Genomic DNA, 71855 nt, shown 5'->3' with positions numbered 1-71855 from the left:
ACGACAAAGGGATTTTAAAGAAGATTGCGCCTCCATATTTGAATAATCAACAACTTTAATAACCTGTTTAAAGAAATAAAAAAAATGAAGTGGTAATTCAATAAAAACGACGGTTTAAGGAATAAAACGTCGTCTGAAAAGAATTTAAACGACGGTGAAGAAACCATCGTGGTGAATAATTTATTACGTCTTAAAAAAAATTCCGCCGTCTAAGTTGTAAACAAACGACGGTTTAAAGAAAAATATCGACGTCTGGAATTTTGAAAAACAAATAAAAAAGGCAAAGTTATGTGAACATACCTGGTCGTCATCTTCTTTCTCCTTTTCATCTTGTTTTTCTTCTTTCTTCTCTTCATCTATTACGTCGGGAATGACTAACTCCGTCGTCTAAAAACCACAAAGTTTTAAAAATAACGACGTTTAATGGCGTGTAAAATAAGTAAACTAAATACGACGTGGTATGGAAATACAAACGACGGTTTATTTTTAAAATCGTCGTGGTATGTATTTCAAACGACGGTTTTATTAATAATAACGACGTCTAATGGTTTTAAAAAAAAAACAGAGAATTCAAAGTTCAGATATGTTACCTTTTCTTCCTGATGTTTCCCATTTTTGGCAGTATCATCCTCAAAATGTAGGGATCTCACATCACCTCCAGAGCAGCTTGCTTTGTCAGACATTGGATTTTTGGGACTTTGGCTAATTCTGGGTTTAAGCATGCTTGGATCAAAATTGGGAATTAATTGGGAAAGCTGACTCAGGAAATGCTCCCTCTCAGCCTCTACCAATTGTTTCGTTCTAGCCTCCATCCTTAAAGCCTCTTCCCTTGCCTTAGCTTCCATCTTTTTAGTCTCTTCTTGAAGGAGAACTCTTAAACTGTCCTTCAAACGGTCATCAAAGCTCACTCTCTGTGGTTTGGGTAAATTGAAATATTGCCTTGGTGAGATCCCAGCACCTACTCCTCTCACTCTGCCTGGATGCTCGGGGCCCAAAGCCATGGTCAGCACATCATTGCTGCCAGATACAGTGACTTTGCCTTCCGAGACTTGTTTTTGCAATTCATCCTAAAACAAAGATATATAAAAAAGTAAGAACAAAAACACACGACGGTTATTTATATACAAACGACGTATTATATAATTTCACACGACGCAATAACATCTAAATCAACGTTATTATAATTTATCACGACGGTAGTTATACCGACGTGGTTAGTTTTTTAAAACGACGAAATGAATAAACCACCGACGTCTTATGCTTTATTTACAGATAACAGAGGGATGATTCAATATTCACACCTTTAACGACCTTGTTTAAAACATTTCGACGTAGTAATTGAATACAAACGACGCGAAAATGAACCACCGACATCTTATGCTATAATTACAGAAAACAGAGTAGTGATTCCTGATTTAGACCTTTAACGACGTTTTTTAAAAAATTTCGACGTGGTAATATCATTCACACGACGCAAAATATAACATAAGATGTAATAAGAATTATTCACAGTTTAATAAAAATTTAAAACAGAGTGAGTAGGCTTACAATTAATTTTGCTTTCTCTGCCACCTTTGGATCCAGGATGTTACCATGTTTGTCCTGTCTAGCTCTCTTCCATAAGGTAGATCGATCAATTTCTACCCCAGGCATGGTTTCCTCCAATTGATCCTCCAAACCAGCATATCCTTTTCGAGACAATCGATGATTGTACTCAAGTTTCTCCCTAATCTGTGCATGTTGAGAATGCACAGACTCAAAATCTTTGGATAACCTTGAAGCTACAAAGGCATCCCATTGTGCTTTCTCTATGAATTTATATGTTTCAGGGGGTTGGCTTAATCTCTCCCTGTCATTGGTGTATGGAAGGATATAATGCCTCGTTAGTGTAGACTTGAAATCCTTCCATTTCTTGGTAGCAGAAGCTAACACAGAGTTCTTGCCCCCTTGACCTACCACAAAAGCAATGTCAACTGCTTCCCAAATCTGCTCCTTTATATCCTTGGGGATTTGAGCCCATTTCATGTCCACAAGTGGAACTCTGGAGCGTGCCAACACACCAATGTAGGACTGCATCTCACTATGTGCTTGGCCAATTCCTTTCCCCCTTTTATTGTACTCAACAATTGGCCTCAGTTTCTGAAGTTTTCTCTTCACAACACGAGGCATTGTGCTCATACCTCGACCAGACTTTGAATCATCAGAGATTGTTGTCGTGCTGGTTGGTTCTGTCTCAGCAGATGATGAAGCAAACTTCATCTTCTTCGAAGGCTTCACTTGAGGAGGTACCATTCCAAGCTCCTTACCTCCATTTTTCTTGGAGCCAGAATCCTTACTTTGGTCTTGGTGAGAAACCATTTTTACAGACAAAACTGCACGTGAAAATATTTCAGGAAAAGATTAAGAACACAAACGACGGTTATTAATAAAATACGACGTATGATATGATTTTAAACGACGCAATGAAATAATCTCAGACGTAATAAATGTTTAAAACCAAGGTAATTAAACAACGACGAAATAATTAACTATAAACGACGTGATAATTAACTATAAACGACGAAATATTTATATAACGTCGTAGTATTGATGTTCACACGACGTCAGTAGTAATATACCGTCGTCTATATAAGGATCCGAAACCCTTCTTTCTTTCTCTGTGAATGTTTGATTGCAGATTTGATTTTTCTGAACCATGGTTTTTGTTTTCTAATTTGATAAAATACAAGGCCAAGAAAGAAAGTTTTGGAATCTTATATAGACGACGGTATTTTAATATGACGTCGTGGTATTAACATTCACACGACGTAAAACAATAAGATACTGTCGTCTATATTAGATACCAACCCTACTTTCTTTTTCTTTATATTTTATCAAATTGGAGAAAAACAAAAACCATTGTTCAGAGAAATCAAACCTGCAATTAAACAAGCAAATAAAAAAAAGACTATAATTTTAAAAACAACTTTGTCAATTTTCAGACGACGCTAGAACAACTGACGAACCGTCGTGGTCTACATATTTAACCACGTAAATAAGAAGCTACCGCCGTCTTATTTAGTTGAGGTAGTTGTCTTCAAAGTTGGAAACTTTCCCTCTTTGTCTGTATATTTTATCGAACTTGGAAAGAAGTAAAATGATTTTGGCCAGAAAAAAGGTAAAAAGATTTTTCAAACAAAAAACGTATGAGCATGCAAACAGCAACCAAAATAGTGAAAATGAAAGCTTACCTTTTGCGTGCAATGAAAGCAAGAGGAAGATTATGTTTAAGTTCAGAGACAACGAAGAAGACGAGAGGAAGACGATGAGATACTCTGACAGTGCTCTGACAAGGAAAAAAGTCTAAAAGTTTTCTCTGGGAGATTGAAATTTTTAATCGGGTTTGGAAACAGCGCATGTGTATGTCAGGTAGACGAAAAGTTGCTTACATATAAAACCATTTCAAAAAAATAATACGGCGGTTACATATAACTTCGGACGTGGTAAATAAATACGACAGTAGTGTTGTAGGTACCGTCGTAGTAAACTCAAAAATTAAAGTACATAAGTAATAACTCGCGTCATGGTAGATTATTTAACACGTCGTTTTTATTAATGTACCGACGTGGATTTCTCTAATATACGTCGGTAATACCGACGTTGATTTTACAATTTAAACGGCGGTTTGTTTGTAAGGACCGCCGTTGGTTTTAAAAATTTATTCTATAAATTTGTCGCTTTCATTCATTTTCGGTTTACATTTAGGGTTCCAAGTTCTTCCTCTCTCAGTCTCTCACGTCTCAAAGACAATAATTTGGATGTCTTTCTCAAAGATAAATTGAGCTTACTCGCATCAAATATATGTCCACAAGAAGAAGCTTGTCAACTAGCCTTCTCACTTCCTTGATCAAGCCTGATAGGACACTTAGTGCTTCTGAATACTCCTTGCTTTCCATCAAAAGAGATGCAAGTCTGGCCTCCACTCGCTGTCGAAGGAAAGTTCGCTTCTCAGGGAAATCTGCTTGATTTTCTTGGCTAAGAAGATCCGTCAGATTTGTGATAGCCTCTTCCTTTATCCGTAGAGCTTCAGAAGAAGAAGATGGGTTTCAAGAATGCGATAAAGAATAGAAATGGCTTCAGATGGCCTCTAAAGCATGAGCAATCGAATCAGTATTTGCTGGGAGATATGATGAAGACATTGTCAATGCTTTGAACTATACAAGTCCTGCAGAAAGATAAAGGACCAAACTGTTAAAGAAACTGAAACCACGGCGGTTTTCTGTTCTACCGTCGTCTTTTCTCGTCGTCTATATTAAGGTAAGATGGCGGTAGATTTATAATTACCGACGTAGATTATTTTGTTAAACGTCGTTAAGTGTACTACAACCGACGTGGATTTTATTTTTAAATTATAAATAGAGTTTTTTTTCCCGAATTCTTTCAGTTTTAGTTTTCAATTACAAAGCGTGATAAATAGATTTTTCTTTCCCGAGGAAATTTAAAATGAGGGAAATTAATGTTCTAGAATTTGTAAACTAACACGACGCAATATTACTAACCCGAGGAAATTATAAATAGATTTTGCTTTCCCGAATAAATTTTAAATTAATTCAGTTTGAAACAACGACGGTTTTTTGTTATGCCGTCGTTTTTAACTAACACGACGCAATATTTATTTTGCGACGTGGAATCTTTTCATTTAACGTCGTTAGGTTTAATATAACCGACGTGGATTTGAATTTTTAAATTATGAATAGAATTTTTTTTCCCGTGACCTTTCAATTTATTTTTCAATTACAGTGCGTTATAAATAGAGTTTTTTTTCCGGAGGAAATTTAAAATGAAGGAAATTAATGTTCTGGAATATGTAAAGTTTCTTTTTTGGATGACAGATTTAAATAAAATAAGAATATAAAAACAACGACTATTTTTGTATTACTGTCGTCATTTTTCGTCGTCTTAAGTAAGACTAAGACAACGTAATATATTTGTTGAGCGACGTTGATTTGTTTTTTAAACGTCGTTAGGTATAATATAACCGTCGTTGAAAATTGTCTCTCTGATTGCAAATTTACAACGACGTTAGGTATAATATTTGTAGATACACAAACGCACACACATCATCAACTTCCAAAAAATTGTCTCTCTGATTGCAAATCTGTGTCATCTGTTAAGATTATGATGTGGAACAGAGTTCCATCTGGTAAGATTTCGTAACCCTTAGGATCTCAGACAAATCTGATTATGTCGGCGGTATATAAACCGTCGTGGTTATTTCAATTCTTGTCATTAAGTAGATCTACCGACGTAGGATAAGAAAATCAAAGAAAAAAATTGTTAACAAAAATTCTTATTAAGACGACGGTTTAAATTAAAGGTACGACGTATAAAATGAATAAATACGACGTTAAATTTTATTGTACGATTTAAAGATAACGTCGTAGAACTATACGAGAATGACGTCGATATATTTATATTTTCCGTCGTTGTACATTAATTTAATACGGCGATATTTTGTATTTTAAAGCCGTGGATTTGTTTGTAATTATACGGCGTCTTATACGAAAACCTCGTCGTGTTATTTTATGAGTAAAAACGGCGGTTTTTATTGAAATCGTCGTCTTTACTTTCTACGTCGGTCGATTCATAACTTCTGCCGTTCTTTGTTGGCATTGATTTTACACTGCAGAAATCTGTTTCAAATAGACGTCGGTTGTTTAATTAGGTACGTTGTTGTTTTTGAACAGCCATTTGAATCTCCATTTTTTAGTTGTCTAAGGTTGTATTACACGACGGTGTTTTTAGAACCGTCGTCTTTTTAAAAACCACGACGGTTTTCACTTAGACCGTCGTTGTTTTCTGGTCGTCTTTTTCACTTTTTGTAGTAGTGAGATTGGTTTTTCCTTGACGCTTGGTTCTATGCTTGCTTGGACGTGAGGTTAAGGGAAGTAACAATTGGGTCAAACAATTTGTCAAGCGTATTATGGGGCTTTAGGTCTACGTGTGCCAGTAGGAAGTGTTTCCTAATTTCCAGTGAATTTGAATCAGTAAATTATCTTAATTAGGTGTTCTACTCTGCGTACATTCGAGGACGAACCCACACAAGGTTAAGCTAGTTGGACATGAAGTAGGGTTTCCTGATTTTCCGATGATTGGGCTATGTCAATTTTAATCTTGGTGCTTATACATAGTACTATAAATATGAGTACTATTGTTGCTTTGCTTGGTGAATATTATTTGATGTTATGTGAATATTATTATTGATTTTTCTCCTTGGATATTATTTGATGTTGGGTGAATATTATTATTCATGTGATTAAGCCTGATATATACTATTGTTATCATTTGTTTTATTATTCTACAGAGATAAATGAAGTTTGCACTGCATTACATACGCATCAAAAATACAATGGTGTTTGGGGTGTGTGTGTGTCGTTTGAGGTATATCTAAGGGGTGAGAGAAGGCCTTAGATATATCTGAGTAAAAACAAAATGTGGAATATATTCAGGTGACGGGAGCATGACTTGAATATATTGAGGTGATGGGAGCAGAGCCTCTAACGAAAAGTGAAAGTTGAGAAATGCGTAAACAAAAGAAAAATGGGTTAAGGGACGGACGGGCACTAGTTCTTATTTTAGGGTATTCGGAGCCACAGTGGTAAAACGCATGGGACATGCAGGCTTGTTTCCCTAAGATATGAATTAGTGGGATTAGAAGGGAGTGAGTTCATGGTATCACTGCATATGCAAATTTATTTATCTGGTTTGATAGCATAATTTATATATCTTGTGTTGTTTGATGCATACTTTGATTAACTATGATAGCTGACCTTGAGGGGTTTGATAGTACTCTACTGGGCATTAAAATACTCATACCTTAATACATTGTGCAGGATTCAAGATGAAGTTTAAGGAAGCGGGTTTCAACTAAGCTGCTAGGCTTTTGTTGTTTATTTGTGTAATTAATATTTGTAAGTAGTCAACCACTTGATAAAGATCTTAGTATGTATTTAACTACAAGCTACTACGACTCTGACTTTGGTGTTGTTAAGTAAATTTGTATTATTTTGTGGCTCTACTTCTCATCATATCATGGTTGGAGGATTTATTCTTATGACTATGGTATGACTCACACCCTGATTCAGGAATATTTCTTATTCTTGAATCGGGTCGTGACACCAAACAAGGCTAGATATACTTGTAAGACAATTCATTGTCTTAACCACGAATTATGGTCTTTTTATCATGTGAGGACTCGAGAGGTTTGCATGTTCAGGAAGTATACTTAGACTTATTGGATTATCTCTGTATACAAGTTATCCTAATTGAAATACATGAGATGAAAGAATTCCTAATTCTACATGGATTGAAACAACCTAATTCTAATACAACTGGAACACTCGGTTGCTCCTTGATGGGCAAAGCTTTCGAGTGAAGCATATATATAGAGGTCCCTTCTCTAGCAACAACACACACTAAAACAGTTCTCACCTCATCATAGAGAAATAGCATTGCAGTGTTGCATAGAGAAGAAGATCCTCTACATCCAATATGTCTAATCAAGGTTAGTGTTGAGTTATGAAAGTCTAGTACAGATTAATATGTGGTATTTGAGCTCTAGGCTTTTGTTTCTTAATCTAATCCATGTCTTCGATAAAATCTGCATATAAGTTTTCAGTTTTAATAAATAGTCACAATAATATGAAGTTTCAAACAGTTTGCATATCTTATCTGTTTAAGTCTGATCAAGGGCATAAAGTGTTACTGCTCGATCATACTGGAAAAGACTTTGATCAAGTTTTGGGATCTATTGTGCAAACTGAGTAAGCCATAGCTGCTCAGTTTTGTATGAGAGATTTTAAAACGACAGTTTGATCAAAAATTGTATCAATATAAGTAGCCTTCTGTATTTTTCTCCATTCACAGATGGGAATTGTATAGATTGATAACGATATTGATGGAACAATCTGGACAACAAATTGCACAAACTAGCAAGTTTCTCTACATCCATAGATGTGAGATTTCTTGTGCAGGAAGTTTTGCGCAATTTGCTGTTTGGGATTTTGGAATATGGCATTTTAAACCCACATCGTAGCTCTCCGCCATCTTTGTGACATCAGCATGAAGGCGCTCCACTTCGGCCTGTAGGTGTGCATCGGCCGAAGAGACGACGACGTATGGTGTTGGGTATCAAGGATAGCTTCACTCGGCATAGCGGAGTGGGAAGGGTAGAAGAGGCGACGTCGTCGGATGGGAGATGGAGCCAGAGGAGCTGGTAGAGAGGTGGGATCCATAAGTCAGTTCCCATTGACGGCGCCAAATTTTTTTATGCTCTTTTTCGGAGGGTCAACATAGGTGAAGGAGTGGTGGGGCTTCAGCATGGAGAGAAGGTCGTGAACCTTCGGCACAGAGGGATCTTGTAGAAGGAAATAAGGAAGGAACAATTGTCAAGATTCGGGTACCGGTGTGGTGCCTGCTAAAGACTCTCTGATGTTTAAGTCAGCGATGTGGTAATTTTGGCAGAGTAACAGTAAAGGTGAAATGTCGTTACCTTGTTTTGGGGACATGTGCCCCTTTTTATAGAGGTGGAAGTGGGAGTTTGCACAAAGTATCGATGTGGGACTTCGTGCAAGTTGCTGTGATGGTGACACGTGTCTGCGGGTTAGGTTTTGTAGTGGAGAGCTTCGGCAGGCAGTTGCCGTATCGGAGGGGCGCATTATGACGTCATCAATGTTATCTTCGGCAAGCTTTTGGGTCTGTTCGTGTTCCAGTTCCTAGTGCCGAATGTACTCAGTTTAATCGTATATACAGATTTAATATTGTTGTTTGCTGACAAATGGAACTTGATATCAATTTATCTGGTACTTATGATTTATACCATATATGAATTCAGTGGATTTATTAGAGGACCTGGGGGACAATCCAAAGCCGTTGGCATTGTCATGTCATGACAAGTTTAAACAGGGACCATTGCCTTTTGTGGTAAGTCCTACTCAAATGTTCTATTTATCTCCTCATGTACTAGGAATTTTTCTGTTAATTTTTGGATCTGTAAATGCATCCTTGCAATAACATATATGTAGTTTCTAGTGTCTATAGATTCTGTACATGATTTGTTTTTGGTTATTTTTATTTTTAATTGCAATGATCGGTACCAATCATTTCTGGAAACCAAATTATGCAATTTTGGAATTTTGGACTAACTCGTGCTTGCTTTTGCAGTGCTGGAGTAGTGGATTTTGCTGTACCTACCCTCTCATTTTTCGTTCCTGATAAGTCTATATTTTATATATATTTTATGCCTCCTTTGTTTATTTATTTATTAATTTTTTGGATTAAATTGGTTGTTTTTAATTGGTTTTGTGAGATTTGTGAAGGAATTATGAAATAGGAGAAAGTGTGCTAAAAAAGGCAAGGAGATGAAGATCATTAAAAAGAAGCCAAGTCATTCCTTTTGTTGCAAGAAATGTTGTCAAAATTCCTAGTTCAAGATGGTGCAAGTCTTATCAAGTCAAACAAGGGGAAATAAAGAAGACTTTATTTTAGAAGGAATTCTATTTTTATAACAATTGTAATTATTCCTTAGGTAGGATTTCTAGGAGTTTTATAAATAGGGAGTTTAGGTCATTGTTGAAGGGATCCATTACCCATCATCCATCCTCCTTCATCTACCCTAAAATTCCTACACATTCATACCCATAGCCGAAACACTCAAAGGAGAGAGAGAGAGTTTTAGAGAGACAAAGAAGACAACCTGGAGCTAGAGTTGCTGTCGTGCAGAGATCAAATCTTCAATTGGTTACTTCTTTCCTATGATATTATTTATCATGATTTTTATTAAAGTTGTCATGAACTAAATTCTTCTTGCTAGGGCTACGATGTAGCCTAGCCATGAATACTCAATTACTTTAGTCAATGTTAATTCTAAGTATTGTTCCATGTTGAGTATCTATTACCATGCTTAATGCTTTGAATGTTTGGCCAACATTTAATTGTTTTGATGCTAAATTGACGATAGGAATATCCAATTTGGGGTTGCTTCTTGTAATAGATGCCATGAGTTACATGATTAGACAGGGATGTTTGTCATGACTTATGTGGTTGTTTTGTAGGTTTTCCAAGGAATTTAATGGGTTCTTATTATGTTAATTCCATTACTAGGGATAGAGTGGGTTGGTAATAAGAATACTTTTGGTATAACCAGGGATGGAGTATCGAATAAAGTAGGGAAAATCAACTGTCAACATAGAGAATAATTAGGATTAACATGCTAAGGGAATTGGGTAGAATTGGCAATGGTGAAATCGGAAGCTCTAGTGCTCTCATAACTTGAATCTCACTACTTTATTTTTCTACGCTTGTTTTTATTCATTGTTTTAGTTAATTAATCAATCAAATCTCATCATCAATTGTTCAAATGAAGTCTTGGGTTAATCACAATCGGTACTTGGTAAATTAAATCACTCTTCATGGGAACGACACTTCACTCATCACTATATTACTTGTGCGAATTGTGCGCTTGCAATAAATATCACAACAAGTTTTTGGCGCCGCTGCCTGGGAGTGTTTTAAATTTTATTAATATCGATATAGATTGATTTGGATTTTAATTTGAATTTTTTTTGTTTTTTAGGTACTTCACCTAGTGCATGAGTTTTGGGAGACGTTCGCAGAGTCTTGTGCTTGTACCATTAGATCCAGAGATCAAGCGAACGCTTCACAAGCTTAACAAACTCAAAAGGGGGAAGGACGCAATATTGGAAAAGCCATCACCTATGGCTGAGGAAGCAAAACCAGTAAGGGACTATGATGTCCCATCTGTGGTGGCATCACCATCGAGCATTCGTCGTCCAACCATTGATGCCAATAATTTTGAAATCAGACCAGCCATAATTTCAATGATTCAGCAATCCTCCATCTTTTGTGGTTTACCTCAAGAAGACCCTAATAGCCATATCTCTAATTTCTTGGAGATATGTGACACATTTAAGTGCAATGGAGCTACCAATGATGCTGTTCGCTTAAGGCTTTTTCCTTTCTCATTAAAGGAAAAGGCAAAGTCATGGTTGAATTCTCAACCACCTAATTCGATTACTACATGGGACGACTTGGCCAATAAATTTTTAGCTAAATTCTTTCCTCCTGCAAAGACTGCGAAACTCAGGAATGACGTCATGTCATTTGCTCAGAATGACATGGAACCTTTTTATGAAGCATGGGACAGATACAAGGAGATGCTAAGGAAGTGGCCACATCATGCCCTACCTACTTGGATGCAAGTTCAAGCGTTCTACAATGGTTTGAACAATACAAGCAAAACAACAATTGATGCTGCAGTCGGAGGAGCTTTGATGGGAAATATAGAAACTGAAGTGTATAACTTGTTGGAAGAGATGGCGTCAAATAACTATCAATGGCCTAGTGAGAGATCAACACCAAAGAAAGCTGGAATTCATGAGATTGACGCCATATCTGCGTTAACTACGCAAATTTCTACTCTGTCTAAACAACTTGGTACTTTAAATGTTAATGCTATTCAGTCTACTAATTTTAAGTTGTGACTTTTGTGCAGGACCTCATCATGGAAATGAGTGTGGAGCTAGTCCATTCACATCACCATCTGAACAAGTGAACCAAGTCTCTGATTTTAATCGACAACGGAATAATCCTTACTCCAACACTTATAACCCAGGATGGAAGAACCATCCGAATTTTTCATGGAGTAATAACCAAAATGTACAGGGACCTCCACCTGGTTTCACACCTCAAGAAAAGAAGCATGGATTGGAGGATATAATTACTCAACTTGCTGAAAATGTCAACACTCTCTCTGTCAATACAAATCAATTTATGAGCAAAACCGAGACGACCCTTCAGAACCAAGCTGCCTCTATTCGAAACTTGGAGGTTCAGATGGGCCAGCTAGCTAATGTATTGACAGGAAGAGTAAATGGAGCTTTGCCAAGCCAAACAGAGATTAATCTGAAAAACCAAGAACATGCGAAGGCGATAACTCTTCGGAATGGGAGGCCAATAAAAACAGCAGTAGACTTGGATGAAGAAAAGAATATCCAGCAACAAACTGCAGAGACATCAGAAATTACTAACGTGCCCTCATCGTCGTCTATCACTGCTGGAACTGCTGCACAACTTGATGAAATTTCTCCAGAAATTGAACCTGCTACTGTAGAGAAATTATCTCAACCTGCTGCCCTTGCAAAGCCATATGTACCGCCAAAATGTACATGGAGTAATAACCAAAATGTACAGGTGGCGCGAATTTGAGGAGCTTGGCGTCACAACCTCCAAGCCACAACCCAGTGTCATTACTGCACCAACCCTCACATTGAAGCCCCTACCTTCCCACTTAAGATATGCATACTTGGGTAATTTTGAAACTCTTCCTGTGATTATTGCTGCAAATTTGAGTAAACTAGAAGAAGAGAAATTACTACGAGTTTTGAGGGAGCATAAAACGGCAATAGGGTGGACTATTGCAGATATTAAGGGACTTAGCCCTTCCATGTGTATGCACCGTATTCTGATGGAAGATAATTTAAACCTTCAATTGAGCATCAGCGCCGATTAAATCCGAATATGAAAGAAGTTGTGCGAGCTGAAGTATTAAAGTTATTAGATGCTGGATAATTTACCCGATTTCAGATAGTAGTTGGGTGAGTCCAGTTCAAGTCGTATCGAAAAAAGGGGGTATTACAGTGGTGAAAAATGATAAGAATGAGTTGATCCCGACAAGAACAACTACTGGATGGAGTATCTGCATAGACTACAGGAAATTGAACACTGCGACAAGGAAAGATCACTTTCCCTTGCCTTTCATTGATCAGATGTTGGAAAGACTTGCTGGGCATTCATATTATTGTTTTTTAGATGGATATTCTGGGTATAATCAGATTCCAATTGCACCTGAAGATCAGGAAAAGACGATGTTCACATGCCCATTCGGCACTTTTGCATACAGGGGCATGCCCTTCGGGTTGTGTAACGCCCCTGCCACCTTTCAACGTTGCATGATGAGCATTTTTTCGGACATGGTGGAGCGCTTCATTGAGGTTTTTATGGATGACTTTTCTATTTTTGGCTCATCATTTGATTCTTGTTTACATAATTTGACATTAGTTTTGAAAAGATGTGAAGAAACCAATTTGGTTTTGAATTGGGAGAAATGTCATTTTATGGTGCAAGAAGGGATAGTCCTGGGGCATAAAATTTCAGCTAAAGGAATAGAGGTTGATAAGGCAAAAATTGATACCGTAGAGAAATTGCCACCGCCCACTACAGTAAAGGGGATTCGAAGCTTTCTGGGTCATGCTGGATTTTATCGGCGGTTTATCAAAGATTTTTCCAAAATCACGAAGCCCTTATGCAATCTCCTTCTTAAAGATGTAGAATTTAATTTTGATTCAAGGTGTTTGGAAGCATTTAATGTCTTGAAAGAGAAGCTTACTTCTGCACCTGTCATTGTCACACCGGATTGGGACTTGCCTTTTGAGATTATGTGTGATGCTAGTGACTATGCGGTAGGGGCAGTTTTGGGTCAAAGAAGAAATAAATTACTTCATGTAATTTATTATGCCAGTCGTACTTTGAATGACGCCCAGCGGAATTATACCACCACGGAGAAAGAATTGCTAGCAGTAATCTTCTCCTTGGATAAATTTCGATCCTACTTGATTGGAGCAAAGGTGATAGTGTATACCGATCACTCAGCTTTAAAGTATTTACTTTCGAAGAAGGATGCAAAACCACGATTAATTCGCTGGGTACTACTGCTCCAAGAATTTGATCTTGAAATTCGAGACAAATAGGGGTCCGAAAACGTGGTAGCTGACCATCTTTCGCGGCTAGTCAGTGAGGTAAAGATGAGTGATGATGCTGCACCCATTATGGAGATGTTCCCTGATGAACAATTGTATGCCATTCGATCATCCGAAGCTCCCTGGTACACTGACTTTGTGAATTATTTAGCTAGTACTATCATTCCAACTGATTTATCGTTTCATCAGAAGAAGAAGTTTTTCTCCTTGGTTAAACATTATTATTGGGACGACCCATATTTGTGGAAACATTGCCCTGACCAAGTTATACGGAGATGTGTGCCTGAGGAGGAGATGGAAGACATATTGCGACATTGCCACACATTGGCGTGTGGGGGGCATTTTGGTGCCTCCAAAACAGCAGCCAAGGTATTACAATCTGGATTTTTTTGGCCAACTTTATTCAAGGATGCCTATGCATTTGTAGCTGCCTGTGATCGATGCCAACGCACTGGAAATATCTCTAGCAGAAATCAAATGCCATTGAATAATATTCTAGAGGTTGAATTGTTCGATGTCTGGGGAATAGATTTCATGGGACCTTTCCTTGAATCTTGGAAGAACAAGTACATATTGGTGGCTGTTGATTATGTGTCAAAATGGGTTGAAGCCGTCGCTCTCCCTACCAATGACTCCAAGGGTGTTGTCAAATTTGTCCGAAAAAATATTTTCACTAGATTCGGGACTCCGCGTGGAATCATCAGTGACGGAGGTACACATTTTTGCAATCGTCAATTTAATTCTCTTTTAGCTAAATATGGTATTACCCACAAGGTTACTACTCCCTATCATCCACAAACTAGTGGACAAGTTGAAGTTTCCAATAGAGAATTAAAACGAATTTTGGAAACGACGGTGAGTGCTTCAAGAAAGGATTGGTCACTGAAACTGGATGATGCCTTATGGGCCTATCGAACGGCGTTCAAAACACCAATTGGCATGTCTCCTTATCGTCTAGTTCTTGGGAAAGCTTGTTACTTCCTGGTTGAGCTCGAACATAAGGCACATTGGGCACTCTAAACACTCAATTTTGACATGATTGCAGCAGGAGAAAAACGGGCAATTCAATTGAATGATATGGATGAGTTTCGTAATGAAGCTTATGAGACTTCCAAGATATACAAGGAGCGTACAAAGAAATGGCATGATAAGCATATTCTAAGGAAGGATTTCTTCGCTGGTCAGAAAGTTCTCCTATTTAATTCCCGCCTCCGACTCTTTCCCGGGAAGCTGAAATCACGTTGGTCTGGACCATTTACAATAGTGCAAGTATTTCCTTCTGGAGTTATTGAGGTTAGGCATGACGAACAAGGTACTATTTTCAAGGTAAACGGCCAACGAGTGAAGCCATACTTGGAAGTCAATTTTGATCAACAGCGGACTTCCATTCCTCTGCATGATCCAAAGTGATGACCTTGCAAGTCGGGCTGGGGACTATAAGCGCTTGTTGGGAGGCAACCCAACTAGGTACCTTCGTTCCTTTTTATTTTATTTTGTTTTGTTTTCCCTTTATTTTCCATCCTTCTATGCCTTTACTAATTGTTACATGCATTTACTTTAAACATTGAGGACAATGCTTAGTTTAGGTTTGGGGGTGTGGAGTTTAGTTGTTTTTTGTTTGAGTTTTGAGTCATAAAGAAAAAAAAAAACAGATTTTGTGTTCCAAAGAAAGGATTTTGTGTTTCAAAGAACATTTCTCGATTTTTTCTAGCCCCGTGATGATTGCAAACATGTTCCAGATGTGTTACAGATGTTGTTTTGGCCATTAGATGACTTTAAAACCCAGAAAATAGCAAAATAGGTTATTATGTTCTTATTTTGGTCAAAATCAAAAATTTTGCCTATTTTCCTTTTTGATGTTTTTCAGGAAAATTTGAAGCCACCAACATGTTTAGAATGGTTATTATGATGATTTGAAACTGTTTTGGGGGCCTCAAGTGTTTTACATGACGTTTTAGGGAGATTTGAAGCTAAAAAAGTGGCCTAAAACCCAAAAAAGACTAGCTGCTATCTACCCAGAAATATGAAGCTTTTTCGTCACAAAAGGTTTTTAGCGACGGTGTTCATCAGATTTTTCGTTGCTAAAGGGTTTTCAGCGACGGTGTTCATCAGATTTTTCGTCGCTAAAGGTCAATTTTCCAGAATTTTCTAATTTCATTCCAAATCAATTATGATCCATTCCATTTGTGATCAGAGGTTTCTAGGAGTTATTCCAGGTGTGTCCTCTTCCTTTTGATGAAATTTCTTTATCCCTAAGCAATTATGGCACATAAATTCACTCACATTTGTTTGAAGAAATCACAAAATGCCTTTAACTTTTTTAAAAAATAAAAATAAAAAATTTGTTGAAGCTTTTACTTTCTCTTACTAATAGTGATGTATATGTGATGTTTGATCATATTTCTTTAACTAAAGTGTTGCCATGAAAGTTTATGCATCATAAGTATAGCACTTCACATGGCCATGCTTCAAGTATTTTAATAGACAAGCTAGCTATACTTGGATGATTGTGGAGAAATAGTGGAGACTACCATTGTGAGATACTTGAGCCAAATTGCCATTCATTGAGAGAGTATTTGGGATTAGTCTTATTCACTATTTTCTTTCTTTCTCTTTTAAATTGATCTCAATTAGGCTTTTGAATTGAATACTAAGAACTAATCTCTATTTTGGAATCATCTCATGCTTTTACTTTTGAGTTGGATGGACCTTGAGAGATGATGTTAGGCTATGCATGTTCTAGCCACTAAATAAAACCTCATGTCCTACCCATTGTGTGTGCCATCAACCCTTTGAAGCCAAACACTTAGCCTTTTCTTTCATCACCCATAATATTTTCTTACTCTTTTCACCCTATTTTTAGCCATACCCTATAACTTGGGATATGCCATGGCATGAAGACAAGGATGAAGGTAAATCTCTACATCAACAAAAGAGGTGGCGTGTACCAAGGAAGTATGTGCTTAAAAATAAATAAATAAATAAATAAATAAAGAGAAATCTATTAAAGAAAAAAAAATGTGAAGCATATCAAAAATCCTGGACGCCTCTGTGAAGTAAATTTGAAGAGCCGAGCCTTATAACGTGATAAATGCCTTGGTATGTTTCAAGTTCTAGTATTTCCTTCCCTTTCTTTCATAATCCATAACCTAGCCCTTCATTACAACCATAGTAAAGACCTAACGGATTTTTGGGGCTTCTTACTCGGAAGTAGAGGTATGTACTTCATCTATGATTTTTAGTATTTGATTTCCTTTCCATGAGATCTATTTTTAGAAATTGCCTTTTATTCATTTTTGGATGCATATGTGTCTTATATTTTGAATTCTTCACCTAACTTCATTCACATATGCGGGGTAAGAGTGCAACCCTAGGTTCTATGAGAAAATTGAGAGTTATCCTGTGAGGCCTAGAGTTGAGACGAATTTGTACACACGCCGAATGTGGTTATCTTTATGTTTGAATGCTTGGAGTTTTGGCTTTACACTTTACACTATGGTGCATTTTATTTGTAGTGGCATAACTTTAGTTTTTGAACTGTGATTGGCATTCATTGGTTATTATTAGTTTGTTGGAAGTATTGCTTTAACGAATTTGTTTGCAAGGAGTGTTTGTGGGTGTCGTGACTGGTAAACCCTCAGGAGACACAACTCCTCCTACTAGGGACACCTAGAGGTTTAAAGGCTTGTGGAACATGCTAAGTGCCATCGAGATTACCTGCGAAAGTGGTTTAATTTAGTTTGTTTGTTTTAATTTATTTTTGATTTTCAGTTTTGCTCGAGGACTAGCAAAAGATAGGTTTGGGGGTATTTGATAAGTCTATATTTTATATATATTTTATGCCTCCTTTGCTTATTTATTTATTAATTTCTTGGATTAAATTGGTTGTTTTTAATTATTTTTGTGAGATTTGTGAAGGAATTATGAAATAGGAGAAAGTGTGCTAAAAAAGGCAAGGAGATGAAGATCAATTAAAAAGAAGCCAAGTCATTCCTTTTGTTGCAAGGAATGTCGTCAAAATTCCTAGTTCAAGATGGTGCAAGTCTTATCAAGTCAAACAAGGGGAAATAAAGAAGACTTTATTTTAGAAGGAATCCTATTTTTATAACAATTGTAATTATTCCTTAGGTAGGATTTCTAGGAGTTTTATAAATAGGGAGTTTAGGTCATTGTTGAAGGGATCCATTACCCATCCTCCATCCTCCTTCGTCTACCCTAAAATTCCTACACATTCATACCCATAGCCGAAACACTCAAAGGAGAGAGAGAAAGTTTTAGAGAGACAAAGAAGACAACCTGGAGCTAGAGTTGCTGTCGTGCAGAGATCAAATCTTCAATTGGTTACTTCTTTCCTATGATATTATTTATCATGGTTTTTATTAAAGTTGTCATGAACTAAATTCTTCTTGCTAGGGCTACGATGTAGCCTAGCCATGAATACTCAATTACTTTAGTCAATGTTAATTCTAAGTATTGTTCCATGTTGAGTATCTATTACCATGCTTAATGCTTTGAATGTTTGGCCAACATTTAATTGTTTTGATGCTAAATTGACGATAGGAATATCCAATTTGGGGTTGCTTCTTGTAATAGATGTCATGAGTTACATGATTAGACAGGGATGTTTGTCATGACTTATGTGGTTGTTTTGTAGGTTTTCCAAGGAATTTAATGGGTTCTTATTATGTTAATTCCATTACTAGGGATAGAGTGGGTTGGTAATAAGAATACTTTTGGTATAACCAGGGATGGAGTATCGAATAAAGTAGGGAAAATCAACTGTCAACATAGAGAATAATTAGGATTAACATGCTAAGGGAGTTGGGTAGAATTGGCTATGGTGAAATCGGAAGCTCTAGTGCTCTCATAACTTCTCACTACTTTATTTTTCTACGCTTGTTTTTAATCATTGTTTTAGTTAATTAATCAATCAAATCTCATCATCAATTGTTCAAATAAAGTCTTGGGTTAATCACAATCGGTACTTGGTAAATTAAATCACTCTTCGTGGGAACGACACTTCACTCATCACTATATTACTTGTGCGAATTGTGCGCTTGCAATAAATATCACAACAGGTCCCATGTTCTTCCCTAGTTTGTTTCCGATTTCCTCTATACGGTGCCAGGACTAGATTTTCCAGACCTGACAGATTTTGTAAAGTCAATCATTGTTGAACTTGTTGTAAATTATAATGGTGGAGCCACATGTTGGAAGGCTTTGCCTACAAATAGAACACATCCCTCCTGTAATACACACACACATACAGAACAGAAACATAATAGAGAGAAAACATTCTCTTCTATTCATTCTCTTCATCTCAATTCCCTCTCTACAATTTCCTCTTAGTTTATAACACGTTATCAGCACGAATCGCTTTCAAACAATACCAGCTGAATTTTATGATGAAACCCAGCTCTCTCTCTGTTTCTACATGCTTTACCAAACCAGATACCGGAATTACATGCTTAAGCTTCGGTTTTGATTCACACCCAATCAATCAGGACAGTTGTCGTTACTGGAGGCTCCTTAGTCATCACCTACCTCCGTTAGCTTTCCCTCTCTCCTCAAAAACCCAAAGCCTCCACCACAATAGAACTAATCTCACCTTTCATGAGCTTTGGAAAGCTCTGAATCAAACACTTCTCAGCAAAGTCGTTTTCGTTCCAACAAAATGTTTGTAGATTGGGAGCCAAAATCTTAACACTACTTCCCTTGCCACATCCGTTGAAACAGAGTTTGACTGTCAACTTCTCAGTCTTGAGATCTGGAGTCTCTTTGGTTTGGCGGCCATGTCGAAACGAGGTCGTGGAGGGTCTGCCGGAAACAAGTTCCGGATGTCGCTGGGTCTGCCGGTGGCTGCCACAGTGAACTGCGCAGACAACACCGGTGCTAAGAACCTTTACATAATTTCTGTAAAGGGAATCAAGGGTCGCCTTAACCGCCTCCCTTCTGCTTGTGTTGGTGACATGGTGATGGCAACTGTCAAGAACTCGGGCCCGCCCAAACCCAGAACCTTAATCACCAACCTGTTCCCAAGGACTCGGGCCGTTTGCAAATCCCCTCAAGCAGACTCACTAGAGACTCGGTCTCTCGGACCAAATTGCCATTCAAAAGCGCCGAGACTCGCTCCTCTTCTTTGTCTTTCTCCACGATGCAGGAATTCGAGCCGACGAAGAAACCCAGAAGCCGAGATGTTAAGAGGAGTTTTTCGATGTACTGAGCGTACCATCGGACCCAGGAGGAGAGCTCCCAGGCGACAGGGGTAGAATCGTCTCTGAAATTGGAGAGATTGAGGTAGTTTCTGCCTCCGCCGGCGGGGTACAAGGAGAGCTGGTCCTGGAGGATGAAGGAGCCGTACCAGTTTGCTTGGTGGCCTTCCTATTAGGATCTGATGGGTCTTGTTCATAGCATAATTCCAGTTTGAGCATCATTCTCACAAGGTCACTGGCCTCTAAGTTCTCAAATACCTTTGAACCCATTCCAGGAATCGGACTCTATTGTGAGTGGTTCTGTGGTGAGGTGCTTGGCCAACTAATAAGACTGGATGCAAGAAATCAAAGCTCCACGGAGATCTCTCTCTTGATCTGCTCCATCATCCCAAAGCGGAATTGCTGATTGCTTTTCGGGTCACCGCCACCATCGAAATGATGAGCAGCACCCACCGATAAAGAAAAGCAAACCCACCGAAAGAAAGAATAATAAATATATATATATTTATATATATTAAAAAAAACAAAAAAAAAAAGCAAACCCACCGAAAGGGCAATCATGTTGCTCTCAGACACTCAGCAAGGACACTGACTCTAAAATAGCGATAAGATCTCTGTTCCCTGATCTTCCCTTTTATTTCCTATTATATTTATCAGCTTTTCTTTTACTAACCATTAACAAAAATGGACTCTTGGTAATACTAAACATATTATCAGTGGGAGACCGTTACTAATATTAACATTTTTCTTACTTTATTCGGTGGTGGTTTTAACCCCACATTTATTTTATTTACTGTATGGTGTAGGTTTATTACCCATACACCAGTATTTATTTAAAAGGGTGGTGCGGATTTATCGTCCACGCCTTTACTTTTATTTAAATGTATGGAGCAGAATTAATGCCCATACAAGCACAATTTACTTTACCGCACATTTAATTTTATTTAAAGTATGGTGCGGGATTAACGTCCATACAGCAAGCAATTTAAATTATGAATTTACTTTACCGCACATTTATTTTATTTACTGTATGGTGTAGGTTTATTACCCATACAACAGTATTTATTTAAAAGGGTGGTGCGGATTTATCGTCCACGCCTTTACTTTTATTTAAATGTATGGAGCAGAATTAATGCCCATACAAGCACCTTAACTTTATGAATTTAATTTACCGCACATTTACATTTATTTAAAGTGTGGTGCGAGTTTATCGTCCATACCAGTAATTTATTTACCAGCAATTTATTTTATGGACTAAATGTGATGTATGATGAGTTTTTTACAGTATATAGATCAGGACCAGAAGTTCCTTGATCCTCATCATACAATTACATCAGGACTTGCAGATCCTTGATGATGATGTTAATATGAGAGCTGGCAGTCTCTCCGGTACTATATTTGTAAAAATGTGATCGGACTTGAGGGTCCTTGATCCCTGACATGTAAATAAGGACCTGGGGTTCCTTAATGATGTAACAGTACCGTATTGGTTCATAATGTCGTACACATGGATGATAACTGTACTGGCAAATGTACTGTATACATGAATAGTGCCGTATACACGAATAGTGATGTATGCATAAATATTTACCATTTTGGGTAAACTATCACCATTCAAAAGGGAACCTGCAGTTCCTTAAACTCATGGATGAGCAATTAAATGAGATGCCAGAAGTTCCTCAAAATATGGACAATTATGTAAGGGCTTGAAGTCCAGAAATATGTGATTTTGGCCCGAAGTTCAAAATCTAAGGGGATTGAATGTCCATACCATGAGAATATGTGATTTTGGCCTGAAGTTCAAAATCTAACAGTGTTAAGAACCTGAAGTTCCAACAATTAAATGGACAACCCTTGAGGGATTATTGCAAATTGTGGTACGCCACATATCTCTTTGGCATAAGAGAATGATGAATTGAGGCTCCCCACATATTTTGTTATATCTGGGCCGGAAGCTCATGAACCCAAATATATGAGATATTAGCGTGGCTTTTACTCAATTCATATTTCATGTCAATTTTGAAAAGGGCAAATAAATTCTGAGTTTGTGTTTAGCCCAGGACAAAAGTTCCGGGCTCCCATACGTTGAAATATGAAATTTGGGAGAGTCGATGTGGTTATTTGAACCTATAAGGCACAAGGTTCCAAACCGTCATTTTGAAAAGACGTAAAAACCACAAGTGCAAATTTTAAGAATGTGCGCAATTATTATAACAGGAAATGAGCAAGTTAAAACGCAGTTGCTCCAATCAAATTTTGCAAAGGCCATATCTATAGGAGGAAATATGGCTACAGTTTCAGATCCCTATATTATTTTTTTCTTTCCAAGAGTCCAAAACTTCAAGTGGCCTCTGATAATGCATGTCGGCACTTTCGGCGTTTTCAAGTATTATTTTCATCAAAAGCCGATCTTGCTTTACGGATTTCACGGAGCTACTTTTTCAAAAGTGCCCTGAGAATCTCGCAATTTTCTTATAGTTAATTTGAAATTCACCAGTTCTACCTATTCCTCTTATTTGTGTATAAATGTGTTACTAACGAAATTTTCTTTGCAGAAGACATCCAGTTTTCTCCATACCTAGTGATGCGATATCTACTTATTTTTCTTATCAGTGAGCACTCAATATGCCCGAGAAGCAAGATTAAAGCCCCATAAGAACAGAATATGGGTATAGCAGTGATCAATATGATGCACGCTTGTTGCGTAGCAAATGATATGGATTGAAGTCCCGAAAGGACAATCCTTTGACATGTCAATATTGATATTATGCACGCCTAATGCGTAGCAAATTATATGGGTTAAAGTCCCAGAAATTAATTGACATGTATGTATTAATTTGTGGCATACCTGCAGCATGACAGATATATGGGTGCACGCCTGTTGCGTAGCAAATGATATGGATTGAAGTCCCGAAAGGACAATCCTTTGACATGTCAATATTGATATTATGCACGCCTAATGCGTAGCAAATTATATGGGTTAAAGTCTCATAATATGGGTTAAAGTTCCAAAAATTAATTGACATGTATGTATTAATCTGTGGCATGCCTGCAGCATGACAGATATATGGGTTCTAAATGTTCCAACTCCCTAGATGGAGATTTTCCACGTCCTATGCAAAATAACACTCCATTGGAGGTTATAATCTACATTCTCACATAATAAAAGCCCCCTGAAGTGGCTTGGGTACCCAAAAGCAAAGAAATACTTATAATTGATGCATGCGCATGCAAATGAGAATGGTGGGATCATGAATTGATGAATGACAATTTTTGATCATGAATTGATGAATGACAATTTTTGGTTTTGGAGTAGCTACTCAAATCATCAATGGGCTGTGTTGATTGGAACCACGTTCAATTATTAAATGTCGACAATATCATTGGCCAAAATGGAACGAGGTAATTCCATTATATATGAGAATGAACGTGAAAGAACAAACCCACAGTACGAACCCCAAAAGATGTTAATACTGAAATTTATACTTGGGTGTTCGGAATAAAAGGGAATATACGTACTTTGTATGACACACTGTTTCTGGCAGAAACAAGGAATGTTGGGATTTCTCCATATTTACAGATTCAATTGTGCCCCCCCTTATTACACAATTACGGAGACCAACATATTATCTTTAAGGGTTATTAAATGCACAGAGCATATCTCCAGAAGCGATTTCCTAAAGATGTATAAATAGCTGGGTAAAAGCTATAAAATGTGTCATAAACTTTAATCCCTTTTAGACAAAATCCGTTGAGATGATTGATATTGCATAAAGCAAGTCCCTAAAGGACATGTGCTTGAAGCACAAAGTTTGTACTCAATATTAATATGCATAAATTACCTCAGTGAGTACATTGATTATAATGTGATTGCAACACATTAAAGCTTCTGCAGAATTCACGAAATATTTGTCTCGATCGAGCATTATGCCAACGAGATTCTTGCTTATACTAAGAAAGTATTGAAGCATTTTTATGAGTCTTATCCGTTGGTCCTTAAATGTTTTTTCCGGAAGTATACTAGACCAGATAGAGCTCAGCTCCACACTGTACTCTTTTTCCTTCATCCAGGTTTTTATCCCATTGGGTTTTTCCTGGTAAGGTTTTAACGAGGCAGTGTCGCTCAAGGGTTTAGGGTATACTATGAAAATTTTTATGGTCGCTTACTGGACAAAAGCTAGTCCTAAATTTTTTTCAGGGGGAGATATTCATTAGGGGGAGCGTGGTTTTAATAAAGACCTTCATACACTGTACTCTTTTTCCTTCATCCAGGTTTTTATCCCACTGGATTTTTCCTGGTAAGGTTTTAACGAGGCAATGTCGCTCAAGATTAACTCACAGAAGCACTGTCAACTACGATATTCAGAAAGCTGATCAACAGTATGACTTAAAGATATTTTTGCCAAGCATCAGGGGGAGCGCGCTATCAATAAAGATCTTCAAACACTGTACTCTTTTTCCTTCGTCTAGGTTTTTATCCCACTGGATTTTTCCTGGCAAGGTTTTAACGAAGCAGTGTCGCACGCGCGTCAATATACATAGAATTTTATGTTACACATGATTATGTACTCTTTTTCCCTTTGACCAGTTTTTGTCCCACTGGGTTTTTACTGGCAAAGTTTTTAACGAGACATATTCCGTATCATTTGTGGTCTCCAAGGGGGAGTGTTGTAAATTATAATGGTGGAGCCCACATGTTGGAAGGCTTTGCCTACAAATAGAACACATCCCTCCTGTAATACACACACACATACAGAACAGAAACATAATAGAGAGAAAACATTCTCTTCTATTCATTCTCTTCATCTCAATTCCCTCTCTACAATTTTTAAATATTTTTATTGATTTTAAAGGAAATTTTTGGTAATGCATGAGTTTAGTTATTGGTCCAGAAACCAATTTTTGAAATTCAAGTGCAGAGGTAGCTGATACAATATGAAACTGGCAATTCATCTAAATGTCCCCGATGTTCTTTCTTGTTTTACATTTTTTTTTTAAAAAAAAAATATTAATGTTGTAAACCTCGCTGCCTAAGTAGTAAGTAGTCCCGAAATCTTCATGTTGTAGTTGTGAGTTTTATTGCAATTCAAAGATTTCTGGTTCTGGTTAATTAATAGAATATATTATTCATAATGATATTTACAAATCATTCGAGTTTAATTGGCTACATTTTACAATTGTATACGTAAATACTACCATAGTTTAGTGATTCACTTTGTTTCCTATTATCATCTCCTTCTCTGACTTCGTTAGTTTTGATGATGTGGCTGGATACACAGTAAATAAGTCTTTTATAAGAGTGATATAGAAAGGGTAATCAAACTTAAGATTTTGAATGAAGAGATAAATGCTCTTAAGTTTCATGTTTCTTGAGTTACAAGCACGTCGCAAGGTGCTTTAATGTGTTTAAGTTCAATAAAACTAAAAAATAGAGGATAACCCTTTAGTTAGTATTACAATGGGGGTTTATTATTAAAGAATTAGAATCCGAAGACTAAAAACCCAAAAGTCTATTATTTGTGCCCTTTCGCAAGGAACCCCATTAAGACGAGTATTTCCTTACCAAAAACAACATTGCAAACCAATTTAAAATCCTGTAACAACAATATGAAATTTATTGCCTTTTTGTTTTTAAAAATTTTTGCGGGCACTATTTTGGCTCAGTAGCACAACTGGCTAGTCACTATACAAACTATTTCAGTGGGATCATTTCATTTCACTACACTGGATTATTTCATCTAATTACACGGAATTAATTAATTTACTTACATGGGATTATTTCATTCGATTAAGGATGATACTTATTATATCTCTTACTTTTAAATAGAAGATACAGAGATAGAATCAGCCCCAGCTTGATTCTATGAAGAAATCAATGATGCACAAATTCTCTAGGAACAACCTCTACAAATTCCCAAACTTTCCAAATGGTGGTGGAATTTTTCCTTCCAAAAGATTTATTATTATTTTAATTATTTTTTTAAGGACATTTCCTATTAAGAGGGGTAATAGCATACTAAATTCACATACTACACAGATGATATGACTCAAATCAAAGACCTTTCCTGAAGGGAGTATTTACTTCAAACCACTACACTAGTGGGTTTGACTTAAGTAATTGAATAAATTTGGAGTTTTGAGTTAGTTTGGATAACACTATATTGATTGACTTGAAACAAGCTGCACACTGAAGAGTACACAAATAAGATAATCACCTTTTCTTTTTTCTTTCTTCTTATTTCAATAATTTATAATTTTATATTGGAGAAATTTTTTGAGGGTGCACTAAGTGGAACATAATTTTTATTTATTTATTTATTTTTATTTTTTTGTGCATTGGAGCAAATTCTTTATTTTTATTTTTTTGTGCATTGGAGCAAATTCTGGCAAGACAATAGTACCTACTCGAATTTTGGCCAAATATTTCTTAATTTTCTTCCCACGCAACTATTAACCTAAACTAGACTTGAGAATTGAGATTGTGATTTGCCTTTCAATGCACACCAGACTCTTTCTCACTATTGTCTTGCAGTTATTGACTCAGCTTGACTTGACTTGAGATGGTTGGTAACTGTGCCTTTCCGTGTCCACTCAACCTGTTAAATTTGCCTTCCATCCAAAGCGGGGCACAAGCTATAATTATCTTCTTGCAAATATGGACCTTGACTGAACTGAAACATATGTCTACCAACCCAATATTATTATTGTATGTATATATTTATTGATACTTATATAGCAAAATATAAATCTTCCACCAATCACATATTAAAAATATGATAAATTAAGTTACAGAGATAGAATCAGCTCTAGCTTGATTCGATTAAGAAATCAATCGAAGTGAGAGAATACGGCGAGATTGCAACCTCCACATCCTCACCCTCCTCACCAGCCTTTTCAAGTGGAATCCGGTTCGGTATCACCTGCATTTAATTTAAACCAAAGTAAAAAGATATTGTATAGAAAACATGGTCCAAAGCATTGTTATGTTCAACACTATCAATATTGGTTCATCATTGTTCCCACAAATTTAATCTTTTAGAGGATATGGGCCAACTACTTTACTTTCTTTTATTTATTTTTTTGGACTTTTCACATATAAGTCTATTATTACTTTATTCTCTAGAGAAAAACACCCCACTATACTGTACTTTCAAATAGAAAAATAGTAAGCAATTTTGAGCCTCATATCCTCGTACTCATCCTCACTTTTGAGCCTCTTTCCACAACTAGAGAGGTCAATACATGAATTTTAAATAAGTTGACAGATTTGGGTATGCTTAGATGCTTTTAAGTCACCATTATCCTAAAAATTTAAAATATGTGATATAGGTCCACTATTCTTTTATATTTCAACAGTTCATAATTGAATAAGTCAAGATAAACTAGTATAGACACAGAGCATCTCCAAGTACATACAAAAGCAATGTAGGGTCATGTCTTCAACAATATGAAAATGTTAAAGGATACAAGCTGACTCAGATACCTTCTTTGGCTCATTTAAGGAATTCTCATCCATCGGGTTGTTTGACGTGAGCACGGTTTTGGTCGACTTAGACAGATTAATGGAATTCGGCTCCAGCCCGTCCACAACAATCTTGAGATTCACTATGTCTGTTCCGAAGTTCACAATCTACAGAAAGAAATAATCATCACAAAGTAACAAGATGTCACAGAATATGACATGCACCATATTGGTAGAAACTGTTGAACGAAGCTGCATGAATTTGGAACGAAGTCATAGTTTGAAAAGAAACCTAAACATAGAAATAGTTCAGACCAGATACTGAGAATAAAACACAATCTCAATTAAGCATCACGAAGCATAAAACTGACTGAGATAATGTACTAGCGCAAACAAAAACCTTGATTCTTAGGTAACTATTCTCATTTTCTGAATTTTTCCAAGAAATTGCAGATGCAAGAAGTTGCTCCACTTGATTAGTAGACGAATTTGTTTGGAGTGTTGCATTGAAAATAGTTGCTCCACTTGATTCGTTAAAAAGACTTTGCATCCAGTAGCTAGGAGTCCCATAGAGATGTGAGGAGTTAAAGACGATTGCGGAGAATTTCGAGCTTGATGACAGAGAAGTTTTCAGTTTTAGTAATAACTACACAACAATGATCCCCTCTTGAAAACTTAATAAATAAAAATTGCATTGGAGGAAAAAAAATGAGATTAGAAAAGTATACTTCCTGCCATTGTCATTTGCAAAGAGTGGCGCATAACATGCCATCTCAACAACATCACTGCATTTGATAAGAATAAACAATGAAAGTAGTCAGTAGCTGCCCGTCTTTACGAGTAAATAAATCTTTTGGTAAAAACTAGGTGTAAAGATTACTACCCTAGAATCCCCATGTACATCTGTGATCTATTACCATTTATCATTTTTTATTTCAGTTTAATACTACCTCTATAGGTGGGGAATATGAGAAGCCTTCAACTCCATAGAAAACAGATGTGCAGCTGGTCACACAAGGAAATATGGCAACACAAAACATGGATTTGTGGAAAACAAAAGTGCAGGAAATGCTATGGATTTCTTTTGCAAGGAGAACCACTGTATTTGCAAATATATAATAAAGAAGTTAGATCTTTAATTATGTGTAGACATATCTATATAAGATAGCAAACTATGCATATTTTTCCTGCTGGAACATTGAAGAAAAATAATTTCTGTAAAGAAAACATTGTAAGCATTCTGGAAAACAAATTCTTGAAATGCTACAACAAACCTGTTTTTCTCCAGCCCAATAAGAAATCCAGCTTCACCTAGTGCTGCTAGAAGACTTCCTGTTGTGACGGCATACTCACTCACAAAAGCCTGAATCATATTGAATGTTAAGAAAATTAATAGAATCCATTCAGAGCAGATTAAATCATAAGAAGGCACATTACCCTACCTTGGGACCACTACGTGATGTCTGATCAAAATGATGAGCCATAGAAAACATGTTTTTGGCATCATCTGCATAGAACTTTACATGAAAACATGTCATTCCATGTTACCAAATCAATGATCCGATGAATTGAATGGTAAAAAAATTCATTAGCAAGTGTAATACAAGTGGTAGTGTTATGAAATTTACATGAAAATCAAACAAATCAGCTGGATGATCCAACTTTTGAGAAGATCCGTCACAGTTTGAAATTATTTTGATGTCTGGATAGGCACGTTTTATAGCACTATAGAACTTAAGGTAATTTCCTGGTCAAGAAAAAGAGGAAAAGCATAAGCGTCATTGAGAATATAAAATCCTCTATTATATATATTACATTGAATCACAAAATCTAAAATTCAAGGTCCCTGCATCCTCTGCCAATTGCTTATGTGTGGGATGTGCAATTTTAACATGTTTTAGGCTGGCCAGATGATTCGCTCAACTTGAACACATTTGAGAGGGTATGTTAATAATATAAAAATTCCACATGGGTTTTATATTCTAACCAGTGCATCACAACATGTAAAATCTAGGCTCTCTCCACTACCAAGTAAGAGCAATCCTTAAATATCTATATTGCAGTTAAGAATTGTGCAACCATGGGCTTGAAAGTTTATTTGGAGGAAATAACAGGTTACAAAACTTGGGTTCAATTCAGTTGACTGATTACTGAGAAAATCAATAAGGCTCGTCTCCCAAATTTACAAGTACATCCTATGTCTGTTGCATTGAAATCAGTGTGGAAATTGTCCTTTAGAATTCTACTCATTTGAGAATTTGGGAAGTGAAGCGGAAAAATTTCATAGGTGGGAAAAGAAGGGTTTTCAAGAATCTACTTCTTTTAAGGAATAAAAGAGAATGAAGTAGACAGGGTTCATCATTTGATTCACAAAAAATTAGGAATAGCAAGTTCGCCTTTTCAGAGGAAGGATTGTGGCAGAAGAACTGAAGTTATTGTGGAAAAAAATTCAGATCTTAATCAGAGTTATTTCCCGAAGCATATTGCAAAGTTGCAATTGTGTTAAGGACAAAAGAGTGAAAACTGCACTAAATTGTAAGGGCATTCATATACACAGATTATGTTATGCATGAATTTGCATGCAGAAAGTCATCCTACGTCCCATATGTGTAAAACTCAATCCGTTCCATCTAACCAACTAAAGAGCAAACAAAAAGCATGAACTAGAAAATATACAAACCTAGGTAGTTCTTTCTTCCGCAATCCTCATTCCCAATACCAACATATCTCAAGTCAAAGGGTTCTGGGTGTCCCATTGCAGCACGGAGAGAACCCCAGGTAGAATTAGGATTGCCTCTAGCAAACTCAAGACCATCAAGAGCTTCCTGTAAACAAGAAAACATGAAAGTTAAACCATAAGTTTGAGATTTAATAACACATAACAGGTTTACTAACACGATTTAGAATTAAGTAGCAAAATTTATCTTATATAGGATATCAAAACTTCATCTTATCCAAAGTTCTCATTTATGTTCAAATTGCATTAGATAGACATATAGCATTCATACTTATAATGTTAATGAGTCGATACAAGTTCTCACATCAGTTTGAGAGTTCAATGCAAAGTTTTCCTAGTAGCAGCCAATACACCACATTTACGCATATTTCACATAATGTAAATGCTTTTACTGCATTTTGTCGCTATGTTTTAGTGTTTTTCAATGAGTGACAACACCTTATGTCACCTGCATCTCTGCCCTACCCTCACCACAGCAACCCCACTTGTATGAACATCCTTTAGTGGGAACTCAAATGAAGCTAGGCTTGGAGACAATGAAACCACTTCACCAGAAAAAGAAAGCAAAATCTAAATTTGATCTCCTAAAACCATATTTGCAAAGATGTTTCATACACCAAAGCACATAAAATCACAGATTTATAAGGATGAAGCATAGTTTGAAAAGCCTAAATGTCACTTGCATATATTTGCTTTAGTTGCAAAGATATAATCCCGATTAGAAAATAATTAATGGTTTGCTACATCCATTTGGTATCAGTTACCAACTAGCTAATGAGAAATGGTCAGCAATGCAGACATACCTGTACAAATGGTAAGACACTGGAAGTATCAACTTCATCATTGTGACTGATTCCTATGAAATTCATACAGTCAGTATTGGCAAAGGTGAACGTGATCGTTGAAACAATAAAGGAAGCGCTAAGAAAATGTGAAGTACCGTTATTAAATACCCATATTGGCAATGTACCAAGGTCCTCTGCTAGCTGCATAAATAAAATTTTCAAAAACTGGTACCGACAGAAGCAGGATTTTAAAGGAAACTCCAAGCATTCTTGAATGACAGAACTAAAAAAGATACCTACTTGGAGAAACTCAAAATAACCAAGTCCGTCGTCAGTCCAGTACATCCAAACATCAGCAAAGTGTCCAGGTCTCTCTTCCCAGGGTCCAATTGTTTCTTTCCAACGAAATGCATTTCGTAGCCATTCACCTTCAACGAAAGAGCCGCCTAATGCAAACAATAGAAGAAAAAAAAAACGAATTTTTTTGAATTATGAGGAAACAATATAATAGCTCCGCTGTATTGACCATATTAGAACATGTATCATCTCTTATCACAAAATCAAGCATTTTTAGCATTGTTTTGCATTTAAAGAGTCCCAAGTTATTTTTGTCAAATGGTCAGGCGATCAAGCCAGCAAGGTTACCCACTAAAAAAAATTCGATAGTATATAATGTCCAAAAGATAAAAATGAAAAGAATTTCAGAGAAAACTGTGGATGTGGTTCATATCTGCAGGTAAAACTGATAGCAGCCAAAGAAGGATAGGGTTACTTTTATTTAAGCTTTTTTAATAAAATCTGCATCTTTGTAAAGAAACAGAATTTTTATTTTTATTTTCCCCATTAAGATTTCAATCATTTTGCTTACAAAGTTTCTGTGAAGCCTGCTTTTCGCTTGGAGGCTTGAGAAAATTAGTAAGTACCATAGAACATTGGTATATATATAGTGGATAGCAGGCAAATATAAACAACAACAAACCGTGATGAGATAATACAGTAAAAGCATATGAAATATATGAACCTCCACAACAATAATGTCAAAGCTAGAATCTTCCGTTAACAAGCCCCCACAAATGAGGTGTCACTCAATCCAAGCCACATGGACAACATATATTGGGTGATGTGAGAGGAAGCGTGGCTGTTGGGCCCAACATGTAGATAACATGCTCTAAGACCATGTTATAATGTGAACATCCAACCCAAAATCGAATGACAATGAGTTGAGATGCCCACGATCTTTCAAACTATTATGCAAGACTTTAATTCCTGATGTGGGATTCACACTCATAAACTAAGAGTTGATCTTATATACTAAAACAAGATCTAAAGAATATATATATCTGGCCTAAAGATAGGAGAATGATTATAGAATATATATATTATCAAGAAAAGAAAAAGAGATTGTTAAGAGAGATAAAAATAAAAATTTAAAAATGTTTAGAAATAAGAATAATTTGACACAGAAATAAATTTTAAAAATATTAGGGGCCACCTTGAGCAAGGGCACATGCCCACGGGGCCAAGGTGGCCACAGCCCGGCTTGCATAGTTCAGCATCCATATATTTTAGCTGAGAGTTATATATGAGAAGCTCAAGTTTAGTAACTGTCTCATATTAAGACAAGTAAATCCAAATTTACCTGGAAATCTCATAAATTGAGGTTTTAAATCTTCCAATATTACAGCAAGGTCTTTCCGAAATCCATGTCCCTGATCCAAAATAATAGTTTCATAAAGAGTAAAAAGACACATAAGGTATGCATGTAGCAAAGCATTTCAACAAGTCAAGTCATAGCAACTAGACTACAACAGCTTTCCAATTAGAAAATACCCCGGATAAAGAAAACATCCGTAAAGACTATCGATCCAAACATGGAGAAACTTTCTATCAATATTAATGGCAGCAACAGAATTGCAAAGTAGAAATGATGACAGATTCAATGTAGATTTTGTTGTGATCCTGAAGAAATTATATTTTCTATAGCGCTTGCTGCAATGTCAAATATTTTCCAATGGTTAGGTTCATAATTCACATTTGAAGAATAAACAGAGTCCAGTTTGCATTCAATAAGTCACATTCAAAAAAATTATAACAACAGAAGCTAAAATAATACAGCTGTCAGATACACGCTCAGATGACTAGCCAAAAGTGTGGATGTCAGATCCCAGGGACAGTACAAGTTTGTTATTATGTTTTCCGTCTAATATAACAAACCATGCATTCTTCATTTTGAGAAATTTTCATCAATGAAAGTATGAGGTGTTTGTTACATCCTCAAATGTGACATATTATGTATAATTCTCTCTAAGTTACATGCCTACACAAAACAGGAAAAAAACTGGTTTATAAATGAAGTCCAAGGAAAAGTACATTATGGAGATGATATGCAACCAAGAAAAACTATATCTGAGGAAAAGATGTTCTAGACCCTTATATAATATAACAGATAGGTGGTCTAAAAGCATAATCCTTCATGGTAATACTCCACCCCTAGTATGAACTTCGCGTTAATCAGCTTTCATATTAATGTCTTTCCAAAGACTATAAAATCTAGAATTTCAAAACAGAACATTATACTTGTAACAATCTTGTGAAACACGGGTGAGACAATTAAACACATCCAAATATTGATGACATAATCTCACGTCACGAGAATGAGTGAATTTGTGAGAAAAAAAGGTACCTTATATGTATCCAGGGGCATGACTGACACTTGATCAAACCATATAAACCCTTTTCTGGTTGTTGTCAATTGCAGTCTTGAATTAGGATTTGTTCCTTGGGCTTCCAACATAACTTTGAATTTTTTCCAGTTTGAAACTTCTGAACCAGAAGCTCTGCAAAGGCAATGAAATGTACTGTCAGACTCTTAAATGGAGATAAAACTGTCAGTAAGGAACTGCTGATTACAAAATATCAGCAGAACAGAGGATGCTCACATAATGCTCGCAGCAGCAAGTTTCTGCAACCCATCTGAGCCCATCAATGATACAGACACATTGATTGATCCAGATGAGCGGACATAAAGAACAACACTGTAGGTCTTCCCTTTTTCAATATTCTGGACAAAACACAGGTAAGAAACCAGTAGCAAAGAGCCAGAAAGAAAAATGTAGTAAATATTTACACATGTGTGTGTGTGCAGTTTTGTTGTTCCTGTTCTCGTGCTGTGTGTGTATGCATGCACACACACACACACACACACACACACACATACCTATATATATATATATATATAGAGAGAGAGAGAGAGAGAGAGAGCAATGTTCTCTCAGACAAATACTTATGTTCAAACTGTGAATTTGGAACATAAGCATTTAGAATGAACCAATTAGATGATAGTTGAAGGGTTCATACCATGCCCCAGAACCCAGGATTATAAATTCCTACACCATCATCAGGGCAGCTATTGGCACCTTGGCTATCACATAGCACCTCCATTCGGAGTGCAACCTTGTTGCGGTCAAAGCATGAAGAACGGTCCGTTGACACTATCAAAGATGACTCATTCCCAATTATTGACCAAGGATCAATGTTGGAAGGAACGTTAGGGCCCCCAGCTTCAAAACCTGTGGGAAAACGTTATTAACAAGACTCAGCTTCAAAACCTATAACATTTTATATTTAGCAATACAGTGAATTCCACATTTCATATGATTCCGAAGAGAACTTTTTAACCATGCACTGATAATCTGAAGTCATTCAACCTGTTGTTGAACTTAAAACTGACAAGACAGAAAAGAAATCAAAGGAAAAAAAAAGAAGAAGAGGGATCTGGTAGTGCATATTAAATGCAGAGAGTAAGGTAGATAAAGATGGAAATCAGTGTGTCACAAAAAAGTAGAATATTTCTCTATTTTGTACTCAATCACAGTTGCACAAGCGGGTGGCACATTAACTCAAATACAACAACTTTGCATAAAAAAAGCATTCATAGGATAATCCTAAACATCTCAATGAAGAGTTAATCCAACAGTAAAATGTTTCAGGAAGACACCACAACCCTCCACTTCCAAAATATAAGAACAGAAAAAATGGTGTCTGCCAGCTTGACTCATACTACATACATCAGATTTGAAAAGAAACTCTGAAAATGTATTGACAACAGAAAGGCATTCAAACAGTTGCTTCAATGGTTCTCACACACATGAATTTTGAACTTTCTTGTCAGAATGCGAATCTGGACCACACATTCAAGCACGAATTTTTCTGAAATGGTCTAGCTTCACAATCTAGCAACATAATAAGCATCTTATGTTGCCAAACATTCTGGCAAGAGAATATTTTCCTATATGTTATTTTCACTTTTTGTATTAGCTAGAATTCAGAGAGTAAGGGAAGTACCTCTGTTGCTTACAAGCTCAGCCCATAGCCCGCCAGCACCAGCATGGTTAATCTCCTGCAGTGAACAAACATTTGAGAGAATGCACAATGAGACAGACATGTTTAAGCGACAGAAGGTTTATAATTGCGGCATAAATCAGGATATATCCGCACATAAAATAAAATAAAATAAGAAAACAAATGAAAAGAGATTTTAAAAATTGTAAGAATTACAGTAATAGCTAACAAGCTATAGATTGTAGAAGTAACAAAAAGCAGTTGGAACTGAACAAAAATTCACTATTCCAAGCCAACACACTAACCTCAAAGAAAATTCCAAACATTGTTTCAGATATTGGCCGTCCTGATGCTTCAGAAGCATCTACCAGCAGCTTTGCTGTCTGGTTCGTATCAACTCCAAAAGCAAAAGATTGATACACAATGCAAACCATGACATATAGCAGAAGAACAACATGAGGGGATTTGCAAGAGCCCATTGCTCAGTTACCACACCCAATACTTCCACAGCTAAAAAAGCATAGACAAAGGAGATACTCAGTTACATTCTGATCAATTAAACAGAAAAAGAACAAGGTAACACAAAAAATGCAAAATGGTCTCTCAGTTAATGAGTGATCAACAAAATATAGAAATCCCATAAACACTTTCTCACAATGACTTTTTGGTTCAATCAAACTGATAGATGTGTGGTAACATTATGAAAGACCCACAAATAATTAAGACCAATTAAATAACTACAAAAAGATAAAAAGATAAGGAGAAAAAACCCAATTCCACAAAGAAGAAGAGAATACCCAGAAAGATGGTGATTTTCAGCAATGCTCAGATAAGAGTGCATTATTAAGTTCTCATCCATTTAGTATAAAATTCAGTTCAGAAACTCTTGAGTCTTGGGTCTTGAGTCTTGAGTCTTGGGTCTTGAGTCGTCTCTCTCCTCTCATCCGGGGCTTTTACCTTGCTTCCACGTCACAAAACAGACCGTGGATTACAAGCGAGACCAAACATATCGAGAAAATTCTACAGTGGGGTTATCCACACCGTTGAGTTATGGTAAATGATTTGTAAGAACTTGAAACAATTGTTTGCCATGAATGTTCTTTTCTGTAGGGTATTTTAAATGAGTCCAATTTTCCCGTTACCAAATCCCGTGTCCTGTTTCCTCCTTATTCTTGTGACATACTTAACAATAATTTAACTCTGTTAACTCTCTTCAGGCTTCAGCCCTTTCTTAAAAAAAATAATTTAAATATATTAAAATACATGTTTGACAAAAGAAATTGAAGTAAAGAAATAAAATCCCAGCACATGACCACCATCCAACCCCAGCGGCGGCAACCCCCTATCCTCCACAACCCAACCCCAGCATCAACCTCTCCACCTCCGACGACCACGAAATGAACCCAGAAGAGGCCCACGACTGACCCCTCATGCTCTTTGCCTCTCGCTCCGTCAATCTCAGCGACCACTGTCCTCACTACCCTTCTTCCTCCTCCTTCTCCTCCTTCTTCACCCCAAACGACATCGTCAATCTCCTCGTCTGATGAGGGACAGACATGTCAGCATCACTTGATGGGATTGGGAATTTGGGTTCATTTTGTTCTCTCTAGGTTTCTTCTCTTTCTTTGTTTTTTCTTTGAAGTTTTGGGTTTTGGATTTCCATTCAATGTGTCATCTTTTCAGGTCATGAAAGTCGAAATTGAATCGGGAAAATTGGTTTGGATTTGTTATCTGTGTATGATTATATGTTTTTTTACTGGTCATGAAAGTCGAAATTGAATCGGGAAAATTGTGATTGGGTTGTGGAGGATAAGAGGTTGACGCCGCTGGGGTTGTGTGGTGGTCGTGTGCTGGGTGGCTGTTGAAGTTCGAAGGGTGAGTGCTGGGATTTTATTTTTTCACTTCAACATTATCAGTCAAATACTGAAGCTTGAAGAGAGTTAACAGAGTTAAATTATTGTTAAGTTGTGTGCCAGATGTCATAAAATTAAGGAGGAAAGAGGACGGCAAATGGGATTTGGGAACAGGAAAATTGAACTCATTTCAAATCATATCATTTACTACTGAAAGTCAAACTTGAATTTTATTTTTAATCATAGTAATGATTTGTTATTGTGTCTTGCACAAATATCTACAAAAGATTCTGAGTTAATTTGGAGTGATTAGTACGAATAAATATGATTTTGTATTATTTTTAGTAACTTGTAGGAACAATTGATCCGGACTTCTCCCATTGATGTATTAATTCCAGCTATAGTGTTATTTTAATTAACTAAGCAAAAGCCATAAATATATACATCGATCTCATTCATGCAATGTGAATGAAATTCAATTTAAAGTACACTTACCAGACCAACAGTGTGAATGCATTAACGTAGAGCTCGCCCCACCATTAAAGTTTTATTCAAAAAAGTTATGCCAAAGACCCTAAGTTTGGCCGATAAGCCCAAAATTTCTACAAGTATTCTTGTTCATTAATCTCAAGTCTCAAGTCAATTTTTGGCCACTTGCATCTTGAAAATTAGTAGCCAACTTAATTTCTAGCAGTAACAGATGTATGATATGTTTTGGTCTTCTGTCTGTGAATGTGTCAAACATGTTACAAGGATATAAAATCATTTAAATAGGGAAGAATCCGATCTCAAATTGAAAGAATGTGCCAAAAATGAATACATGCTCTTCTTTTAGCATACCAGCAACATCCCACTTCAAAAAGATAAGTCACTTTCGAAAAATATGGGTTATTAAGATCTCAGAACATCAACTATGGCGCATTAAAATACTCTCTCTTTTTGTAATTATCCAAAGCCTCCTTAAAATCCCGCACCCAATTGTTCTTAGAGGCTTGCTCAAAATCCCTGTATGTGAACACAAAATCCTTTTAGGAACCTTGACATTACCCTCTGCGATGGCAATATTCAGAACTTGATTGTAAATCTTTGAAGTCTTTAAAGTGATTTCTTAAAAATGTACTTTTGATGGAAAAAGAGTCCATGTCTTTCAAGTCATGTCTCTAAGTGACGACGTGAATTTTGGTTAAACGACACCCTTTATTTTCCTTGTTCGATTCATACTAACTGTATGTGTCAATTAGTTCTTTTTATTTTTGTTTTTTCCTTTAAAATTTTAAAAAGAGAAGTTGTATCCCATGAATTAAGACCCATGTTCTTATTTTGATTTTGAATTTGAATTTTTTTAATATGAAAAAAATTAATTTACTATATTATCCTTATTTATTGAAAGTTCCAATACTTAATAAATTCTTTAATCAAGGACAATTTTTAATATTTTGAATGTTTCACTATTATCTACCTGTGCCTTCATATATATCGGTAAATATGTATTTTTTGTAAGGAATTATGTAGTGGGAATTTTCTTTGGTAAATGATTTGTAACTTGTCTTGTTTGTAAGAACTTGATAGACATCACCAAACATTTTTGAAGAGTATTTTAGATCATAAGTTTTCCAGAAAGCCAATTAACTTTGTTTTTTTTTTCTTTTCTGCATCTCATAGATTGCAGCCTTATGCAAAAGTCACAAATAATCCATGTAGTTTTACCTTGATGGTTAGGGAGATCATCTTTACAGACCAGCTTGTGCACCATCTCTTTAATAGATGTGAAGCTGAATACAAAATGAAGGACACTTTGACTTCCTTGCTTCGAAACTTTAGTGATTAGATTCAGCACTAAAATACTCCTTCCAACTTAAGAATTTCGTGATCATCACTATAAATTATAATATGATAAATTTTTAAGAGTAATCGTAATACCGCATGTAATATTAATTTATCTTATTTTTAATATGTGATTGGTGGAAGATTTATTCTTTACTATATAAGTATCAATAAATGTATGTACAATAATAATATTGGGTTGGTAGACATATGTTTCAGTTAAGTCAAGATCTATATTTGTAAGAAGATAATTATAGCTTGTGCCCCGCCTTGGATGGGAGGCAAATTTAAAAGGTTGAGTGGACACGGAAAAGCACCGTTACCAACCATCTCAAGTCAAGTCAAGCCAAGTCAACAATTGCAAGACAATAGTGAGAAAGAGTCTAGTGTGCATTGGAAGGCAAACCACCATCTCAATTCTCAAGTCTAGCCTAGGTTAACAGTTGCGTGGGAAGAAAATTAGGAAATATTTGGCCAAAATTTGAGTAGGCACTATTGTCTTGCCAGAATTTGCTCTAATGCACACACAAAAAATTTAAAATAGAAATTCATTTCCACTTACAGCACCCTCAAAAAATTTCTCCAATATAAAATTAGAAATTATTGGAATAAAAAGAAAGAAAAAAGAAAAAGTGATTATATGATTTGTATACTCTTCAGTGTGCAGCTTGTTTTTGTCTATCAAGTCAATCAATATAGTGTGATCCAAACTAATCGAAAACACCAAATTTATTCAATTACTTAAGTCAAGTCAATGCCTAACCACTTAATTGCATTATGGAAATTACAATTAGTGTCTAACTTAGTTTGTAGCAGGGGTTGCAAAATACCCACTAGTATAGTGGTTTGGAGTAAATGCTCCCTCTAGGAAAGGTCCTCGATTTGAGTCATAGCATCCATGTAATGTGTGTGAGTTTAGTATGCTATCGCCCCTCTTAATAGGAGAGGTCCTAAAAAAATAATTAAAATAATAATAAACCTTTTGGAAGGAAAAATTCCACCATCATTTGGAAAGCTTGGGAATTTGTAGAGGCCGTTCCTGGAGAATTCGTGCATCATTGAACTAGACCGACATTGCTCATCATACGACTAAAAGTTCGTTGGTTAGGATCATAAAAGTAAAAAAACCCATGTGGTCCTTTCAAATCTTATAAATTCTTATGATATAAATCTTTTAAAATCCAAACGTAAAAAATCATAATTATAAAAATCTTTTTAAAAAAAAAAAATCTTATAAGTCATTACATTCCTAAATAGTCTTTTAAAATCCACTGGACTTATTTATCCATAAATAGTCTTTTAAAATCTCAATTGAATACACCCCCTAATTTTATGGTAGACATGTTATGTTTTAAGTTGTTAGATTATTCTAATTACCGAGATGAGTTCAAATGCAGATAAATACGTGGAGTATAAATGTAGAGATTCAGAATCTAAAGCAAACCAACCCAGGTTGATTACTAGGTTTTAGGCAAAAAGGCTCCAAAGAAATTGCCTTTGAAATTTCTTTTTTCCAATCTGTAGAAGCAGTTGTATTTAGATTGTAAAACTCAGTAGTTGATTACAAAGAGGCCAATAAATATGACATAATATGTATAATTCTCGTGTTGTAAAACTCAACAATTTCTTCAGAAAGAGGCCTATGTCTTTGGAGCCTTTGTATACATTTACGTGCACCTAACCCTGAACACTTATATTGTAAAGAGCCCTACATCTTGCATAATTAAGCCAAATTTGATTATGTAGTGTTTTCTAGCCGAGGAAAAAGAACTGACCAATAAAATTAGGGTTTTTTTTTTCTTTTGTTTTTTTGGTTGTAGGATTGTCTTGTGTAGGCGCCTTGTTTTATTTTTGCTTATGGCGCCAAAAACTCAGGGTCAGCTTGTCCCTTGTCCACAAAAGTGGGTACCCCTAAGCCCAAAGCCAAGGATAAAAACTTATATATCACGGGGATACCACATGCCAAACAAGGCTAGATATACTCGTAAGACAATTCATTGTCTTAACCACGAATTGTGGTCTTCTAATCATGTGAGGACTCGAGAGGTTTGCATGTTCAGGAAGTATATACTCATTGCTCCTTGGCTAGAGTAATTGAAATACAAGAGATGATAGAATTCCTAATTCTACATATTGAAACAACCTAATTATAATGCAATTGGAACACTCGATTGCTCCTTGATGGGCAAGGCTTTCGAGCGATGCATATATATAGAGGTCCATTCTCTAGCAACAACACACGCTAAAACAGTTCTCACCCCATCATAGAGAAATAGCATTGCAGTGTTGCATAGAGAAGAAGATCCTCTAAAGCCAATATGTGTAATCAAGGTCAATGTTGAGTTATGAAAGTCTAATACAGATTAATATGTGGTATCAGACCTCTAGGCTTTTGTTTCTTAATCTAATCCATGTCTTCGATAAAATCTGCATACAAGTTTTCTGTTTTAATAAATAGTCACAATAATATGAAGTTTCAAATAGTTTGCATATCTTATCTGTTTCAGTATGATCAAGGGCATAAAGTGTTACTGCTCGATCATACTGCAAAAGACTTTGATCAAGTTTTGGGATCTACTGTGCAAACTGAGTAAGCCACAGCTACTCAGTTTGAATGAGAGATTTTAAAATGACAGTTTGATAAAAAAAAAATTGCATAAATATAAGTAGCCTTCTGTATTTTTCTCCATCCATAGATGGGAATTGTATAGATTGATAACGATATTGATGGAACAATATGGACAACAGACTGCACAAACTAGCAAGTTTCTCTACATCCATGGATGTGAGATTTGTTGCGCAGGAAGTTTTGCGCAGTTTGCTGTTTGGGATTTTGGAATATGGCATTTTAAACCCACATCGTAGCTCTCTGTCATCTTTGCGACATCGGCACGAAGGCACTCCACTTCAGCCTGGAGGTGTGCATCGGCCGAAGGTTTCCTTCGGGACGACTCCCCATGAGGGGTATGGTGTTGGTTTTTTTTTTTTTTTCTAAGGAAGTATTTCCGTGTACACATTGATCTTTTTTACAGATCAGTGATGTGTGGTTAAAAGAACTTGGAAATTTTGATTTTCAAATGAATGTCAATAGTGTCATGATGGATAACAGTTTTTGAGATGCAATTGAAAAATGTATTTGGATTCTTACTGGTAAAGTCATGTTTGTAACTTTCAGATGCGCACTTAATACCTGTTGAGCTACCAGAGATTATGTCCTTAACAAACAGTTAAACAATAATCTTTTATTGCTGTTTTTATATTCTCTATATTTTCATTGTTCTATGAGTGTTTGATCAACCATTTTTCATTTAATGGGGTTTCCTTATCAGAACTGTATTATATTGTTGCTTTAATAGAGCTATGAGTTAATTGCAAAAGATATTTGTATTTGGCACGAATTCTTGATAAGTTGGTTTCTGGAAGTGAGCTAATTGGATTTCTGGACTGTCTGGACTGTCTAGTAGCAGGGCCATGGGCCTTTATTTGGTGGTCTCTGGTGAAGTTAGTTTCTCAACATTTATTTTCTAGAGTGCTTAAAATGCTTGCAACATTAAAGCTTACTTCAATCTTTAGTGATCATCCACTCATCTTTACCATCCCTTGCAATACCATTCAGTGCTATGTGCTGCCATGTAGGAGTACCCAAAGCCAATCCATTTGCTACTATTGTCTTCTGAAAACAAAAGAAAAAAATGAAAAGGAAAGAAGAAAAAAAGTTACTAAAGCCGACACGATGATGCCATCCATATTGACTGATTTTATCCATAAGTAAATAAGTAGATATATAAGATTCCAATTTACATTCTTTTTTTATTCCTCTCTCATTCATAATTATGTTCCTGCCTTGTGCTTTCTGCTTCACATGGGACGTGTGGGAGCGATTTTCATCCCACGAGAATATTCGATCGATTGATTCCCCTTTCTTTTTCGTTGTCTCTTTCTCCCTGCAAAATAGATTGGAATAAGAGGACCACACCCGGGGGGGTTTGGCCAAAGGCCCTCTGATGCCTAAGTTAGTTCAAGTGTTTGTAGGAAAACAATAGCTAACGAAAAGGGTATGGAGTTGTATGTGTGGTGTGAACTGGGCGGCCGAAGTCTTGTGTGAGAGAGAAAGAGTATGGCGGCTAGGGTTTGTAAGAGGGAATTTCTGCAGAGTTTCAGATAGAATTTTAGACGTACCTCAACCTTTGTGCGTAGCCATCTATTTATAGGGGCCTCAGAGGCTATGGTTTCAGAAGAATATTTTTACAGAAGGAAAGGAATTATTCTTCCTTGATTTGGCTAGATTGGTGTAATTAGGGATTTGATTTAAATCAAATCCCTAATTAAGGCAAGAATCGAATAAATCCCAATTAAATCAGGTAACTCCCAATTAAATTGAGTAACTCCCAATTAGGTCAAATAATTCCCAAATTGATTGGCTTAAATATTTGACCTAGGATCTGAGATATTTTGCTTCCACAAATGCCCCCCAGCTTCTGCATGGCGCTTGGTGGCATACAGGAGATGTGGATTGATTGTTGGACTGTCCAACTGTGTCTGGGCTCCCTTTAGTGAGTTGAACTCCTTTTGCAAATTGGGTTCCTAATTGAAGTGAGCTTTTGACTGTTCTTGGAGTTGGGTTCCCAGTAGAAATGGGCTTGCGATTTCTCCTTGACCTAGGATGCCCAACCTATGTAAATGCAGGGCTTTTCTTCACTCTTCTTCACATCGCAAACTTAACTTCTCTACTTTCTAGCTTGAGAGAGATCTTGGAGAATTTGTACTGCTTGTCGAAGAGAGGAGTCGCAGTGCATTCCATAGTAAGTCGAACACTTATATTTCTTTTTCTTCATCCTTTCTTCTATTCTGCGGCGAGGGCCAGCTAGGGGAAGCTTGGCTAGTTGTTGTCGTGATAGGCGACTGTTTGCAGTGGGCTGTAGCTGTGGTGGAGCAGGTGCGCACAGGTGGACCATGTGTTGCATATCATCGTAGGTCTAGGCTGGAGTATGCTGGGCCGCAAACTCTGCCAATTCAACACCAAACATGCTCACAAGCTCAAAAAGACAGTAAAAAGATACTTCATAGACGGATCAATTCTCTATCGTAAAGGGTTCAATGCTGAGTTGTTAAAATGCTTGGGAGAATCAGAGGCGCATTAAGTCTTGCAGGAAGTACATGCTGGAGAATGTGGTGAGCACCAAGGAATAAAGAGGCTTCATCGGCAACTACTGAGTTTTGGGTACTATTAGCCTACCATGAAGAATGACGCATACAACTTTGTGAAGAAGTGCCACGCATGCCAAATCCATGCCAATATAAGCCACAAGCCTCCCACGTTGTTGCAGGACATGCGTACTCCTTGGCATTTTCATACTTGGGGGCTTGACTTAATTGGGACGGTCTATCCACCTTTTGAAGGCTACATATGGATCCTTACAGCCACTGAGTATTTCACAAAGTGGGTCGAAGCAGTTCCTGTTTGAAAGGCCACAGAGGTTGCTATCTCAAATTTCATCCGTGAATACATCGTGTGCAGGTTTGGAATCCCGAACAAAATCGTCACCGACAATGGCACACCTTTTGTTAACAAGCAAGTAAGCTGGAGACTTAGCGGCTATGGTATCAAGCATCGTCGCTCCACGCCTTATTACCCACAGGGAAATGGTCAAGCGGAGGCCACAAACAAGACTTTACTAAGAATTCTGAGCAAACTGGTATATGAGTATGAAGGGGGTTGAAGTGTTCATTTGCCAGATGCCCTATAAGCTTACCGCACCTCTCCAAGAAGCGTCACAGGCTTCTCACCTTATTCACTTGTATACGAGTCTAATGCCATCTCACCTGTTGAGACCACCATCTCCACTGCTAGAGTATCAACCGTTAAAGACCTCGAATGGGATACAAAGTCATGCTCAAACTGGCGCTTGTTGTACCTCGAAGCCTTGGACAAAAAAAGAGCAGAAGCCGAAAGGAGGAAAGCATTGTACCACAAAATTGTTGCCCAAGCTTATAACAGGACAGTCAAGCATCAAGCCTTCAAGCAAGGAGACCTCGTGCTAAAGGTTGTTGAGCATGTGAGAAGGCAAGTGTCGGGACCTTCTCTGTTTGCAGTCAAAGAAGTTTACAGCAGTGGCTATTATCACTTGGTCTCTATCATAGAAGGCACGCTAACGGATCCCATCAACGGGAAGTGGCTCAAGCCCTACTGTGCTTTTGTTATTGCATTTCTTTTCGTTTTAGATATGAACTCCTTCTATGTTCTTACTTGATGTTTTTAGAAAACTTTTGTATGATGCACCGTTATGGAGGCATGGGCATTGCAATGAAAATGAAGGAGTATTTTGAAGAAAAAAAATTTCCCTGGAGTTTTACGTTTCCTTTCTATATTTCAAATTCCTTTACGCTAAACAAAAAGAAAATATTTATAAAAAAAATGTTACTTAGCAGTAAACATGCCAAGCAAAGTCACTTGGATGGGATCCCGAACTGTTAACAAGCATCACGCCGAAGCAAAATAACGTGGGGTATGTGCAAAGCCAAGCTATTACAAAGAAATGTGCAATGAAGTGTGTATTTTGAGGTGCTGGAACAATGAAACCATTGACTCCCAACGACAAGCAATCAGAATGCTCAGAGAACTTCACGACATCCTGGAATTTTACAAGAATGTTTGTGAAAATCATGGACATATTGGTTTGACCCCTCTAAGGCAAAATAAGAGGGTGCAGTTTGGGACAAATGATTAGACAAGCCTTGCAAAAAAATTTAAAGAGCAATTCATCGAAGATTTTTTCTAAGGATCCTGCCAAAATTTTGGCAGCACATACTTTGTTTTAAGACTACACAACCTGTCAGAAAAGTTCAAGCAGTTCACAAGAACGAATTTTGTCAACCAAGCAATATATATATATATATATATATATTAAAGACATGCGGAATTACAGCATGGCTCAAGCATTCAAAAATTAATACAAGTTCCAGCAGTTTAGTACTACATTACAAGGTCATGACGACATAAACTTTAGAGTATCCAAAGAGAGAAAAAAAACTACAGTCGGAACAAACTAAAGTTACACATGCTAAAGATCAGTACAGCCTATGGTTTCAAAAGGGATGGAAAACTATGCGCCAAGCCAATCGAATCCCAAGCCAAAGAAAACAACTTGCAAGATAGAAGAAGTGTATATGTCAAGATGAGATGGCGCTGGACAAAATATCCTATTACCAAGAAAAACAAAACAACAACAAAAGAAGAAGGATGAAAGGCAAGAGAAGCAGAAGAGTTGCATACCTTGAAATTATAAAAGAACGGAGGAAGCCTTAAGAGACGACCTGGCTACTGCTTCCGCCACGCATTAAGCGTTATCTATAGAAATGCCTTTAGCAAGAAGAAGGGCATGCAATTCCCGGCCCTATTCCTCCAATTCTCATTGTTTAAAGTTCAAAGCGTCAGCTGCAATTTTTGCCTCTTCAGAACCAAGCGATGATCTCATGCTATGGATGGTCCGCGCTCCAAACACAGCACGTGCTAGGTTCCTCACTAAGTTAAGGAGAAAATCCACATGAAACCCCAAAGTTATGGCCTCACAGATTGCATCTCGCCAACAAAGGAGCCTATGATCTGTGATGTCCATGAACTGCATGGTGTCCATCCCGTGAAGTACCAAGCTGAGAGCCCGGAAGGCAAGGCTCATCGAGAAAGAAGAAGTGATACCCGTGATCTCTATAAAGCCCCTATACTTATCCATGAATTTTCTCAAAACTTCAACTGTTTCCGGATATACAAAAGCACCCTGGAACGTTGCATATTGGTCAAACCTGTAACAAAGTGGAAGAAGCTCGTAGATAGATCAGAGAATCTTGACACCATCATCGAAGAGGGCTTTGAACGCAATGAAGGAATTTTCCCAATCCTGCCAGGATAAGCTTTTCTCTGATAAAGGCCCCACGAGAGTAGTTTTGGTGGAAGCATCAGCAACCTGATAGCTGCCATCAGTTATCTCACCACAGGGAGGCATTGCTGGAAGATGTAGAGTAGTGTCAACAGCTGCGTCTGGTGTCCCAAGAAGAGGAGTAAGAAGTGTATCCTCTGCACCTTGTGAAGCACTCCGAACCTAAAAAAAGAGGGGGTTGAGAGAAAAAAATTGAAATGATAGAAGGCATGGGGGAAGATAAAATCGAAAGATAGAAGATGGAAAGCAAGCAATATATACCTTCCTGGCATCTTGCTTGGTGTTAATGATAGTAGTGGGAAGGCAAGGACCAGCCTCTTGTGAACGGTCTGCCATGTTCTCAACAGTAGGGGCAACCTACAAAAGAAAGGCGGGCCGTGAGTTGCGAGTCAGAATGGGCAGCATACAACACATATATTCAAATAAAATGACAAGAGAAAGTGTCTGATACTGGTTTGACATTGACATGTCACTCGTGGTCACCTGCAAATCTAAGAGGCACATACAAGTCATCCGGCTCCTCTAAACGAGCGTCAGGACCAGTATATGCGCCTTCATCACGATTGCAATATTGATCCTCATTAAGATCCTCGTTCATGCCACTTACACAGCGAACGCTCTCTTGCTCGTGGGTGCCTATTTCAGTCTCTACGACATCATCTTCGTCGTTTCCATTCTCATCAACCGTCAACACTACCTTGGGTCCAGAGCTTTCACCTTTTCCTCTGTGGCTATCAGCAAACCTCGTTTGAAGTATGCGCATGCACAGGCGCTTCTGGATAGCGGGGGCCTACGAAAAAAAAAGAATAAAAAAGAGGTGACGCATTCAAAACAAGTAAAGAAAAAGGGTAAAAACAACATGGGCATGAGTTACGAATCCGCTGCAACTGTTTGTACTCACTATGAGAACGCAAAGCTTCCAGCACCTCGCCAACATGCTTGCTGCTGCTAGAAGCCACAGGTTCAAGATGCGATGAGGGCTCTAAGGGAGCATCCCCTTTGGCTCTAGGGGGACCACTTATTGCCACCTTAGGGATGAACCTCTTCGGCTCCATGGCAGTTGTTTTTTTTCTTAGCATCACAACTCTCCTCCTGCTTTCGCTTTCCACGTACTACACTTCGCCCGGCACCGTGAGAGCTTTGTTTCTCCAGCTTCTGTTTCAACTTGGAGAAGTCACCAACAATTTCGCCACTCTTGGAAGTGAAAGGCAATTTTCACTTCTCGCTCAAAGAGATGACTTTCTCTTCTGTCACTAAGTGGGCATGACGAACTGTGGTGGGAGGTAGTCTATCACAATGAGCATCATGGAATCTACTGAATGAAGCAACACAGCAATTCTAATAAGCTTGGTAAGCTTTTGAAAAGCCACTGACTCTTTCCCTATCACCCAATGTAAGGGCAAGAGGCCTGCCGTCTCCCGACACGTTATCCCCGCTCTAAAAGACCCTATGCATTGGTAAAGGATTGCCATGGTTCGGACTGAAAGGCACAACTTGATCGAGCCCAAACTGCTGTCTAACTCGGTGCGGTGAATAATGCATGGAAGCCTCCAAGCGATGATTGCCTAGTGTGGGCAAAGGGAGGCACGTGACGCTTAACAACGCTTCTCTTCTTAACTGACGACCTTGTGCCGTCATTGTCGGGGCCTCAACTAGACTGTCAGAATCAGCATAGAGGGGCATATGCTTAAATCCCTCTGGCAGAACACAATAGGGATGAAAAATGAAGTTCTCAATATCATCTAGTAGCTCTAGAAAATTCTGACCCTTCATTTGCATTCCTTGGGACCACCAACAAACTAGAGGGAGTCTTTCTGGTACAGGGAAGTGGGGACACAGCAATCCCTTTGAACCACGCCCACAAGAATACTTGCAGAAAGCTTAAGTTCAGAAGGGTTTCCACAGCCATAGTCCATGCTGCCCCTTTTTCAAGAAACTGAACCAAGTCAAGTAGGCGGTATTGGTGTCCCAAGAACATGGGGGCAACAGGAATCATGCTGCCACGTGCTATTGCCAAGGCCAAAGGGAACACCAGCTCATGCAATCTTAAGAAAAATCACAGAAGATGAATCTCCCAAGCCATAATGATATAAATGCGGCAAGACGACACAGCTCATTCCTGTTGGCATCCCCGAAATACTATATCCAATTGCTAAATCGCAGAGAGGTGCTAGGAGCAGTCGAGGCACCCCTCCATAAGATCTCAAGCTTCTTTTTGTCATCTTGAGTCAGTGCGACGTTCAAAGGATCTTGGCAGCCACAAATGGGGAGGTGAAAAATGTTAGCCACATCCTTAAGCGTGGGGGTAAACTCCCCCCATAAACAATTAAAGGTGTGTGTCTCGGCACTCCATCGCCTAACCACGTGGCAAAGCATCTTGGCTTCAACGTGAATGTCACATGCCTTTGAGAGGAAGATGGCGTCTAGCACCCCCATCTGGTATAGGGTGTCGCAAGTAGATGGGTCCCTTAGTTCACGGTCAACCCACTTTGACCAACCCTTACTGATGCCACATGGATACTGAAAAAAATAAGGGAACTGTCGGAAATGAGCTCTTCTCTATACAACACGTCGATTTAGACGCAGGATCAATCACTGGAGTAGTTTCTAGTGCTGGCTCTTCACCAAAGACAGCGTCTTCGCAAGCATTCTCAAGCAGTGGAGGGGGCCTTCCCCTCTTCAATCTGTCATCTAGCGAATAAATGTGGTCGCTAATGATTGACTGCGGGTTAATGGATGCCATGGCAAATCTTGGCAAGTGACGGACCCTTGCAGAAAAAAAGAAAAAGAAAAGAGAAAGAGAAGTGAGGGTCAAGAACATAGCACACATGAAATATGTGCCAAGCACGACAAGTTAAGCTCACGCCAAAAGAAGCGGTTAAACAAATGTCCAAGCAACATGGAATTTATCACTCAAACCCATGGTAAGCAAATTCTCTCTCAATAGTGAAAAAAATCCAAGCATTGCAAGACATGCATCCTGTCAATCTCTATTTTCCGCGACATAGGAGAAAGTCCAAAGCTAATCAAGCACGTGTTCACAGGAAGAATGAACCTAGGAAAACACCAGTCTATGTCTATTCCTACAAAGTCAAAAGAATGACTCACAATTCCAGCAAAAGAGCAGAACTACTTATCGAAAGGCCAAGATAGAAGTCTAAATGCTCAAGTTACGAAGCTGGTGTGCTCAAAGCTTCCAGTAATGAGGCATGTGACACAGGCTTTCGGCACCTCTTCTTTCCTGTGACAGAAACATATAAATCTACAATCACAGAGCAGTGGATCACACAAAGGTTAGCCTTTTCACTAGCACAAAGAAGCCCAGCACACAATAAAGAAAAATGAAGAAAAGAAAAGAGAGCACTCCATACTAGAGATTCCTCTTCACAATTTTGGCACCCTTTTAGCAGCTTGCGAAAACATCAACAAAAAAAAGGGAGAACCCTAAGACTAACGTGAACCCTTCCTTGCTAGCGCCTAAGCCATAAGTACCCTCATTGTGATGGCAACAAAAGATAGATGGGTCAAAGGAGTTGGGTGCTTGGCTGCTAAAACAAAGAGCAAAACCCACGATGCAGAACCCAACAAACCCCTCAATAGAGTCAAGAAATTGCAAGAGAAAAAGGCATGCCTTGTTAATCCACTCAAAGGATAGCCTCAGATACACCAAGAAAGGGGAAAATCGGGATTTTTAGAAGAAAAGCCCGCACGAAGAGGTCTCTTCCAGCAACAGCAAGTGGGTTTCTTCGTACAGGGAGATGATGGAGTCGGTTTTGGCTCGAACTTCCTTCTCGCGGCTGAAGATGGGTGGTTTTGCTCGATCTCATTCTCTCTCGCTTTGAGTTCGTTGGAGGAAAGAAAGAGACGGAAGAGAAAAGTGATGGGGAAAGGCTTGGTCTGGTGCGCGTAAAGAGGAATGAAAAGAAGAAAGAAATAATAGATGAAAAGGAGGAAGGAGTAAGTTGGTATTGGGAAACTGCAAATAACTATTGGAGCTTATCATGACACATCGTCATTTTGCATGCGGGAAGAAAAGGGGATCTCCTATGATTATAAATTTATTTTTTTTAGGTCAGGTTTAATTATTCGGCCCATTCCAGCACCTTTCATGGCCCTAATAATTAAGGGGGCTAATGTTGAGGCCCAAAAAATTCAGGGTTGGGCTCAAATAAAATCTCGGGCCAGTGCAACACCTTATTAAGAAGATACCCGATTTGGATCATGTGAAAGTTCGTCATTCACGTTCGCACGAGTCACGATCCACGTGCTATACCAAATAAATATGTAATCCATTGGCTAAGAATTGAAATGACCCTATAAAATACACCGTCTCTACGAGCCTAAGCTAATTATCCCGTCAAGCATCATATCCCCCTTCAAAGCGATAAAATTCGAGCACGCCAATCGACATGCAATGCCAAGCAGAAAACCCTTATTTTGCACATAGCCACGCTACAAGCGTAAGTGGGCCCAAGCCACAAAAATGCCCAAAGATTGCTTAGTGGGTTGTGGTATGGATGGTAACGAGCATTCATAAGGACCATTGATGAGCCAAGAAATGGAAGTTTTGGGCTGTTTGGGAGCCCCAAAACTCAAGCCCATTTCTTAAGCCCAAATATATGGGTAAGCATAAAAGAGAGAAAAAGGTAGCCCGTTACTTTAGAAAATTGGCCCATCACCTTAATAAAAATAGTTCATCACTTTAGGAAGTTGGCCCATTGCCTTAGTGGACTAACCCATCACCCTAGGATGGCCCAAATGACTAAGAAAATAATCGAAAGTCTCCAACACATGGCAGGAGACAAAACCACGACAGAAGCCAAGGTTTACTCACGTATGCAGACTGCTGGGAGACTCTAGCACGTGGCCAAAGGCAAACCTCAAGGCAGGCCATTCAAAAAAAACAGAGGATATTAGCGCGCACAGGTTGCTAGGAGAAAATGCACCATTTAGACCAACGCCCTTACCCATTTCTTTCTCATATAAGCTCTTGCCATCAAATATGGGAGTAAAGAAAAAGAGGTGGTAGCCAAAGATAGGAGATGGCCATTGAACAGATGTGGGAAGGCTCTAGAGCTCCCAAAAATCTTGGTTCTGTGTGTTTGGACTGAGAAGGATTTCACAAAATGAGGATGAATCGAAGGAAGAGAAGAGAAATTGAGGAGAAGACTTGGCAGGTCTGGGGAGAACCATTTAGGGTTTATTGGGAATTCTCATCCATCAGGTTGTTTGACTTGAGCACGGTCTTGGTCGACTCAGACAGATTAATGGAATTCGGCTCCAACCCATCCACAACAATCTTGAGATTCACTATGTCTATTTCAAAGTTCACAATCAACAAAAAGAAATAATCATCACAAAGTAATAAGATGTCACAGAATATGACATGCACCATATTGGTAGAAACTATTGAACGAAGCTGCATGAATTTGGAATGAAGTCATAGTTAAAAAAGAAACTTGAACATTAAAATAGTGAACAATCCATGGCTGACTAAAAGATGATTTTCTTACATTAGTTTGAGTATGGACTTTGGCAACTTCCCTGGCCATCTACTAAGGGGTAGATGTTAATGCAGCTTCCCTTTCCTAGCCTACATGGAATTCAACTTCACAATCTCCTCCTAGCAATTAGCCTTTCATATTGTAAATCGGATTTCCTACTATAAATTGGATTGTATTTATGTCTATATTATTTCCTACCTTAAGTAGATATACTGTACAAGTATAAATAAGGACTTTGTGTAATCTGTTAAATACAAGGAAATATATTCTCTACATGGTATCAGCCTAAGCTAGGGTTTTCTCCCTCTCCATTATTTGATCCTCTTCTCCTTTAGGTCCACCTCATGGCTTTGTCTGAATCCACCATCTCCCACCTTGGCCCCACTCTTCTCATTTTATCAAGCTTACTGACTCCAACTATCTTCTTTGGCTCTGCCAACTCAAACCCTTTTTAGTCGGTCATGACCTCTGGAAATGACACTCATAAACAATCTTCTACCCAAACCTCCACTTCTACCACCGCAACACCCATAACCACCACCGCCACTCTTACCCAAACCAATCTCGCCCATTCTCAGTGGTACCAACAAGACCAACTCATTGTTAGCTACATCACCAGTACACTCTCTGAGTCCATTCTCTCTCTCACCGTCGGCTACACCTCTGCCCTTGATCTCTGGGAGTGTCTCCAACACCACTTCTTTCAATCCAGTATGGCCAGTGAATCTGCTCTTCGTTTTCAACTCATGGATTTGCAAAAGGGCTCTCAACCTATTGATTCTTACCTTCGTCATGCTAAGTCCCTTGCCGATTCACTGGATGTCATCAATGAACCTGTCTCCTCAAAAGAACTTATCACTTCTGTGCTTCAGAGTTTAGGACATGATTACAAAATGCTCGTCACGGCAATTCTCAATTTTCCTCCACTTCCTCAGTTTGCTGATCTTCGTGCTTGTTTGTTAGCTTTTGATGCACAGGCTCTTCGAATCTCTCTTGATCAAAACACAGTGCTAATGGCCACCCAATCCTCTCCTCACTCCGCCGGCCATACTTCCTTCCCTTCTCACCGTGGTGGTGGCTCTTCCAGCAATAGGCGTGGTGGCCGCAGCCGCTAGCGTGGTGGCTGGAGCAACTTCTCATCTTTCTGGAGCAACTCGTGGAATAGTTCCCAGCAGCCCCAATGGCCTAATTAACTGTGGCCTTCTTTTGCTGCAAGTTCTGGATTTGAAAGCAACTGGCCTTCCTTTCAGCCTCCTTGGGCCCATTCTACCGCTTCAGGCCCAATCTGCCGCTTCTAGCAAACACTCTGCCCGGCCCAACTCAGCTTCTGGTGTCTTGAGACCAACTTGGTGCACCGCCTACAATACCAATCAACATACTACTGCAACATGTCCTCATCGCTACAATGGCCCAAACTCATTTCCTTCCTTTGTTGGGGCTCAATCATATAGCCACCTGACTCCAGTTGGTACCCTGACATAGGTACCACTCATCACATGACTGGTTGTCCTTCTAATCTCCAAAATCAACAGCCATATAATTATGTATTTCTTGGAAATAGAGATTCTCTCTCTATCTCTCATACTGGCTCTCTTCTCTTCCTTTAGGTTCTCATAAATTTTCTCTTCAAAATGTCTTTTGTCTTCCCTCTCTTCGTACTAATCTTCTTTCTGTTGCCCGTTTTACTAGTGATAATTTAGTTTTCTTTCGCTTTACTCCTGACTTCTATCAAATCTATGACTTATGTACTAGTTCGTTACTCTTTCAGGGCCCTTCTAAAGATGGTTTTTACCCACTTTCCCTCTCCTCTCACTCATCCACTGTCCCTCGTGCCCTTACCACCGTGCCCTTGCATCAGTACTTTCCTTCTCTCTATGGGCTTTACATGGAGCCAAGCTGACATTTTATTATTTATTTTCCAACAGGCGTCCAATGCCATCTTTCTTTTTCTCTTTTAGGTGGCCACTTTGACATCAAAGACCTTGGTCTACTCAGCTATTTCTTGGGTTTATGGGTTCTTCATAAGGATGGTACTCTCCACATCAATCAACTCAAACATGCACATGATCTTTTATAGAAAGCCAATCTTCTCAACCCCAAACCCGCATCTACTCCATTGGCTGCCAAGATTTTCCTCTCTATCTTTGATGGTGCTCTCATCTCCAACTCAACCGAGTATCGCGAGCTTGTTGGTAGTTTACAGTATCTCACACTTACTCACCCTGACATATCTTTTGTCGTCAACACTGTTGCTCAATTCATGAATGCCCCTCTCACCTCTCACTTTGTTGCCGTCAAACAGATAATTAGGTACATCAAGGGCACTATTGACCTTGGCCTCACCTTCACTCCTCAAACTGCCGTTGCTCACCTCTCCACCTACTCTGATGCGGATTGGGCTGGGTGCCCTGATTCTCGTCGGTCAACCACTGGATATGTGATTACTCTTGGAACTAACCTCATCTCATAGTGTTTTAAGAAACAACCCACAATATCGTGCTCTAGTACAGAGTCAGAATATCGTGCCCTCTCTCATGCTTGTGCTGAAACCACTTGGCTGTGCTCCCTTCTTCATGAATTAGGTGTGCGTCTTCGATTCTTAGTCCAACTCTTTTGTGACAATCTCAGCACCATGTACATGGCTACCAATCCAGTTTTCCATGCCCCCACACGTCATATTGCGTAGTTGGACTATCATTTTGTCTGTGAAAAGGTTGCTCTTGGAAGTCATTAAGGTTGCTTTGTTCCTTCTGTCAACCAACTTGCGGACCTGTTCACCAAAGCCCATCACAAACCACGCCATCATCATATGTCTTCTAAACTTGTGCATCCTATGAGGCCAGTTTGCGGGGGGGGGGGGGGGGGTTGTTAACGCAGCTTTCCTTTCCTAGCCTACACGGAAGTCAACTTCACAATCTCCTCCTAGCAATTAGCCTTTTCCGGTGTAAATCGAATTTCCTACTGTAAATTGGATTGTGTTCATGTTTATATGTTTTCCTACCTTAAGTAGATATCCTGTACTAGTATAAATAGGGTCTTTGTGTAATATGTTAAATACAAGGAAATATTTTCTCTACAGTAGAAGCATAATACTGCTGCAAAATTTATCCTAAAATATCATGTATTAGTATGGAGCAATAACCGTATTGAAATATGCGTATTCTAAGCAGAGGTTTTTATATTATTTTAAAGTAGAAAGACTTCTGTGCAGAAAAAATAGCAAAGGTTTAAGATTCACAGCCTTGACATTAATAAGTCATTTTACTTTGTAACAGTAGGTAGATACTGAGCAATACAGAAAAAGAAAAGCAGACAGACTCACCGTACAGAACAAAGAAAGATGACACCAAACACAGAAAAAACGCAGTACAAGCAAACGCATGTTAATTCAGACCAGATACGCTTGGAAAGTTGGGCAGAAAAAAGAAAACGTTCCAAAAAGAATGGACAATATTTATAAATACACGCCCTATATTTAACTGACAATTCATATAAAACTTATTGCTATAGTATTTCTGATTCATGCATTGATTGAGTTGTCTCAAATATTTTCCATTTGAAGCAACAAAGTCGTAATAGTTCTAGAGCAATGTGAAATATAAGCTTCTTTTCATACCAGGAATTCCAAATATGTATTAGATGGCAAGAAACACTATAAGGGCATCAAAAAACTACAATTTACGAAGCATAAAACTGACTGAGATAATGTACTAGCACAAACAAAAACCTTGATTCTTAGGTAACTATTCTCATTTTCTGAATTTTTTCAAGAAATTGCAGATGCAAGAAGTGAAGTAGAAAAATTTGTTTGGAGTGTTGCATTGAAAATAGTTGCTCCACTTGATTCGTTAAAAAGACATTGCACCCAGTAGCTAAGAGTCCCATAGAAACGTGCCAATTGCTTATGTGTTGGATGTACAATTTTAACATGTGTTAGGCTGGCCAGATGATTCACTTAACTTGAACACATGTGAGAGGGTGTGTTAATAATATAAAAATTCCACATAGGTTTTATATTCTAACCAGTGCGTAAGAACATGTAAAATCTAGGCTCTCTCCACTACCAAGTAAGAGTAATCCTTAAATATCTATATTGCAATTCAGAATTTTGCAACCACGGGCTTGTAAGTTTATTTGGAGGAAATAACAGGTTACGAAACTATGGTTCAATTCAGTTGACTGATTACTAAGAAAATCATTAAGGCTCGTCTCCCAAATTTACAAGTAGATCCTATGTCTGTTGCATTGAAATTAGTGTGGAAATTGTCCTTTAGAATTCTACTCCTTCGAGAATTTGGGAAGTGAAGCGGAAAAATGTCACAGGTTGGAAAAGAAGGGTTTTCGAGAATCTACTTCTTTGAAGTGTTAGTGTTTTCTTGTATTTGGAAGGCAGATTGATGAAGAAGAAAATAAAGATGAGAGCATTTTAGATTTTGGCAAAGATTTCTCTGCTATACGTGTAGGAGAGTAATGTTCCATTCCATTTACTCTCTCTCTCTTGCTTACAATCTAACACACTTAGTGTGAGGGGTTATATGACTGTTAGGATTAATAGCTAGATCCCTTACATATCAAGGAAATCTCAGCCATCCCTTTAGTCATCCAATGGAAAGCTCACACTTGCTTACAAAGTGAGTTAAAACAAAAACTGTATTTAACTACCTGAAAAATCTGCTTAAGATTTTATAAATCAACACTCCCCTTTAAATGTTGAGATGATTTAACTCCAAGTATACTCCTAAGATAATTGAATCTATCCTTGGCTAATGGTTTGATGAAGTGATACCTTCTATCAATATGCTTTGTCCTCTGATGAAACACAGGATTCTTAGCAATGGTAATTGCAGATGTATTGTCACACTACAATGGAGTTGCTTCTGTTTGAAGTTCTCCAAAATCTTCTAACACAAATCTAAGCCAAATGGCATGTGTAGTGGCTTCTGATGCACTAATGTACTCTGCCTCTGCAGTAGACAATGCAACATAGTTTTGCTTGACTGAAGCCCAAGAGAAAACACCATTGCCAAAAGAGAATGCATATCCAGATGTGCTCTTACTATCTTCAATTGGTCCACCCCAGTCATTGTCACAGAAACCAATCAGCATTGCATTTTTTCCTTTCACCTACTCTAGACCATAGTCTAAAGTCCCCTTAATATACCTTAGCACTCGTTTGGCAGTTCCATAGTGCTTACTTGTAGGGCAGTGCATGAATCTAGCAAGCCGGCTAGAGGCAAACATAATATCTGGTCTAATAGCAGTTAGGTACAAGAGGCTACCTACAATGCTTCTATATTGCTCCTCACTTGTTGCTCCACTTCCATCATCTGTAGTTAGCTTCTCAGTTGCTGCAAGGGGTGTGGTCACAGTCTTGCACTCATTCAAACCAAACTTGTTCAATAGAGAGCTTATATATTTCTTTTGATGGATGAATATGCTGGATCTTGTTTGAACTACTCCCATACCAAGAAAATGATGTAGGAAGCCCAAATCTGTCATCTCATATTTCATCATCATATCTTCCTTGAATTCATCTAACAGTTCCTTGCTATTTCCTGTATAAATAATGTCATCTACATAGATAGAGACAATTAGAATGTCTTTGTCTCCCCTTGTCTTGATATACAATGTAGCTTTCTTAGACTTTTCTCAAAACCACACTTAGTGAAGTAGGTGTCTATATCTCCATACCAGGCTCCAGGTGTCACATCCCGGAAACGGCTCCGCCGTAGCATGATATTGTCCGCTTTGGGCCCCCCTCTCTACCCTCACGGTTTTGTTTCTGGGAACTCACGAGCAACTTCCCAATGGGTCACCCATCCTGGGATTGCTCTGGCCCCCAACTCGCTTAACTTCGGAGTTCCTACGACTCCGAAGCCAGTGAGCTCCCAAAAGGCCTCGTGCTAGATGGATGCACAGTGTGCACATATAAGGCACATCACCCCCTCTCCGTTGGTTGATGTGGGATCTTACAATCCACCCCCCTCAAGGGCCCGACGTCCTCGTCGGCACACTCGTACCACACGGCAGAGTGGCTCTGATACCAAATTGTCACATCCCGGAATCGGCTCCGCCGTAGTACGATATTGTCCGCTTTGGGCCCCCCTCTCTGCCCTCACGGTTTTGTTTCTGGGAACTCACGAGCAACTTCCCAGTGGGTCACCCATCCTGGGATTGCTCTGGCCCCCAACTCGCTTAACTTCGGAGTTCCTACGACTCCGAAGCCAGTGAGCTCCCAAAAGGCCTCGTGCTAGATGGATGTGGGTGTGCACATATAAGGCACATCACCCCCTCTCCGTTGGTTGATGTGGGATCTTACACCAGGTGCTTGTTTTAATCCATAAAGAGCTTTGTGCAACCTATACACTTTGTCTTCCTTGCCTTTGATCACAAAACCCTCTGGTTGGTCTATATAGATCTTTTCTTGCAATACACCATTTAGAAAAGCTAATTTTACATCAAGTTGGTATAGCTTCCATTCTTTTTGAGCAGCTAGAGCAATGAGAGTTCTAATGATGTCCAATCTAGCCACAAGAGCATAGGTTTCATTGTAGTCCAATCCCGATTTCTGAGCATACACTTTGGCGACTATCCTTGCCTTATTCTTTTTGAATGAACCATCCAAGTTTAGCTTGGTTTTGTATACCCACTTGACTCCAATAACTAGTTTCTCAGTTAGTTTGTCCACCAGTTCCCATGTACCATTTTTCTCAATCATGTGCAGTTCATCTTCCATCACTTTCAGCCATGAACTGTCTTGAGATGCCTCTACGTATTTCTCTAGTTTAATGATGCATGGATTGCACTATGCAAGCACATCATCTAGTCTTCTCCATTTCAATGGTGAGTGATCATAAGCTTGAGTGTTCCTTCCTTCACTGCTTATGTCACTTGAGATGTGTTGTGATAGTGATTGAGAAGATAGTGGACTCCTTTCATATCGAATTTGAGTTTAAGGTGTTAGTGCAATAGTCTCATCTTTATCTCCTATAACGAAGCCATGCTTACTTTGACTTTCATCAAGAAATGGTGTCACAGCTCTCCCAGAATTTTCTGTCCAGTTCCAAGATCCCTCTTCATCAAATGTGACATCTCTAGACAAAGTGAGTTTCTTGGAGATTGGATGAAAAATTATATAGCCTTTCTCACATGTTGCATAGCCAACAAACACACACTTTTAGATTCAAGTTTGTGTCTTAGTTCAGCTGGCACATGAACATAGCACAAAGAGCCAAAGATTTTTAGATGTGTAATACTAGCCTTTCTTTTACTGTAGACTTCAAACGGTGTAATATTGTTCAAAGCCTTTGTAGGACATCTATTCAAGATGTATGCAGCTGTGTGAACAACTTCTGCCCAAAAGAAATAGGGTATTTCCATCTCATGTAGAATAGACTTAACCATTTCAACTACTATTCTATTCTTCCTTTCTACCACTCCACTCTGCTGAGGAGTGTAGGCCATTGTGAGCTACCTTTGAATGCCATGATCTTCACAAAATTGTACAAACTCTGAAGATAGAAACTCTCCCCCTCTGTCACTTCTTAAACATTTCACCTTGTATCCAGATTGCAGTTCAGTCATGGATCTAAATTTCTTGAAACAGCTTAAGGCTTCAGACTTGTTTCTTAAAAAATAGACCCAGATCATCCTTGTAGAGTCATCAATGAGTAGCATGAAGTATTTGTTCCCTGCAATGTACTCATTTCTCATAGGTCCACAAAGATCAACATAAATTAATTCAAGAGGAACATTTTCTCTAAGAGCTTGGCCTTTTGGAAAATTGTTTATGTGTTGTTTGCCAAATTGACATCCTTCACACACACACCACTTTCTTCTTCTAGTTGTGGCAGTCCTTGCACCATGTCTTTATCTCTCAATTGTTTTAGCCCTCTAAACTACAAATATCCTAGCCTTTTGGGCCAAGTCCATGTGCACTGAGTAATACTAGCCTTCGTGACAAATTGATTTTTAGCTAGAAAAGGTAAAGGATAGCATCTGTTTCTCTTTATTGGAACCTTGATGATGAGACAGTTCATTGAAGAGTCATCAAACACTTTACACATGCCTTCTCCAAACACCAAGCCGTATCCATGCTCATCCATTTGCCCAACACTCAGCAGATTTTTTTTTTTCAATTCTGGAAGATACATCACTTCTCTAATGTATTTCCTTCCTATAGTTGTCTCAATAACTAATGAACGCATGCTAGCCACATTCACAAGTGCACCAGTTGGCATTTGCACTTTTCCAGCCACATTTGTCCTTACATCAACGAGCAAATCCACATTTTTATTTATATGGTTGCTACAGCCACTGTCAATGTACCATTCCCCTTGCGTTTTTGTCTTAGTGGTTGCACAGTTAGCATAGAAAAAGTTCCCAGACACTTCCATTTGATTTGCTTTGCCTTCTGTACAGACTTTCCTGCAGTGCATTCTTTAGCCAAATGACCAAATCCATCACAATTGTAACACTTTGGCTTGCCTTTATACCTACATTCTCCAAAGTGATACTAGGAGCACACCTTGCACTGAGGTTTTACAGCTTCTTGGCTTACTAATTGAGATGAACTGTGAGCCTATGCAGGATTGTTGTTGTGAAATTATTGCAAGCACATAATCCGTGTTAAAGGAAAATCAATTACACAATCTGATTGAGAGAGATTGTAGCTCCTGATATTGTCAACTCTTGAGATCGAGTGATTATAGGATGTAAATATATATAGCTTTATTCTAGGATCTGTTTACTTAGAATAGCACATAGGTTTTGTATAAAATCTTACCTTGTGTACCAATATTGATATTAATGCAAGATACGAATTCTCAATTCAAGTTGGTATTAGAGCACCGATCTTGGTGACTCTATCACGCTTCTGCCACCATAACCACCGTAATCCTCCCACAACCACCACAGATCTCTCACACACACCATGACAGAACCAACCAAAAACATGAAACCAGATGAGAATTCCATGGAATTCTCAGACCCATACACCATACACCACTCAGACCATACTGGAATTATCCTAGCTACCAAACCACTTGATGGGAACAATTATGGGCAATGGAGCCATGCCATAAGCATGGGTCTCAGCGCAAAGAACAAGATTGGGTTCATTGATGGAACCATTACAGCTCTATCCTTCAAGGACGCAAAATATGCAACTTGGAAAAAATGCAACGATATGGTAACATTGTGGATTGTGAACTCAGTCCACTCAGACATTGCCAACAGCATCATGTACACTGAATCTGCTGCTGTAGTTTGGAACGATCTCAAGGACAGGTTTTCACAGAGCAGTGACTCGAGGATCTACCAGATTCGACAAGAAATCGTCGAAAATCGACAAGGGCAGCTCTCAGTATCTTCCTATTACACCAAGATGAAAGCCTTGTGGGACGAGTTAGCATCCTGCCATGACCCACTCACTTGCACTTGTGCAGGCTTGAAAGAACTCGCTGAACAAGAAGAAAAAGAAAGACTTATGCAGTTTCTAATGGGATTGAACGATTCTTACTCGACTATACGAGGCTCGATTTTGATGATGAGTCCACTCCCTGACACACGCCGAGTTCATTGCCTCATTCTCCAACATGAACGGTGGATGGATGTGGCTAGTCGCCGAGATCTGGGGACGAACTCTCACGCAATGCAAGTGCAGCGAACCCTAGTGCTGCCGTCATTCAACAAGCAGCCCTCCAACACATCTTCACGTAAGTCACTTAAATGTACCTACTACGATGGAGATGGACACTTGGTGGACCATTGCTACTACATTATTGGGTTTCCAGATGGAAACAAATGGCATGGCAAGAATGTGAAGCCCAAGAATAAGAGATCCACAGTCAACAATGCCGAAGCTATCAACTCTACTGCAACTACCAAGTCTAATGCTTCTTACTGTCCTATGTTCACTCCCGAGGAGTATAATCAGATCATTGCCATGCTCCGCAATGGTAATGGACAACCACTTGCAAATGCAACAAGTATCTTCTCGCCTAAATGCAATATAGCACAAACAGATCCACACTCGACTCTATATTGGATTGTTGATAGTGGAGCAACCGACGATATATCGTATTCACCGCCAACACACAACATCATTGATGCTCAGTATGACTCCATTGGTTTACCAGATGGGGGGCAAGCGGAAATTAAAAATATTGGCTCTATAAAATTGTCACATGATATGTCTCTTGATAAAGTTCTTTATGTACCAAAGTTTCATGTCAATTTGTTGTCAGTTAGTAAATTGACAAGAGCTTTGCGCTGTATAGTGACATTCTATCCGGATTTTTATGTTGTGCAGGACATGGATATGAAGAGGGTGATTGGCCTAGGCAAGCATTTTGATGGGCTCTACTATCTTACACCAAGACAAAACCCTCACCTTGCCAACCACATCCATCATGCCACTAGCCTATGGCATCGGCGCCTTGGGCACCCATCATCTGCACCTTCACTTTCATTAGCAAAAAATAATGTTGAAATAATGTTTGATTCCAAACACATTTGTGAAGCTTCCCATTTAGCAAAGCAAACTCGTTTACCCCTTTATCGTAGTGAAATTAAAACTTCCACACCATTTGACTTAATTCATTGTGATATTTGGGGACCTCACAGGAACCCAACACATTCTGGGGCATGATATTTTCTTACTATTGTGGACGATTTCACTCGTTTTACTTGGGTGCATCTTATGAATTTCAAACCTGACACACAAACAATTTTGAAATCCTTTTCTCTTGGGTCAAAACACAATTTCAATGTGACATTAAAGCTCTTCGTGCTGATAATGGTAGTGAATTTCTGTCCATGCGTTCTTACCTAGACTCATATGGCACCTCCTTCCAATATTCTTGTCCTTACACACCACAACAAAATGGGGTGGTTGAACGTAAACATAGGCACCTTTTAAATGTTAGCCGTGCTCTTCGATTTCAGGTAAACTTACCTTTACAATTTTGGGGGGAAAGTATCCAAATTGCATGTTATCTCCTCAATCGTTTGCCTACACCCTTGCTCTCTCATAAATCTCCATACGAACTTTTGCACAACACACCACCAACCTATACACACTTACATATTTTTGGATGCCTTAGCTATGCCACCAACCTCACACCCACCAATAAGTTTGACGTCCGTGCTCGTTGTTGTGTTTTCCTTGGTTATCCTCTTGGCCAAAAAGGTTATAAGGTATATGATCTAGCCACACATAAATTATTTACCTCATGTGATGTCATCTTTCATGAGCATATTTTTCCTCACACTTCCTCACCAACTATAGACCAAAACGACCTGCATGTTACTCCCATTATCCATCTAGCACATGGCTCCAATTCCCATGACCACACCACCTCCAATCTTGGCCCGCATCACATGGTGCTTGATTCACCACATACCATGGTCCCTATTTCCCAAACCAACCTGGAGCCTTCATCACCAATCCAACCAAATCTTATCTCTCTCACCTTAAGCCTTCTCATCGCACCTGCCAACACACCACCTGAACCCGTCCCTTCCAACACCTCTCTTCCTTAACCATCTGCACCACCCACTTCTCCCCAAGCCCTCTTCGCCACTCTACTCGTCTCACCAAACCACCAGCTCACTTCAAAGATTATATGGCTCATCACTCAACCTTGCTCACGTCCACAAAGGCCCCCTCGTGGTCCATGTCCAGCACGCGCCATCCACTACATCGGTATGTTTCCTATTCCTGCTTATCTCCTGGATATCAATGTTTTGTTTCTCATATCTCCCACTTGGTTGAGCTTACTACTTATGAGCAGGCCTGTCAAAATCCGCACTGGATTACCGCGATGCAAGCCGAACTCACAACCCTAGAAGACAATAAAACTTGAAACTTGGAGTTTTGTTCCTCTTCTGCTCGGACAACGACCCATCGGCTGCAAATGGGTTTTCAAACTTAAGTACCGATCCGATGGCACTCTTGAACGCTACAAAGCACGTCTCGTTGCCAAAGGTTTCACCCAACATGAAGGTATCGACTACAAAGAGACCTTCGCACCGGTGGCCAAACTCATTACCGTGCGTTGCCTATTGACTGTGGCTGCTGTCCGCAATTGGCCCTTACATCAAATGGACGTCCAAAACCCTTTTCTTTATGGCGAACTTCAAGAGAAGGTCTATATGTTGCCTCCCCCGGGTTGTCGTCGACAGGGGGAGAACGTCGTGTGTCAACTCCATAAATCTTTATATGGTCTTAAACAGGCGTCCATAAGTTGGTTTCGAGAGTTCTCTTCGGCAATACATACCATCGATTTCTGCCAATCTAAGGCAGATTACTCTTTGTTCACTCAAGTCAATGGTACTTCACTCGCCATTATATTGTTATATGTTGATGACATGGTGATTACAGGCAACAAAGAGGTAGAAATTAAGAACCTAAAGGCTTTCCTTAGCAGTCAATTTCGAATTAAAGATCTCGGACCTCTGAAGTATTTCCTTGGAGTCGAGGTCGCACGTTCAAAAACTGGAATCATAATTTGCGAACGGAAATATACATTGGACATATTAAAGGAGGCTGCATTACTTGGTGCTAAACCCACGAAGGTTCCAATAGAGGCAGATTTGGTACTAACACTTACAGGTAGCAATTCACTTCACGAACCTCCGAGGTATAGACGCTTAGTTGAGAAATTGATCTATTTGACCATCACGAGGCCAGAAATAGTATATATTGTCAACACATTTAGTCAATTCATGCAAGATCCACAACAACATCATCTTGATGCAGCGTATCGACTTCTTCGATACCTTAAAGGAGCTCCTGGACAAGGTTAGATGTTTTCTTCCTAAAGTGAATTACATTTAATTGGTTATTATGACGCAGATTGGGCTCGTTGCCCCATTACACGCCGATCAGTGACTGGTTATTGTATCTTCCTTGGAAACTCATTGGTGTCTTGGAAAAGCAAGAAGCAAGTTACAGTTGCTCGTTCATCCGCAGAAACGGAGTATCGATCTATGGCTGCAGCTACTTGTGAATTAAGTTGGTTGCGATATTTATTGGAAGATTTGCCTGTTAAGCATCTCCAACCAGCAAGATTATTATGTGACAACCAAGCCGCCTTACACATAGCGGCAAATCCTGTGTATTACGAACATACAAAGCATATTGAGATCGGTTGCCACACTGTTTGTGAGAGGATTCAGAAGGGAGAAATCAAAACTTCCTATGTTAGAACAAGGGAGCAAGTCGTAGACTTATTTACTAAGCCACTATGTGCGCCTATTTTTCATACACATCTAGTCAAGTTGGGCGTCATTGACATCCACACTCCAACTTGAGGGGGAGTGTTAAAGGAAAATCAATTACACAATCTTATTGAGAGAGATTGTAGCTCCTGATATTGTCAACTCTTGAGATCGAGTGATTATAGGATGTAAATATATTTAGCTTTATTCTAGGATCTGTTTACTCAGAATAGCACATAGGTTTTGTATAAAATCTTACCTTGTGTACCAATATTGATATTAATGCAAGATACAAATTCTCAATTCAAGTGCACAAGTAATATAGAAGTAAGTAGAGTATCGTTCCCACGAAGACTATAATTTCCTATTAACTACCAATTATGATTAATTCAAAAGTCTATTTGAACTGTTGATCAAGAAGATTGATTGATTTAAGTAAACTAAAATAATTATGAAAAATAGCAATTTAATTAATGATGGAAAATCAAGTTGATGAGACACTAGAGCATCCGATTTCACCATAACCAATTCCACTTAATTCTTATAGCCAATTAACCCTAATTACTATCCATGCTAATAGTTGGTTTCTCCTAATTCATTCGAGATCCCCTCTCAGGCTCAACGAAAAGTATTCTGAATAAACAACCCATTCTCTCTCGAGTAACAGATTTAGAAAACCAAGAACCCATTAAGTTCAATGAGAACCTATAAGAAAACTACATGAGTCATGTTAGTCCCTCTCGAGCACTCATTCAAGACACGGTATTAGTTACAAGAAGCAAACACCAAACATCTCCTCTCGGTCTCCGCTTGGATCAACAAATCAATTAAATATTGGACAGATATTCAAAGCATTAAGAACAATAACAAATACTCAACATGGGATAATAATCAGAAATTAATATAACTATAAAAATTAAGTATTCATGGTTAGGCTACATCGTAGCCCTAGCAAAGGAAATTAGTTCATGACATAAGAAAATATAAACAAGAGAATTATTGTCATAAAACCGATTTGGCCGATGGGCTTGATCTTCAGAATCTCCACAAGAACACCTTTGAAAGCTCTTCAAGTAGTGCAGTAGCAAATTCTTGGCTCTCGCTCAGATATACTTGTCGGTGTATGAAAGTTGTATATGGGAAGATGACGGTATGAAGAGATGATATGAAGAAATCTTAGGGTCACCTTATATAGTGTAAAACAACTAAACCCTACTCTAAAAAGGCCTAGAAAAACTCTCCTAAAGCAAAACAAAATCTCAAACAATTAAGGAAACAAACTAGGAAAGAATCCTTCTTTGACTTGGAAACACGTCAGCCAACTTGCACGCACGTTTTGGGGCCATTCCATTTCCTAGAAAATTTTGGAAAAATATGGGAAACGTAGCTTTATCTCCAAGCTTTCCAAGCATCACCAAATATCGGATAAGTATTATTCAACTGAAGCCAATTACAGCTAATACAAGTTCTTAGCATAGTTCATGCCAAGACAATCTTCCGTAATAAACGAGGCCGAAGGGACCAACTTGGCAAATGACGGAAAGACTTGTCACCGGATCAATTGCCCAAGTCTATCCGAATGACACCATTATTTTGTCTTCTCTGATGGATCAATCCGCCTAATGTTTCCCACATACATAAATGCTACACCGGCTTCTCAAAGAAGCTAATAAGTTTCAAAATTGGCAGCCCATCCCACACGTCACGTTGCCTTTTAAAAGCCACACAACCATATTTGTACAATTTGAGTGACACAGTCAAAAGAATTTTCCACAGAAAAAAATTGATTTATAGGGTAAAGAAAAATCAAATCATGATATAAGTCAATGTTCCCAACATTTTCCACTAAAAGATTATATCCTTGTTACTGAGCTTGTTTGGATTTTACTTCTTGTTGTATTGTTGTGCCCTTTTGTGTTTTCTTAATAAAATCTAGGGTTTGTCCAATATAGGTCCCAACAATTTCTATTTTCTAGACATATACCCATCATTCTATAAATCTATGTGTAAAATTCAATTTTAAACTTAAATGACCATTAAGATAGAAGAGGTCATAGTATTCCTATGTTATTACATCGTTGCCATTTGACTTCATATTTTATTTATAATGTATTCCAAGCATTTCATTAACTGCCATAATTGTAATTAAAACTCCATATTAATACCTAAAATGCAAGTTATATATAAAAGGGAAGTAAAAACCATAGAAGTTAGGTGTAAGGGCTTTTTTATTCCGACAGCTACAGGTAGGTCTGGGCTGCTGTAAAGAGAACATGGCTGGAGTTGCCCCTGTGTCTGAGTTCAAGAATCAGCCCTCAAGAGTGCTTCAAAAGGTTTGTGGAGCTTTAGGAAGCACTTTGGTTTTCTTCACCAACAAAACCAATAGTTGCTTACAGATAAATATTTAGGCTTGGCATGAGAAACTTGTGGCATGGGACCTAAGCATTCATGAGTTTAGCATGAGAGAGAGAAAGCTTGGATTTTCTATGAGAAACAAAGGTTCAGAGTAAGGGGAGAGAGAGTTTTGTGAGAATTTGTTGAGGGGAGAGAGGGAAAGATGAAGGTGGAAGAATGGGTGGCTTTAGCAGATTTCCAGTAGCTAGATGAAAGTTTCGTTAGGCTTTTGGGTGACTTGCCATAAGAGAAAAATAGGAAGAAATGGAAGAATAAAGCCTGAAATCGAAGGGTTCCAGAGGTGAGAGGTGATGCTTGTTGTCCCTGGATGTGTTTATATGAGAGAGAGGAAGAAGATGGAAGAACATAGCATGAAATTGAATGATTCTAGTAGTGAGAGGATGTTGCTCGCTCTGGATGAATTTGCCAGAGGAGAAAAAGGAAAGAGATGGAAGAACGAGCTAGAAATTGGAGGGTTCCAGTAGTGAGAGAGGGTGCTTGTTCTCCCTGAATGTCCCCCTTTTGCTAGGTAGAAGGTGTTTCCTTTTATAGGCGCTGGAAGCCCCCAATTATCTAGGTGAGGAGCCTCTTGCTTTTCCTTCTTGTTTTCTCACCAGTGCTTGCAGAGGAAAGAATGGGTATGGGTGTTGGTCAAAAGGTGATTAACTTCCAGCAGCCTGTGCGTATGGGTTTGCCTCGATCTTGACAAGGTGCTGGGAGCATCTTGTGTTCACGTGGGTTTGCCTTGGTTTTGGCAAGGTGCTAGATATTTTGACTGATGTGGGATATTTTCAAGTGTTGTGGGCTATGGCTATTAGATATTTTCTAAGATATTTGGACCTTTTCTTAAGGTGATGGGTTATTGGGTTTTCTCTTATAATATGTTTAGGCTCAAGGAATGGGCTTGAGTTTTGGTGCTCCCAAGTAGCCCAAAACTTCCACTCCTTCGACCATCAATGAGCCTCGTGAATACTCGTAACCATCCATACCACAACCCGCTTAGCAAGCCCCTGGCGTTCGAGTGGCTTGGGCCCACTTAAGCTTGTAGCTTGGCTTCGTGCAAAAATAAGGATTTTTCGCTTGGTGTGGCGTGTTATTTAGCATGCTGTGCTTGAGCTTTGCTATTTTGTAAGGGCTATGGCCGGGCGAAAATGGAGCTTCACAGGACAATGAGCATGGGTTCATAGAACCAGTACATTTTACTCGCTTGTTATGACCTTTCTGCTTGGCATGTTGCATATTTACTTGGCGTGGCACGCATGCAAGCGCATATGACGAACTCTTGCATACCCAAGTCAGGTTTCTTCCCAAGTTAGGTGTCGTACTAGGCTAGAATATATTTGGGCCCAACCTTGAATTTTTTTGGCCTCAACATTAGGCAAGGAAGTTTATAGTGCAGTAATCTGCATATAGAGAAAACTTTTATCTTCATGTGAATGGAAAAAGTCTAGCTTATGTTTCTTATGCTTCACAATTCAGATTCATTGTATACAATTTTCTGTTTAATTCACCCAAAAAAAAAAAAAAAATTGTTGTTTTTCAATTGTTTTTTGATGTCTACCCTATATATAATATAATATAATATGAAGAATAGACAAAGAAGAAACTGAATGTGTAGATTTGTTTAGTGTGTTTTATTTTCTGATTTTCTGTTTTAATTTGTTGGTACCCGGCATTATGATTCTGCTATCCATTAGTTGATGTGTAGATTTATAGCAGCTGCTTCTTCCTGGGTAATCTTCATCGTACATCCCTCCAGATTTATAATTACTACTAGTTCTTGATTTTTATTTATTTATATATTTCTTTTTTATGCTTTTAGTTGACATGTTACTAATTTTCAAAAACTTTAATTATGGTTCCGATTGAAAAAGCTTCTAAGCTGCTTCAGGCCATGGAGTTATGTTCTAAACTAGTATTTGCCAAATTGAAAGTTCGACAATGATTGCAGTGCTATTTTATCATATTTGCTTATGTATTGTAGGGAATTTTTATTCCTCAGTTCTTTCCACTGAAATACCATTAATCTTTCCCCTGTATTGTAGGGAATTTTGTTTCCTCTGACCTCAATGCAAAGACTAGGTAATTTGGATTTGAAACGTTTGTACTTTGATTTCTGTTCGTACGTAGTTTTCTTGCTTTATATGATTGCTTTGAGTGTTGTTGTTTCTATTGCATTTGATTTTGTTTATGTAAGTGAGAAAGTTCAACAACTGATATAAACTTTAAATCATGGTCGTAGTAGAAAAAAATATAGTGGAGATTGTTGTGGTCTTTGAGATAGTTGCAAGCCTTTACAAAGGTAGTTCTAACTCCTATCCTATTGATGTGGTCTCTGAGATAGTTTTCATAATGTAGCTGCTTCTTATTGCTTGTGTCGTGTTGATCTAAAAAAGATACGTGCAGAGAAGGAACGGGCAAAAAAAGGGCACATGCCTTCTGGTTATTTTCTTCCTGTTACTTTCAAAGTTTTAGTAGGTAGTTTCTTGCCCTTGTATGAATGATTTGTTATGTTTTCCCATTTAGATAGGTGCACTAAATACTAAGTTATATCAGGTTTTTAAAAGAGTTTAAATTAAGTTATACCTTGAGGCCCAAAACTTTGTGGAATAAGGAAAGGTTTTGAAGCCTATTAAGGGGTCCTATTTATTTCCTTTTTTGCGTGAACTGATTAAGTGGGCTTGGAAGATTAGTCAAGTCGGTCCTCGATGATGAGTAGAGACGACTTGACCTAGCTCTCTATAAGCTAATGCCCTACTCTCATCAGACACGTTCTCTAACCTTATTCTCATCATAATGAGATAGTTGAAACAGATTCTTAGAGAGAGCATAATTCTTGAGCCGTTCCTGTTCTTGCTAGGATTGTTGCTGCTGCTACGGATTGGATGAGTTCAGAGGTCGTGTACTCAAGGAAGATGGTTCCAGGTATGTCTTTATGTCTTTACGTATTTCAGATTGTGTGAAATATCTTGAACATCTTTTAAAGAAATCTAATAGTTGGTATCAGAGCATATGGTTATTCGCACACACTAAAATCATTTTTCAAGCATGCCTATTACGATTAATTATTTGTTCATGCCATAATGAGTTTTGGTTATGCTCAAAATTTGAAGATGGATTAAACATGTTTTCTAAATATCAAGAATATTAAAGAATCTTGAAAAAGCATGTTTTAATTTGATTTTTCATATCTTCAAAACTTTAAACATGTTTTTGACCTACCAGATGACCTTACAACCTTAAAAATGCCTACATATCACAACAAAGTTGTGTGTTGTGTTAATTAGGTCAAAGCTGAAATTACTACTCAAGGTAGAAATTACTATTCACTGCAATTTAGGGTTTTCTCTCTTGAACTGTGTTTGTTCGGTTATTTTCTAAGCTAGATATGTGTTTGTCTTTGTTCTGAGAATAAAAAAAAAATTTCATAACAAAACCAAACCTAAATACTCAAACCCTAAAAAAATAACCAAAATTGCATCATACCTGAATTACTTGATAAGTTCTTCAACAAATAGAATCTATCCTATAATTTGTTTATGATGGCATAGGATAACACGTAATTTGTGTAAGCTATAAGTAATCTCTTGCCACAAAGGTGTGATACTTAATTAAGGAAGCTTGCCTACATTATTTGTTAGTTTTATGAAAAAAGTTAAACGGAAAAATTGTTTTCTCTTAACAAATTGAGAATCGGTTTCTTGGAAAGTATTCATGCTTTCTGTTGCAAATCCTTACAGCTTTGAACACTTTCTCAATCAATTTCTTGCA

The 71855-nt window shown here is 38.2% G+C and overlaps 6 protein-coding genes across 7 annotated transcripts; 5 read left to right on the top strand and 1 right to left on the bottom strand.

Annotated features, from left to right (window-relative positions):
* Positions 26692 to 37474, bottom strand: LOC18770464 (alpha-L-arabinofuranosidase 1). 2 transcript variants are annotated; one of them, XM_020567660.1, is made up of 18 exons: positions 36149 to 37473; positions 35657 to 35861; positions 35355 to 35409; positions 34368 to 34579; positions 33950 to 34071; positions 33694 to 33847; positions 32650 to 32719; positions 31311 to 31456; positions 31166 to 31211; positions 31029 to 31081; positions 30169 to 30313; positions 29117 to 29235; positions 28931 to 29005; positions 28763 to 28851; positions 28217 to 28273; positions 27889 to 28099; positions 27510 to 27656; positions 26692 to 26946 (listed from the first exon to the last, which is right to left on the bottom strand). In XM_020567660.1, exons 2-18 carry the CDS (start codon positions 35828 to 35830, stop codon positions 26833 to 26835), a joined length of 1989 nt encoding a protein of 662 aa, XP_020423249.1. In that variant the 5' UTR covers positions 35831 to 35861; positions 36149 to 37473; the 3' UTR covers positions 26692 to 26832. The 2 variants fall into 2 exon arrangements, with proteins under 2 accessions (XP_020423249.1, XP_007204620.2); XM_007204558.2 differs by having other exon boundaries at positions 31166 to 31456; positions 36149 to 37474.
* LOC109950307 lies at positions 44266 to 45279 on the top strand. The gene is made up of 3 exons (XM_020568855.1): positions 44266 to 44456; positions 44547 to 44724; positions 44836 to 45279. The coding sequence occupies exons 1-3, from the start codon at positions 44266 to 44268 to the stop codon at positions 45277 to 45279; spliced, it is 813 nt and encodes a 270-aa protein (XP_020424444.1).
* Positions 52928 to 53581, top strand: LOC109950306. The gene has a single exon (XM_020568854.1). The coding sequence runs from the start codon at positions 52928 to 52930 to the stop codon at positions 53579 to 53581; it is 654 nt and encodes a 217-aa protein (XP_020424443.1).
* Positions 54203 to 54936, top strand: LOC109950305 (uncharacterized mitochondrial protein AtMg00810-like). The gene is made up of 3 exons (XM_020568853.1): positions 54203 to 54250; positions 54425 to 54496; positions 54544 to 54936. Exons 1-3 carry the CDS (start codon positions 54203 to 54205, stop codon positions 54934 to 54936), a joined length of 513 nt encoding a protein of 170 aa, XP_020424442.1.
* LOC109950304 lies at positions 61420 to 63117 on the top strand. The gene has a single exon (XM_020568852.1). It carries the CDS (start codon positions 61420 to 61422, stop codon positions 63115 to 63117), a length of 1698 nt encoding a protein of 565 aa, XP_020424441.1.
* On the top strand, positions 64572 to 65783 carry LOC109950303 (uncharacterized mitochondrial protein AtMg00810-like). The gene is made up of 2 exons (XM_020568851.1): positions 64572 to 65271; positions 65326 to 65783. The coding sequence occupies exons 1-2, from the start codon at positions 64572 to 64574 to the stop codon at positions 65781 to 65783; spliced, it is 1158 nt and encodes a 385-aa protein (XP_020424440.1).

This window comes from Prunus persica, chromosome G7 (genome assembly GCF_000346465.2).
Source record: "Prunus persica cultivar Lovell chromosome G7, Prunus_persica_NCBIv2, whole genome shotgun sequence".
NCBI classification, from domain to species: domain Eukaryota; kingdom Viridiplantae; phylum Streptophyta; class Magnoliopsida; order Rosales; family Rosaceae; genus Prunus; species Prunus persica.
The sequence above is the reverse complement of the archived record's forward strand: the minus strand, read 5'-3'. Positions and strand labels throughout refer to the sequence as shown.

What these genes read in the sequence shown, in the direction of transcription:
- LOC109950303 (XM_020568851.1), top strand. Translation starts at nt 64,572, where the DNA reads ATGGACGTCCAAAACCCTTTTCTTTATGGCGAACTTCAAGAGAAGGTC. An exon ending in TAAAGGAGCTCCTGGACAAG is followed by an intron (nt 65,272 to 65,325) that starts GTTAGATGTTTT and finishes ATTATGACGCAG; the next exon opens with ATTGGGCTCGTTGCCCCATT.
- LOC109950307 (XM_020568855.1), top strand. Translation starts at nt 44,266, where the DNA reads ATGAAGAATGACGCATACAACTTTGTGAAGAAGTGCCACGCATGCCAA. An exon ending in TGGATCCTTACAGCCACTGA is followed by an intron (nt 44,457 to 44,546) that starts GTATTTCACAAA and finishes CATCGTGTGCAG; the next exon opens with GTTTGGAATCCCGAACAAAA. An exon ending in TAAGAATTCTGAGCAAACTG is followed by an intron (nt 44,725 to 44,835) that starts GTATATGAGTAT and finishes CTTGTATACGAG; the next exon opens with TCTAATGCCATCTCACCTGT.
- LOC18770464 (XM_007204558.2), bottom strand. Translation starts at nt 35,830, where the DNA reads ATGGGCTCTTGCAAATCCCCTCATGTTGTTCTTCTGCTATATGTCATG. An exon ending in ATCCTGGGTTCTGGGGCATG is followed by an intron (nt 34,072 to 34,367) that starts GTATGAACCCTT and finishes TGTTTTGTCCAG; the next exon opens with AATATTGAAAAAGGGAAGAC. An exon ending in CATCACGTAGTGGTCCCAAG is followed by an intron (nt 28,852 to 28,930) that starts GTAGGGTAATGT and finishes AATATGATTCAG; the next exon opens with GCTTTTGTGAGTGAGTATGC.
- LOC109950305 (XM_020568853.1), top strand. Translation starts at nt 54,203, where the DNA reads ATGACTTATGTACTAGTTCGTTACTCTTTCAGGGCCCTTCTAAAGATG. An exon ending in TCAGGGCCCTTCTAAAGATG is followed by an intron (nt 54,251 to 54,424) that starts GTTTTTACCCAC and finishes TTTCTCTTTTAG; the next exon opens with GTGGCCACTTTGACATCAAA. An exon ending in ATGGGTTCTTCATAAGGATG is followed by an intron (nt 54,497 to 54,543) that starts GTACTCTCCACA and finishes GATCTTTTATAG; the next exon opens with AAAGCCAATCTTCTCAACCC.
- LOC109950306 (XM_020568854.1), top strand. Translation starts at nt 52,928, where the DNA reads ATGACCTCTGGAAATGACACTCATAAACAATCTTCTACCCAAACCTCC.
- LOC109950304 (XM_020568852.1), top strand. Translation starts at nt 61,420, where the DNA reads ATGAAACCAGATGAGAATTCCATGGAATTCTCAGACCCATACACCATA.